Here is a 72,089-nt window from a genome sequence, read left to right as displayed (position 1 = left end):
GGGCCCAGAGATACCTCTCCGACAATCGGAGTGACAAATCCTAATCTCGAAATACACCAACCCAACATGTACCTTTGGAGACACCTGTAGAGCACCTTTATAATCACCCAGTTACGTTGTGACGTTTGGTAGCACACAAAGTGTTCCTCCGGCAAACGGGAGTTGCATAATCTCATAGTCATAGGAACATGTATAAGTCATGAAGAAAGCAATAGCAACGTACTAAACGATCGGGTTCTAAGTTAATGGAATGGGTCATGTCAATCAGATCATTCATCTAATGATGTGATCCCGTTAATCAAATAACAACTCTTTGTCCATGGTTAGGAAACATAACCATCTTTGATTAACGAGCTAGTCAAGTAGAGGCATACTAGTGACACTCTGTTTGTCTATATATTCACACATGTATTATGTTTCCGGTTAATACAATTCTAGCATGAATAATAAACATTTATCATGATATAAGGAAATAAATAATAACTTCATTATTGCCTCTAGGGCATATTTCCTTCAGTACCGGGATATGCAATGAACCAAGAGTGATAGGTATGAAAGAATTATGAATGGTGGCTTTGCCACAAATACAATGTCAACTACATGATCATGCTAAGCAATATGACAATGATGAATGTGTCATGATGAACGGAATGATGGAAGGTTGCATGGCAATATATTTCGGAATGGCTATGGAAATGTCATAATAGGTAGGTATGGTGGCTGTTTTGAGGAAGATATAAGGAGGTTTATGTGTGAAAGAGCGTATCATATCACGGGGTTTGGATGCACCGGCGAAGTTTGCGCCAACTCTCAATGTGAGAAAGGGCAATGCACGGTACCGAAGAGGCTGGCAAGGATGGAAGGGTGAGAGTGCGTATAATCCATGGACTCAACATTAGTCATAAAGAACTCACATACTTATTGCAAAAATCTACAAGTCATCAAAAACCTCGGTACTATGCGCATGCTCCTAGGGGGGGTAGATTGGTAGGAAAAGACCATCGCTCGTCCCCGACCGCCACTCATAAGGAAGACAATCAAATAACACCTCATGTTTCAAATTTGTTACACAACGTTTACCATACGTGCATGCTACGGGACTTGCAAACTTCGACACAAGCATTTCTCAAATTCACAACTACTCAACTAGCATGACTTTGATATTATTACCTCCATATCTCAAAACAAACATCAAGCATCAAACTTCTCTTAGTATTCAACACACTCATAAGAAAGTTTTATTATTAATCTTGCATACCAAGCATATTAGGATTTTAAGCAAATTACCATGCTATTAAGACTCTCAAAATAATATAAGTGAAGCATGAGAGTTCATCTATTTCTTCAAAATAAAACTACCACCATGCTCTAAAAGATATAAGTGAAGCACTAGAGCAAATGACAAACTACTCCGAAAGATATAAGTGAAGATCAATGAGTAGTTGAATAATTATGCAACTATGTGAAGACTCTCTAACATTTAAGAATTTAGATCTTGGTATTTTATTCAAGCAGCAAGCAAAACAAAATAAAATGACATTCTAAGAATAGCAAACATCATGTGAAGAAGCAAAAACATAGGATCAACCGAAACTAACCGATAGTTGTTGAAGAAGAAAGGTGGGATGCCAACCGGGGCATCCCCAAGCTTAGATGCTTGAGACTTCTTGAAATATTATCTTGAGATGCCTTGGGCATCCCCAAGCTCGAGTTTTTGTGTCTCCTTAATTCCTCTCATATCGCGGTCTCCCTAAATCTCAAAAGCTTCATCCACACAAAACTCAACAAGGACTCATGAGATAAGTTAATATAAACCATTGCAAAAACCTTATCATACTCTACTATAGAGAATCACTAAAAATTATTATTCAACATTGCATACTAAATGCCTCTGCATATTTAATAGTCATATCCTCAAATAGAATCATTAAAGAAGCAAACATATGCAAACAATGCAAACATAACAGCAATCTGCCTAAACAGGATAGTCTGTAAAGAATGCTGCAACATCCATACTTCCCTAACTCCAAAAATTATGAAAGAAAATTCCCACTGTAGTAAATTTATCAGATATTAATATTCAAAAGGTTTCAACATTTTATCACATTCTGACTTTTCTAGGTAATTATTGCAACAGCGGTAAACTTTCTGTTTTCAAACAGCAACATGTATAGTTGTAACATAGGCATAGTAAAGGCTATCAATGCCACTTTTATTAGAATAAAATATGCAAAACATTGTTCTAAATAACATCAAGCAAATCCTAACAAAATAAATTGACGCTCCAAGCAAAACACATATCATGTGGCGAATAAAAATATAGCTCCAAGTAAAGTTACCGATGAACGAAGACGAAAGAGGGGATGCCTTCCGGGGCATCCCCAAGCTTAGGTTCTTGGTTGTCCTTGAATATTACCTTGGGGTTCCTTGGACATCCCCAAGCTTAGGATCTTTCCACTCCTTATTCCATGATCCATCGAATCTTTACCCAAAACTTGAAAACTTCACAACACAAAACTTAAAGTAGAAAACTCGTGAGCTCCGTTAGTATAAGAAAATAAATCACCACTTCAAGGTACTGTAATGAACTAATTCTTTATTTATATTGGTGTTAAACCTACTGTATTCCAACTTATCTATGGTTCATACCCTCCGATACTACTCATAGATTCATCAAAATAAGCAAACAACACATAGGAAACAGAATCTTTCAAAAACAGAACAGTCTGTAGTAATCTGGATCAAACGTATACTTCTGGAACTAATAAAATTCTCAAATAAATTGCTGGACCTGAGGAATTTATCTATTAATCATCTTCAAAAAGAATTAACTAAATATCACTCTCCAAATAAAAATGGCAGCAATTCTTGTGAGCGCTAAAGTTTCTGTTTTTTACAGCATGATCAACAAGACTTTCCCCAAGTCTTCCCAAAGGTTCTACTTGGCACAAACACTAATTAAAAGCATAAAACCACATCTAAACAGAGGCTAGATTAATTATTTATTACTAAACAGGAACAAAAAGCAAGGAACAAAAATAAAGTTGGGTTGTCTCCCAACAAGCGCTATCGTTTAATGCCCCTAGCTAGGCATGATGATTTCAACGATGCTCACATAAAAGATAAGAATTGAAACATAAAGAGAGCATCATGAAGAATATGACTAGCACATTTAAGTCTAACATAATTCCTATGCATAGGGATTTTGTGAGCAAACAACTTGTGGGAACAAGAATCAACATGCATAGGATGGTAAAACAAGATGGTAAAACAAGCATAACTTCAAAACTTTAAGCACATAGAGAGGAAACTTGATATTATTGCCATTCCTACAAGCATATATTCCTTCCTCGTAATAATTTTAAGTAGAATCATGAATGAATTCAACAATATAACCAGCACCTAAAGCATTCTTTTTCATGATCTACAAGCATAGGAATTTTATTACTCTCCACATAAGCAAAATTCTTCTCATTCGGGATAGTGGGAGTATCATAAGAGACTTGAATACTATAAATTGTTTCCACATTAAAAGAGTAGTGTTCAGAAAAAGGGTAATAATAATCATGACAAGTTTTATAAATATAATCATCACTACTTTTTATAGCATATGTATCATCACAATAATTATCATAAGTAGGAGGCATGCTATCATCATTATAAATTTGCATATCAAAACTTGGGAGATTAAAAATATCATCTTCATTAAACGTAGCATCCCCAAGCTTGGGAAAAACATTAATTGCAACAAAAATATTCTCAAAAACATCATCTTCATCAAACATAGCATCCCCAAGCTTGGGCCTTTTCATATTATAAGTATAATCACTCTCATCATTAATAGTGTGGATAGCACCAATAGTATAGCAATTATCATATTCTTCCAAGCAAGTGCCAAAAAGATTTTCAAGATCATAAGAAGTATCATTATCTTCCACAATTATATTTTCATGAGGCACAATAGTAATAGGAGCAGAATTATTTGAGAGAGATATCTTTTTACCTCTCTTCCTTTTTCTTTTCTTCTTCTTCACCACATCATGTGTGGGTCCAATCCTCTTTTTGGAGCTCCTTATTAATGAGATTGGTTGAATAGGAGGCTCCTCCTCGTTACCTGATTCATCATAAGAAATAATAGGAGGATGTTGGGAAGTATCTTCCCTTTCATTAGTATTCTATTCATCTTCTATTTGTTTTCTTTTCTTTATGTAGTTGGCAATATAAGGATTTTCAATGCAATTCACCGCACAATACATATAAATTTTATCTGGATCAAAATGAAGAACTTTATCAAGGGCAAATTTTGGAATATCCTTAGTTATATGTTTCATTTCTTCTTACCCCATAAACAAACTAAGTTCATTATAATGTGTAAGGGAAATCAAGTCATCACAAATTTTGGACACGATTAGATCATGAAACAATTTGCATCGGATAATTAAATGACCACATTCATTACAAAGCTCACAAGTATGGCCAAGAAAATTTAAATTTTTAGCACAATCATCTAGCTCTTCTTGCAACAATTTAGTTTCTAAGTACTTATGCTTCTTGCAATATCTATCTTCTCTATTTGGTGTGTACTCCACAAAAATTGACATGTTTATAGGAGACATTTTCATCATAACTAGTGCAATCATCATTAGTGTCATGGATATTCAAAGAATTCGTACTAACAACATTGCAATCATGCTCATCATTCAAATATTTAGTTCCAAACATTCTAATGCATTCTTCTTCTAGCACTTGAGTACAATTTTCCTTTCCATCATACTCACGAAAGATATTAAAAAGATGAGGCATATGAGGCAAACTTAATTCCATTTTTTATAGTTTTCTTTTATAAACTAAACTAGTGATAAAACAAGAAACTAAAAGACTCGATTGCAAAATCTAAAGATATACCTTCAAGCACTCACCTCCCCGGCAACTGCGCCAGAAAAGAGCTTGATGTCTACTACACAACCTTCTTCTTGTAGACGTTGTTGGGCCTCCAAGTGCAGAGGTTTGTAGGACAGTAGAAAATTTCCCTCAAGTGGATGACCTAAGGTTTATCAATCCGTAGGAGGCGTAGGATGAAGATGGTCTCTCTCAAGCAACCCTGCAACCAAATAACAAAGAGTCTCTTGTGTCCCCAACACACCCAATACAATGGTAAATTGTATAGGTGCACTAGTTCGGCGAAGAGATGGTAATGCAAGTGCAATATGGATAGTAGATAATAGTTTTTGTAATCTGAAAATATAAAAACAGCAAGGTAACTAATGATAAAAGTGAGCGTAAACGGTATTGCAATGTGTGGAAATAAGGCCTAGGGTTCATACTTTCGCTAGTGCAAGTTCCCTCAACAATGATAACATAATTGGATCACATAACTATCCCTCAACATGCAACAAAGAGTCACTCCAAAGTCACTAATAGTGGAGAACAAACGAAGAGATTATGGTAGGGTACGAAACCACCTCAAAGTTATTCTTTCCAATCAATCCGTTGGGCTATTCCTATAAGTGTCACAAATAACCCTAGAGTTCGTACTAGAATAACACCTTAAGACACAAATCAACCAAAACCCTAATGTCACCTAGATACTCCAATGTCACCTCAAGCATCCGTGGGTATGATTATACGATATGCATCACACAATCTCAGATTCATCTATTCAACCAACACAAAGGACCTCAAAGAGTGCCCCAAAGTTCTACCAGAGAATCACGATGAAAACGTGTGCCAACCCCTATGCATAGGTTCATGGGCGGAACCTGCAAGTTGATCACCAAAACATACATCAAGTGAATCACGTGATATCCCATTGTCACCACAGATACGCACGGCAAGACATACATCAAGTGTTCTCAAATCTTTAAAGACTCAATCCGATGAGATAACTCCAAAGGGAAAACTCAATTCATTACAAGAGAGAAGAGGGGGAGGAGAAACATCATAGGATCCAAATATAATAGCAAAGCTCGCGATACATCAAGATCGTATCACCTCAAGAACACGAGAGAGAGAGAGAGAGAGAGAGATCAAACACATAGCTACTGGTACATACCCTCAGCCCCGAGGGAGAACTACTCCCTCCTCGTCATGAAGAGCACCGGGATGATGAAGATGGCCACCGGAGAAGGATTGCCCCCTCCGACAGGGTGCCGGAATGGGTCTAGATTGGCTTTCGGTGGCTACGGAGGCTTCTGGCGGCGGAACTCCCGATCTATTCTCTGTTCTGGAAGTTTTAGGGTACGTAGGTATATATGGGTGAAAGAAGTACGTCGGTGGACCAAAGGGGGGGCCACGAGGCAGGGGGCGCGCCCTAGGGGGTGGGCACGCCCCCCACCCTCGCGGGCACCTCCCTTCTTTCCTGACATGCACTCCAAGCTTTTCCGGTAGCTTTCCTTCCAAAAATAACTTCTCCAGTTGATTTCGTTCCGTTTCGACTCTGTTTGATATTCCTTTTCTTCGAAACACTGAAATAGGCAAAAAAACAGCAAATCTGGGTTGGGCCTCCAGTTAATAGGTTAGTCCCAAAAATGATATAAAAGTGGATAATAAAGCCCAATATTGCCCAAAACAGTAGATAACATAGCATGGAGCAATCAAAAATTATAGATACGTTGGAGACGTATCAAGGGCGCGCCCTACCCCCTGGGCGCGCCCCCTGCCTCGTGGGCACCTCGTGTGCTCTCTGGACTCCGTTTTCTTGCATGATGCTTGTTTTGGTTGGAAAAAATTCATTATATAATCTCCTGAAGGTTTTGACCACCGTGTCACACAAATATCCTCTGCCTTTGTTTCGAGTTGTTTCTGCTGCAGATTAGAGCAATATGTCATCCCAAGATTCATAGGGAGAAAGCTATGTGGCTGATTACCTTGCAGATCATAAGGTCTACGGGGACTTGGAGCATTGTGGTTGGACCACGGAGGAAGAAGAAGACTATGAGCCTAGGGGAAAGGAGGAGACGAGCTCAGATGAAGATGAAGGCCCATTACCTCAACCTAGGGACATGCATGTGGAGTTCAAAAAGTCAAGCCTCCCCGATAGAGCAAAGAAACCTAAGATCGAGTTTATCCCTTTTCATCTCTTGCAGGAGAACAAACAAGAACTATGCAAAAGGGTATTAAGCCTTGAGCAGGAGATTGAGGACCTAAGGGAGCAAAATTCTATCATCAAGCGCAAATTAAGGAAGAAGCACACGCCATCAACAACTCCATCATCACTACCTCCAAGGAAGGAGACATAAACACATGGGTATGGGCACTCCCCTTGGCAACCACCAAGCTTGGGGGAGTGCCCCGGTATCGTATCACCATCACACTTTTATCTTTACCGTTTTTCTTAGTTCGATCCTTTTGGCAATATCTTGATCTAGTAGAATAACGTTTTAGTATGGTCTAGTTTTGAGTTTTGCTTTATGATCCTTCTATGTAATCGAGTCCGTGAGCTATATATATAATAAAGATTAGTGTTGAGTCACCCTGTGCAAAACCGAACCGGAAACCAAAAACCGAACCAAAAAAACCAAACCGAACCGAATTTTCGGTTTTTTCAGGTTACGGTTTCAGTTTCAGTTTTCAATTCTAGAAACCATTTAGCATTTGGTTTTTTTGGTTAGAAACCGAAAACCGTTCGGTTAACCCGAAATAACCGAAGTTCGCGTCTGTGTGCGAGAATATGTTCTGAGCCCTTCACCACCCTTTGTTTTATAGTCATCCGCTCATCCCGCTGCAGCTCAATAGGCGAGGTGGTACTAAATCTCTACAGCTCAAACCAACCAGAACTAGGGCACATCACATGCGATGTTTATTTGGGCTCAAAGTATCCAGCACATTCGCCATTCGGCCACTTTGTCTAGCGATCCACCACGCGCGGTGTCATCCCAGGCAGTAGGTCGCTAAAAAAGGGAGTTGATCACTCAAAAAAGGAAGGATTGGCCTGGGTTGAGGGCTCGTCGCCGCGTGTATGTGCAAGATTTTTCTATCATTCCATTTTCTGCTTCCTCCCTCATTTAATAAATCATATCTACTACCATTTAATCAAGACCAAATCATGTGGACCTCCAACACCTACCTAATCCCTCATATCTGCTGCTACCTAATGCATACGACTAAATCATGGCTATCATCTAATTACCCAATATACGTACTCCCTCCTTCCATCTATATAGAGCCTAATGCGTTTTTCGAGGCTAAATTTGACCAAATATTAAAGCAATAATATATGACATGCAACTTACACAAAGCACACCGTTAAATTTGTGTGTGAAAGGAGCTTCCAATGATATAATTTTCACATTGTGCATGTCATGTAGTATTAATCTTGTCAATAGTCAACGGCGGTCTTAGAAAACGCATTAGGCCCTATATAGATGGAAGGAGGGAGTACACATTTCTCACAAGAAAATCTAACCTACATACATGTCATGAACGAAAGTGTGTGACCAAATAATTTTTTGTTGTATACAAATTCGCTTCAACTTTGGTTATTTTGGTTATTACCGAAACCGAACTGAAAGTAAATGGTTATTACCGAAACCGAACTGTATCTACGTATAAAACCGTATAAACCGAAGTATAAAAACCGTATAAACCAAAAACCGTATAAACCGACCGAATCGAACCGAAAAAACCGAATGCACACCCTGAGTGTTGAGTCAAGGGCTTGATTATCTTGCTATGATCTTGAGGGAATAAAATAAAGAGAAAGAATAAAAAGAAATAAAGTGATCATATGGATCTTATGGAGAGTAATGACTTCACATATAAAGAGTATGATGAATAAAAGTTGTTGAGAGTTGATAAACATAGTTTTGGTCATCATTACAATTAATAGGAAGTAATAAAGAAAGAGAGGTTTTCACATATAAATATACTATCTTGGACATCTTTTATGATTGTGAGCACTCATTAAAATATGACATGCTAAAGAGTTGATGTTGGACAAGGAAGACAATGTAATGGGTTATGTTTTCTTACATTTGAGATAAATTATATTGTTATGGATCATACAACATGTTGAGCTTGCCTTTCCCTCTCATGCTAGCTAAATTCCTTGCACCAAGTAGAGATACTACTTGTGCTTCCAAGTATCCTTTAACCCAGTTTTGCCATGAGAGTCCACCATATCTACCTATGGATTGAGTAAGATCCTTCAAGTAAGTTGTCATCGTTGCAAGCAATAAAAATTGCTCTCTAAATATGTATGATTTATTAGTGCGGAGAAAATAAGCTTTATACGATCTTGTGATGTGGAAGAAATAAAAGCGACGGATTGCATAATAAAGGTCCATATCACAAGTGGCAATATAAAGTGACGTTCTTTTGCATTAAGATTTCGTGCATCCAACCATAAAAGCACATGCCAACCTCTGCTTCCCTCTGGGAAGGGCCTATCTTCTATTCTTGTCTTATACTTCATGCAAAGAGTCATGGTGATCTTCACCTTTCCTTTTTTACGTTTTATCCTTTGGCAAGCACAATGTGTTGGAAAGATCCTGATATATATAGCTAAATGGATGTGATTTTTCATGAACTATTATTGTTGACATTACCCTTGAGGTAAAAGGTTGGGAGGCAAAAACTATAAGCCCCTATCTTTCTCTGTGTCTGACTAAACCTTCATAACCATAAATATTGCGTGAGTGTTAGCAATTGTGAAAGACTAAATGATGGTCGAGTATGTGGACCTGCTGAAAAGCTCTTATATTGGCTCTTTCCTATGTTATGATAAATTGCAATTGCTTCAATGACTGAGATTATAGTTTGTTAGTTTTCAATGAAGTTTCTGATTCATACTTGAAATTGTGATTGAATTGTTACTTTAGCATAAGAGATCATATGACAATATATGTATATGTTGCTATTCTAAGAATGATCATGATGCCCTCATGTCCGTATTTTATTTTTATCGACACCTCTATCTCTAAACATCTGGACATATTTTTCGATATCGGCTTTCGCTTGAGGACAAGCAAGGCCTAAGCTTGGGGGAGTTGGTACGTCCATTTTGCATCATGCTTTTATATCGATAATTATTGCATTATGGGCTGTTATTACACAATATGTCACAATAATTATGCCTATTCTCTCTTATTTTATAATGTTCACATGAAGAGGGGGAATGCCGGCAGCTGGAATTCTGGGCTGGAAAAGAAGCAAATATTAGAGACCTATTCTGCACAATTCCAAAAGTCCTGAAACTTCACGGGAGCATGTTTCAGAATATATAAAAAATATTGGGCGAAAGAAGTACCAGAGGGGGGCCACCCACCATCCACGAGGGTGGGGGGTGCACCCTACCCTCATGGGCACGCCCCCCTGCCTCGTGGGCCCCCTGGCAGCCATCTGATGCCCATCTTTGGCTATATGGAGTCTTTCGTGGAGGAAAAAATCATAAGCAAGCTCACGGGACGAAACTCCGCTGCCACGAGGTGGAACCAATCAAGGGCTCCGGCGGAGCTGTTCTGCCGGGGAAACTTCCCTCCGGGAGAGGGAAATCATCACCATTGATCCTCTCATCGGGAGGGGGTCAATCTCCATCAACATCTTCACCAACACCATCTCATCTCAAACCCTAGTTCATCTCTTGTATCCAATCTTTGTCCCAAAGCCTTAGATTGGTACCTATGGGTTGCTAGTAGTGTTGATTACTCTTTGTAGTTGATGCTAGTTGGTTTATTCGGTGGAAGATCATATGTTCAGATCCTTTATGCATATTAATACCCCTCTGACTATGAACATGAATATGATTTGTGAGTAGTTACGTTTGTTCCTAAGGACATGGGAGAAGTCTTGCTATAAGTAGTCATGTGAATTTGGTATTCGTTCGATTTTTTGATGAGATGTATGTTGTCTTTCCTCTAGTGGTGTCATGTGAACGTTGACTACATGACACTTCACCATTGTTTGGGCCTAGGGGGAGGCATTGGGAAGTAATAAGTAGATGATGGGTTGCTAGAGTGACAGAACTGTCGTGGAATTGTCACGGCAGATGTCCTTAGTGTCAGGACTTAGTCGCGAGGCCAACGCATCTATGTGGTAGCTTGAGAGGGGTTGCGCGGGACGAGAGGCGCGATGTTTTACCCAGGTTCGGCCCCTCACGGTGGAGGTAAAAGCCTACATCCTGCTTCATTGATATTGATGATGATGATCACGGTTACAAGAGTGCTCTAACTTGAGAGCCATTGTCTAAACCTAACTTGTCCGACTTGTGGAACTTGTGAATCTTGTCCCTCTTGGGGTGCCCTGCCCCTCCTTATATATGTTGAAGGGGCGGTTTACATGACTAGTCCTATTAGGACTAGGATTACTCTATTACAAGTGGAGTCCTAGTCTTGCCTCCTTTGTAAGGGAATATTCCTTGTGCTTTTCTCATAAACCGGCCCACCATTAAACGTGAACCGGCCTTCTGGGCCATGGGCCTCGTCATCCATCTGACCCGCCCGCCGGGTTACTAATGAACTGCCAAGACCGGGCGGGTAGCCCGTGAACCGCCAAGCTCCGGGTGGGTTACCAGTGAGTCATCCAGTCCGGCCGGTTTATACTTCCGGCCGGTTTACGCCACGGGGTATATCCCCAACATTAGCCCCCAGTTTAATTTGGATTTATCCATGTTAAACTGATCTGCAACATAAAATCAAGAGCAAATTTGACAGGTTATGCTCCGGGTTAAAAAAATTGTAAACTGGTACCTGATCATTCTTAAGTCTTTGTTATTTCCTCCTTCTGGGAAATCCGGGTCAACAGACTAGCTTCATAATCAATTTGCCGATATTGGTTTGTCACCGAGAAATATTGTGAAGAATAACTCCTTTGACTTAGCTCCCAAAGCGCCGGTTTAAGAAATATGGGTCTTGAAATACTTATCTGATATCCAGCCGGTTTGAAGATGTAAAACTTGCCGGTTTAACATTACCAAAATGGCCGGTTTATAAATATTGATGGCGCTGGGTCATAATTGTTGTCGACACCGGGTCATGTAATTAATCTTCCTGATTTGCTCAAAACTGATAAAATGAAGATGTTTCTCCATTATATGCATAATACTTGTAGCCCCCAAGTCTTAAGAGGAGAACATAGTGATAACTTAAGACTTGCTCCAATAAGTGTTTCAACCTTGAAGAAATCCGGTTTGTTCATCTCAATCATATAAACTGAATACTCCATATATGTAGCCCCCAAGTGCCGGGTTGTCATGCTTGCAGCAACCTGGGACTTGTAATTGCTTATAAAAACTTCAATCAGTGTAGCCCCCAAGGGCCGGGTCATTAAGACAATATTGAGCTAGGACTTTATATATACTTCATTGAAAATAACATCATATGATGTAACTCCCATCATGGGGCTTGAACCCACGTCCGCAAGGTTAAGAGCTTTGTGCTTTACCAACTGAGGAGTGGACCCTTCAATATAATGGATAAAAACTTGTGTACCTTGAATTGTTGACAGGAGCAATTGGTAGCCCCCAAGGGCTGGCTCATTATAATATGATGAGTCGGGTCTTCAATAAGACTAAAAATGACTTGGCATTAGCCCCCAAGTGTCATGATGCATGCTTGCAGCGATATGAGACTTGCATGTAATCTCGATTTGAATAATGTAGCCCCCAAGTGCCGGGTCGTAAGCCTGCAGCGACTCGGGACTATTCCTTCCATTGTAGAATAAATCATATCCTTTGATAAAATAATAGCCATTGCACTAAAGCGACTTTGAAAACCTCAATAATACCGGTTATTAATAACCATAATAAAATCCAGCCATGTTGGCTATTCAAGATAACATAATCCGGTATGAAAACCTTATTCATTCAACATCATAATGGAAATTCAGCCAAGTTTAGCTATTTGAATAATATAACCCAATGATTTATGAGCGCATGATTCCAATGGCGCAATCCAAATATATACTGGCGACTTATAGTCGAAAGCCAGGCCATTTTAATAAACACCGGATAATTTATCGTCATACTTTATTCAACCTGTTTCTGCATACAATAAGTTTAAAGTGTCCTGGCAGTTTTCCGTCGGACGGGTCATAATGCCTGACATATAACCTGGGTTTATAACCGAGGCTGCACTTAAGAATAATCAAATATGAAATACATCATACCTGTGACATTGAATCACATTGTTGGTTTTACCAACTTTTGTAGTAAGAGTGATAACCCCAATCTTGAGTAATGATAACTCCTTTCATATTGTGCCAGTTTATGATAATACCGTACCGGTTTGTGATAAACACCGCTAACCATATATAATACTGGCGACTCATAGTCAAACCAGACCGGGCTGATAGTCTCCGGATTATAATTTGATCGTGCACTGACAACTTGTAGTTGAAAGCCGAGCCGGGTTGATAAACACCGGTTTACTCCATAAGAGGATGTTAACAACAAGGATCAAACCGGACAAGAACCATAAACCCTAGTTTATGCATTGCTTCGTAAGGGGCTGATTTGGATCCATATGTTTCATGCTATGGTTATGTTTACCTTAATACTTCTGTTGTAGTTGCGAATGCTTGCAATAGGGGTTAATCATAAGTGGGATGCTTGTCCAAGGAAGGACAGTACCCAAGCACCGGTCCACCCACATATCAAATTATCAATGTATCGAACGCGAATCATATGAACGTGATGAAAACTAGCTTGACGACAATTCCCATGTGTCCTCGGGAGCGCTTTACTTTATATAAGAGTTTGTCCAGGCTTGTCCTTTGCTACAAAAAGAATTGGGCCATCTTGCTGCACCTTATTTACTTTTACTATTTGTTACCCATTACAAATTACCTTATCACAAAACTATCTGTTACAGATAATTTTAGTGCTTGAAGAGAATACCTTACTGAAAACTGCTTACAATTTTCTTCTGCTCCTCGTTGGGTTCGACACTCTTACTTATAGAAAATACTACGATAGATCCCCTATACTTGTGGGTCATCAATCACCTCCCCCACGTCGCAGACGACGCACGCACATCACAGGAGAAGAACGTCGGCGGGAGCCCATCACAGATGATGCACGTGACATCACAAGAGAATAATGCCGACGGTAGACCATGGGATCAAGATCTATTGGGTTGGCGACGTCAGGAGACAGTCCAGGGCATAGGGCGTGCCCTCGGCTATTCATAGGCGCAACCGCATGGTCATGGATTCCGTGCACAACATGGTTGGAGAACCTGGGTGGCTGACGGTAACCCAGAGACAACAAGGACGACGGTGTCGTAGCCCGGGCAGGCTCCTCCCGGTGGCTCGATGCGCTTCCGTCGGGGTTAGGTGTTTGTGACAGCTTGAGATCCCCCATTGCCAGAGAAACCCTAAACCTAGACGAAGGAGACTTTTGACAAATTTTACAAAAATAAGGTTATATATTGTTTGGCTATTTTTCTCTCGTGTAGAATGCAAAACTATGACTTGGTTAGGATGTGGCCCTCCTAATGCGATTGAGTTGAACAATGTTGGTTGAAAACCTCTTGTGATTAAGTGATACAAGTGTTTTACCCGCGAAAAAAGATGTCATCCCGAATATTTACATTGAAAAAACTAAAATCATATGTATATATTTTAAAAGTATTATATTTTCTTGGGTTTTTCATTGAGCTGATATTTTCTTGGGTTTAATACATTTTTTTAGTATTATATTTTCTTGGATTTTTCATTGAGCTGATATTTTCTTGGGTTTAATACATACTTCAAAGCATAGAGCTTGGTGGTCAAATGTTTACCGAAGACAGTGGCAGCTACCAAAACGTCGCTTATTAGAGGGAGTGTAATCCATTCAAGTTGATCAATATGCACGTTTTTTTTTGAAACACAGTACATATGCAGACGCTTATACATGATACGTCTCCGTCGTATTTTTGATTATTTCATGACAATATTTTACAACATTCACATACTTTTAGCAATATTTTATATTATTCTTGAGACTAACATATTGATCCAGTGTCCAGTGTCAGTTCCTGTTTATTGCATGTTTTTTTTGTTTCGTAGAATATCCATATCGAACGGAGTCCAAATGCAATAAAAATTTATAAAGATTTATTTTGAAATATATGTGATTTTTGGGAAAAAAAATTAATGCGAGACGATGCCCGAGGGGCCAGAGGGCACGACCCCTTACCCTGGCCGCGCCCAGCAGGCTTGTGGCTCCTTCGTAAGACCGTTTGTTCCCTTCTTTTGCCGCAAGAAAGATAATATCCAAAAGAAAATCCCCTCAAAATTTCAATCCAATCGAAGTTACAGATCTCCGGAAATTTAAGAAATGATCAAGGGCTAGAAAACAGGAACGCGAAACAGAAGAGAACAGAGAGAGATCCAATCTCGGAGGAGCTCCTGCCCTCCGGGAGTCATGGAGACTAAGGACCAGAGGGGAAACCCTCTCTCCCGGTGGCTCCAGAATGCCGTCGGGGCAATTATCGTGTGATGGAGATCTATTCCAACAACTCCGTCATCTTCATCAACACCTCCATCACCTTCCCTCATCTATATTCAGCGGTCCACTCTCCCGCAACCCGTTGTACCTTCTACTTGAACATGGTGTTTTATGCTTCATATTATTTTTCAATGATGTGTTGCCATCCTATGATGTTTGAGTAGATTTTTATTGTCCTTTGAGGTAATTGATGAATTGCTATGATTGGTTTAATTTACTCGTGATTATGTTGTTGTCCTTTGGTGCCCATCATATGATCGCGTGTGTGGATCACACCATATGGTTAATTGTATATTGATAGGACTATGCATTGTAGGGCAAGAGTGACAGAAGTTTTTTCCTACCATAGAAATTGATTCATGCGAGATTGAACGGGGACCAATATATCTTAATGTTATGGTTGGGGTTTACCTTAATGAACGTTAGTAGTTGCGGATGCTTTCTAATGGTTTCAATCATAAGTGCATAGAATTTCAAGTAAGGGACGACATGCTAGCAGTGGCCTCTCCCACATAAAAACTTGCTATCGGTCTAATAACTTAGCCAATTGCTTAGGGAAAATTTCACAAATCCTACCATCAGTTTTCCACACTCGCTATACTAATTTAATTGTACTTTAATTAGAACATCACCTAACATTTATTTTCACAGTCTTTATTATCTTAAACCTATCCCTTTATAACTACAAAGAACTTCTAGTATTCCTGTTCTAGGTAAAGCGAACGTTAAGTGTGCGTAGAGTTGTATCGGTGGTCGATAGAACTTGAAGGTAATATTAATTTTACCGTTATCTCCTCATTGGGTTCAACACTCTTATTTATCGAGAAATGCTACAATTGATCCCATATACGTGAGGGTTATTAATACATTACATACACTCATCCATATGAAAAGCACACGCGCACACCGTTGTCCCTATGAGTATCTCTGACTCCGAAAGACTGAAATGACATGTACATCTTAAGATTGATGAAGTCTAACAAACATCTTAAGATTGATGAAGTCTAACAAACACCTCATTGTTTGACACGTCGCTTATTAATGAAAAATAAAGTGGTTAAATTCTGATATAAATTCAGGACAGTTCGAACATCCTTGCAAAGTTTAGGACTTAAATCCAGATGAGCAACTTACACCATAAGGAATATAACCATCTAAGTTCCACAACTCCTAAAGTTTCCATCAACCTATCCAATCTAATTCCAGACGCTCAGTCTGCATGCATGCTTCTAAAAGTGTAGACCTCCCGCGCAACAATGTTCTTTTGGCTAATATATTATTTTCTCTTGGATTGACCTATACAATTTTTTCTTAGAGAGAAGTTGATGTTGCTGCACACATCTGCGGTGAAAAAGATAAAGCCCACAAAGCATCTTGCTGAGATGGACTTGGGTAAATGTCTAGTGCTAACGTGCCTTAGAGTAACTCTGGCAGAGTTGTCATACCATCGATCTTCATCTGACATGCTGCGTGCTTCATATGAGTTTGGAGGTTGTCGAAAATGTGCGCAAGCACAAAGTCGCTAAAGGGCTATTGTTATTACTCCCTCCATTTTCATTTAGTCCATATATTAGCTTTGGTCAAAGTCAAGCTTTGTAAGTTTTGACTAAGTTTATAAACAAAAATATTAATATATACAATAAAAAAATCAATACCACTAGATTCATTATTGAATGTACTTTCACATCATATAGATTTGTTATGGTAAATGTTCATATATTTTTCTATAAACTTGGTCAAACTTTGTAAAGTTTGACTTCGGTCAAACCTAATATGCAGACTAAATAAAAACAGAGGGAGTACCTTCAAAATCGAAGGGCAATTTAAGCTCAATATAATCTGACCAAACACATGTATCAACAACATAATCAACTAAATTAGTTAGCAACATATATTTGTGGTCAAAATATACCACATTACATTTTTTTAACTTAAAATGTCGGTTAAACGACTTTTTTTTAAAATATACAATGTCGCTATTCAACATTGCTACTGCTACCTAGACTATTATGTCACCGACATCGTCTAGTCATCCTCCTCCCCGTCCTCGTTTGAATTGAGGTAGGTTAGGGGTCGGAGCTTGGAGTGACAATCGCGAGCTACGTCGCCTCCTCCTCGTCGAACCGAGCGGAGCCGAAATTGAGTGTGCGCTCCTCGCAACGGCATGCATACGCTTCGAGCTCGGATAGTCGCATCATGACCGCGAATGGGTCCTCGGGCTCTGGCCTCGGCTCCTCAATGTCAAGTGGGGCAGTGTTGATGAGGACGACCTCGTTGAGGGGTAGAATGGCACCCGAGGCAGCAGATCCACCCCTCATGCCCGCCTCCATGGGAGCCTCCCATCTTTGTCGCGCCCGCCGCCATGGGAGGAGGATGCGCCGGTTGCCGCGGCTAGTGCATCATGGGCAGAGTTTGCCCCGCAATTGCACGACGACATTGTCGTTGAGAGTGAAGGAGATGGGAGGGGAGAAGGCGGTGAGGAGGGGGTGGCGGCGGCTAGGGATTTGGTGATGGGGACGCATCATCGTCGGGCTTTTATTGCCGGGGACTAGTGCCGTATGGCGGTCATCCGAACAGACGCCTTAAAAATCCTTGGGAGTAGGGGTTATCTATTTTACTCTTGTGTCTTTTACTTTATTCATGAAGGATTTGTCATCTTTGTTTCTCAATGTGTATCTTGAGTTTGGATTATTTTTTTCCAGTGTTGTAGACACATGTCTTGTGAACACTCACAAAGCAAATATCAGCATTTTTGGGGGACATTTAAATTTTAACTTCTAGAATCGGGAGCATATGAGGTTGGTATCACGTGGTACTTTCTCGACTTGATGGATCGAAATGGAAGTCAAAGTCAAGGTTATAAGCTAGACGGCAGCCTTTGCATGTGACGCATAAAACATGGCATGCACACGGTCGGTGACGACGAAATCTAGCCAGGATTGAAGAAGAGCCACGCACGCACGCACGCTTGATGGGCCACACTCTTTGCACACACAGGAAACAGGATTAGCAAGCACACATGCATGTTTGGTATGGTTGCGTCGACGGCAGACATGTCACTTCTTTCTTTCTCTACTCACAGTCACAAAAGAGGAAGTCTTATCCAACATCGTGTATCGCTTGTGTGCTATGCCACGAAACACGCAACCTGTTGCGTCCAAACCGTTGGTCCCTAAGTATATAGTACGTACTATACATGAAGAAGAAAAGAAGAAGAGGAAAATGCAGCCCGTCGGAGGCGTTTCCACGGAACGTAGCGTTGGAGAACATGTGTCATATCCCTCCCTGTGAATGCGATGGCAAGCGGCCTGAGGGTCGGGGGCGTTGGGGGGTTTGATGACCTGAAATTAAGAAGGTGTTCGCGAGGAAGACCGCCAACCTCTGCCAACTCCTCCTCAAGCCTGAATGAAGCTTGAAAATGATTCCCCCGGCACAGCACGGCACGCCGCGGTCCCGTCTCATCCCCCAAGCATTAAGCGCTAAGCCATTAAGACGCATTCAATCTGGGCAGATGGAGGGTGACGCCGCGGCCACCACGGAGGGAGGGACCTGGGCATTCCGCATGCCCTACTTCTGAGATCACAATCTGATGGCAACCAACCAATCCTACGGAAATTCAGGCGACTACAGAAATCTGCTACAAGCACCCTTTCTGTCTGACGAGGCTTGCCATCTGGGCCGCGACTACCTGTCACTACATCACTCACTGATGGGCCAAAACACATGGTCATGGCTCCTTCTACATAAACCGATCCAAGGTTTCAAACCACGGGATCCAATCAAGAAACAAAAGAGCAAAAGCGAAACGACCAACTTGAGATAGGTTACACATCCTCCGTTTCCAACACCTGATGCAACAAGGCCACATACAGCTTTCCTGCTTCACTCCTCCAAAATAACATGCCCCTTGCTTGAGTTTCACATTTCCAGGATGTTTGTCAGTCTTACAAAATACACCGAGCAGCAGCGTCTTCCAGGGTCGCGCACTATATACACACAAAGATGTAGACCACATCCTCGTCAAAAGTTTTCCAGCCACACAGAACAGAAACATGTTCCTTGATGCTGATGATCACTGCCTCTACAGCATCAGGGGAGACTATAACAGGTGTTAGCCAAAATAAATGTTGCCCGACAATAAAAAAAATCTGAAAGCGTTAGGATTAAAGCTTTACCAAAGAGCAATGGCCTCATTTCCTGGTGATCTCAACATCGTACACTAGCTCATCTTCATCCAGGTCCATCAGAAGCACGCAGAGATCCCCCGCCTCAAGCTTGTTTGCTGCGACGAAAGATTTCCAGCCACCGGTAAAGCCCACGAATAAGGAGGTCTCATGGTAGAACACCGGCCATAATCTCTTCATAGGATCCTTCAGCATTACAATGTTCCGGTCCAGCCTCCCTTTGCGCCCAACAGCATTGGAGAGTGGATCGGGTAACTCCTAAAATGAAGATACAACAAGTTGATAGATAGTAAATGGTTGCTGAGGGGCAGCTAAATGGTGCCAAGACTGAAACCATAAATACCTGATAAACCTCAACACACAACTACACGAGGATGAAGATGTACTCATAACAACATTTGGAGAAATAAGATCTGATGTGGTGGTTACACGGCACAGCTTAATGGATTTTCCATCTTCATCAACAATCTCACAAGCTTTGTACGCACGCTTACAACTTTAGCTTTGAACAACATCAAGTGATACAGCGATCTTACCATATGTTCTATAAGAACCTTCGAAAGCACTAAGATAGCTAGGTATAGTATGGTGGATGGATGTCTTATACCACAATATACTAAAGCATACAGACATGAAAGTAGTAGTAAAACAGTAGTAATGGTGAAACTGCAAAAGAAGACTATTTATGGTGTCTAAACAACTCACAAGCCTTGTCTGAGTGGTAGAAGGGACGACGAACTGTAAACTGGCCTTCAATACGGGACGATGATCATCTAACTCCGAAACTTCAACCTTGACAGGCAGCAAAGGCACCGGGGGCGCAGGATTGCTAGACTTCGCATCCTCCTGTCGGAAGAAATGATGTTCTGCATGGGAAAATCTCAGTGTTAAATAAGAAATGCCTTGCCTAGTTGGCAAACCTCTCTGATTCTACACTGAAAAACCAGATAGAATCAGTTCACCTGTCTGATGTGCAACTGCACGGTTGGCACTCATGGAAATATTGTTCCTTTCCTGTCTGCATCCAATGCTTTCCACGGGTCCCACTTGCTCTATTTTTGTTTCAGGTTTACCAGTAGCGCCTACAAACAAAAATGTATATATGCTATAAAATGTGAACTTAATTCCCTATTAAAGAAAGTAATAAGTAGTTGCAGCAGCCCTAGAAAATTATGGTAAGGCATCCTTTCACCTTTTCCATTGACAGAATGTTCAATCTTCGTCCTAGTAAGCCCAGACTCTGATATTTGGCTAGGCACACAGGAGTGAGTGCCATCATACCCGCGTTCAACAGGGTTTACTCCCATTGCACCAACCAATTTCTCCTCAGTTTTCAGTCTTTTTTCAGGTCTAATCAGTTCAGTGCCATCAAGAGACTCTCGACCACTCACAGTAGCCTCCTTCCATTTCCCCAAGCACTGGGAACCTCCTGGATATTCATATTTGCTGCAAGCATTTCCATTGGTGTCCATCTTGTTATTGCTAGGAAATTTGTCCGCAGCAGCAGTGCATTCTAATCGAACTGTATTTCCTTCTTGTTTCCTCCTTAAATCTTCGTCTGAACCGTGTATTTCTGCACATTTTGCCGAAGTAGATTCCTTCATCATGACTGCATCTTCTATGTGACCAGCAAATGTCATTAGCTCGACTGCATCACCATTTTCTTGTGACAATGGAGCTGCATCAATAGTAACTGGGACTAAATCAAGCCTAGTTGCTTTTTCATTGTTGCAAGTTATTGAAGCATTGCACTTCGTTTTGCACTCTCCAATGGTCAGATTTGCTTCCTTGTTATCAAGAGCCACTGTGTCCTTATTTTCTTGTGCTAAAGGAGCTTCGTCGGCAATTACAACTGTTTCAGGGCTCCTTGTAGTAGCTTTTATATATGATGGAAAAATAGCATTTCCTGTGTGCTTCCCATTCGCCAAATGTCCATCCTTGTTATCTGGAGCCATTGAGGATCCACCTACGATCCCGCCTACTACTCCGTTAGGATCTTCTATTGAATTGGCAGACATACGACGTGTCCCTGGAACTGCATTCGCAGATTTAGCAACTAAATTACCAGGAGAAACCTCAGCGTTATCCGTATATCCATCAGACTTTGTTTTAGGCCTGTTGCTCCTAGTATATTCACCAGAAACATAGTGATGACCATTTATGTCTCTAGAGCACCGACATGGGGCCAAATCATCAGGTGCATAACTCTCTTTCTGTTTCTTCTCTTCACCTCGCGTTTCAACAGTGAAAGATACTCTCTCCCAAGAATCCGCACCAAAGACCCGCACAGAAAACTTTGAGCAGCCAGTGTACTCAAACAGGATGATTTCAGCCCACTTAATGGAATGGTCTGAAACAAAATTGCTCCACCCCTGATAAAAAGCTAGGGAACCATCTACCACTGATAGCCTGACCATTGAAGACTTCCCCTCTGAGTCTTCAAGACATACAAGCTGATTAGTCAAGCCCACCATTTTGGATGCCCCTGCCGGCTTTGGTGGTATCAACTGCACATCAGCGTGCACACCGATTAAACACCGTCATCACGGTACACACAAAGAAGTGAAGGGATATAAAAGAGGGTAAAAAAGGTCAGTACTAATATGAGCAAGAGCAAATGCACCTCAACACAAAGTCATGATAGCATAATGAAAACACATGAAGAGCAAAACTGATGACATTATGCATACCAGGAATTCCTCGAAATGTTCGCCTGCAACCTTGAAGAATGCAAATTTTACTTTTTTCTTCTCTCCGTGACCGCTTTGCACCTTGTGCCCTGCGTTATAGCCCGGTGTTGTCTTCTTTCTGTCATAACTGCCTGCCTTGTCATCCTTGTCACTGGTCCGCGGCTTCTTCACCTTATCATACAACATTGGCGTCTTCTTCCACTTGTTTCCCTTGTTGCTGCTGTTGTCTAGCACAGGCATTTTGCCCTCCTTGGATAGAACGAGCACTGTCTTCTTCTTCTCCTCCTCCCTGCTGCCACCGTTATGCACGGGCCACGGTTTCTTATCCTTCTTCATTTCCTTTTTTGGAATCCCCTTGTACTTGTCATACTCAGACCTCCACATCGTACTGCTTTTGTTATCGTTGTGGTGATCACCAGGATGCATCTTCCCATCACCGCCGTGGCTGCTCGGCATTGTCCTGCTCTTCTCCTTGGAATGGAAAGGGTCCTTGTTCTTGTTGGGCGAGAGCAGCATGTCCCTCCTCTTATCCTTGTCACGATCGGCACTATGTGTGTTCTTGTCACCACCATGGCTGCTCACAGATTTCTTCTTCTTCTTATGGTCACCATCGTCATTGTGCCTCCTCCTCTTCTCCTTGTGTTTGCCCGCCTTCTTCGACATTTCCATTATCGTCTCATTGTCATCGGCGTCGTCGCTCAGTTCGATGGGCTCTTCCATTCTCCTCCCCTTCTCCAGGCTTCCAGTGAATGCCTTCCGGTTCTGCACCTTCTTGTCCCACATCTCCACCTCCTCCTCCTCCTCCTCGCTGAGCATTTTGCATGTCTCATCCTCCTCCTCGCATTCCATCTCCGTGTCACGGCTCCTGGGCCGGTTCTGGTGCGCCAGCTCGCCACTACTCATCCTCTCCCTTCTCCTGCCCAAACAATTGACAGCACAAAAAGCCACTTAATCATCTCTTGAACCTCAAAGAAACAAAAAAAGTGTACTTTTTTTCCGATACTAACAGAAGTACTAGTACTTTGCAAAAAAAAAACTAACAAAACAAAAGGACTAAAGTACTTTGCAATTGCCCCTTGTGCCCGTTTGAAAATGTTTGACATTTGACTTAGAGAGATTAATCCCCCTCTCTAAACACAGATTTAAAATGACCGATGTGCCCTTCCCCCACCCGACGATTGGATTCATGGAGCAGAACTCTCTCTCTCTCTCTCTCTCTCTCTCTCTCTCTCTCTGCCGGCGGCGAAGGCGAACCCCACGCCCTCGCCGCGAAAAAGAAGGGCTGCTCTTCCAGGTCGGGAGAAATAGGTGGAGGCCTCACCTGTTAAGGACTGGGGCATTTGCCGGACGGAGCGCCGCGCCGCGCCACTCTGGGTGCGAGACAGAAACAGAGACGGAGCAGATGAGAATGTGAAGGGTGCGGTTTCTGATTACTTGCCCTGCTCCTCGAACACATCCAATAAAAAACCCAACACTAGACCGAAAATCCACAAGAAATCTCTCCCAGGACCAGGAGAACTAGTACTACTAGTCCTTGTTTTGGCTCCAGGAACTCGAGGATCAAAGAAACCCCCACGATTGACCCACCCCATGAATGAAACGCCCAAACGAACAAATCAAAAACCCTCACCTCCGGCTCCGGGCCAGCTGAGTCCCCCGCCAAATCAAGAAAGCATCAGGGGGTCTCTGGCAACTATCGCGCTCTCCTAGGCCTCGCCAGTAAAATGCGCCTTTCTGCCAAAGCCAGGATGATCAGGGTGAAAAAGTGAAGAGCTCGATTTTTTTTCCTTTTATTCTTTTGGCTGGGTATTAAGAGCGCGACGCCTCGTATTTGCTGCTGCGGCTGCGGACTCCACTGCTCCAGCAGTTTGCCCCGAAGCGCAAAATACGAGTCCCCACAACGGGAGGGATGGGGTTCCACTCCACCGGTGGGTGGATGCGGGGCCCGCCTGTTAGTGAGGGAAGGGTTTAAAGCGAAGCTCGAATTGGCAGCGGAGGGAAGACCATCCGTGACTGCTGGTCTTCTGCCCTTCTGCGCCTCGAGGAGAGGTTTCACGGTTCTTGGGACTCTGCGCACACTCGACTCATCCGGCATAGAGGACAAAATTACTGTTCTGACCCATTGTGCAAAGAAAATCCCGATTTGACCTCGTTCTAAAAAAAAATTCGTTTCTGACCTTTTTCGGTGACGCCAAGGTCCATGGCGTCTGGGTTACGAAGCAGACTGGTACCCTGGCGTCTGGCCCCTGGTCCGCACTGCCCGCGTGCCCGTTGACCTGCTGACATGACAAAGGGGCCAGACGCCAGAGGCCGTGGCGTCTGGGCCCGGTAAGTGGATAACGCCGCGGGGCCAGCCCACCCATCCCAATCTCATCTTCTCTGGCGTCTGGTTCGACGAACAGGGGGCAGTTCGTCGCCCCTTCTCTCCCTCCCACCACCACCCCCCTTGATCTACTCCATCAACCCCTCAAACTCACAGATCTGACCCCCCCAAGCTTCTTTGAGGTATTCTCCCCCATTCCCTCCAATTTGTTTTTGTTTTCCCCTCTTTGGTTGGATGCATTATTCAACACTAGGTGATGTTAGATGAGTAGATGGTTTCTTTTTTTTAGGAAATTTTTTGTAGTTGATAGATGATTAGGTAGGCAGTAGATGATGTGTAGTTGAACATGTAGGTAAAATCAATTCTGTTTTGTGTATATGTTGTCCATAGGATTTTTTTTTGAATTAAGAGGGGTGATGAATATATGATTTGTGTATGTAAAATAGACTTTGGCATACTATATTTGGTTTGATAGATGATGTGTGTATGTGTAGATAATCCTATTGTTGGCATACTATATTTGCAAAAGATATGGTGAAATTTGGTACTCTAGATGATATGTATTTGCATATGTGACACCATATTATTTGACAAATTTATTTAATTGAGATGATGTTGGTATGTTTGAGAATAATTATGTGTGCATATGAAGAAGATAAAAATGTGAAGTGGTATGACAATATAGTTGAATATATAGATGGCAAATTTTTTTATGCAAAAGAGATGATGAAATTTGATTATTGTGTGTGACACGATTTGTTCAATAGAATGGCGGATGATGATTATGAAATTTATTTGATGGTGAAATTTGGTACTCTAGATGATATGTGTGCATATGTAGAAGAAAGAAATGATGTGGTTATGTTTGAGAAGAATGGTGTTTTCATATGGCATAAACTTGGAGAAGGAAATTGTTTGATATTGTTCATGTATTCATAGATGTTTGTGATTTGTTTTGTAGGATGGCGGATGGTGATGGTCCTTGGTATGACAGATTAATCGATGAGTGGGATAAGGAGCATCGTGCTCGTGCCATTGAGAATGGACAGGTAAGAAGCAAGACTGGGTCAATTTTCGTTGTTTCTCATTTGTGTTCTTGTATTGATTATTAAAACATCACTTTATTTGCAGCAAGTAGTTGCTATGCGCATGAGGGGTCATTCCGCTGATGACTTTGATTACGACCCGCGGTATGAGGCTTACATTCGGAGATTGGGTCTTATCCCATTCGTGTTGCAGTTTAAGCGACGCGCTCCGCCGGTGAACCACGCGGCGCTGACCGCACTTGTGGATCGTTGGAGGCCGGAGACTCACTCGTTCCACCTTCCGTGTGGGGAGATGACGATGACCCTACAGGACATGGCTATGATAAGCGGCCTTCCTATCAACGGACAAGCTGTTACCGGTCGTGTCAGCGTGGGTAATTGGCGAGAACGGACTGCCGATTTAATTGGCGTTCAGCCCGAGGGCCCTCAGGAAGGCAAGGCCGATACCGCGAAAGTGAGGCATTCTTGGCTAAAAATGGTCAGAGGAAACACCAATCCATGCCCTCAGGATGCCAATGACGTGGTTGTGCAGCAGTACGCGGGGGCCTATCTTTGGTATGTACTAACCAAGGTAGTCTTCTCAGATGCAACCGGGAACTCAGCCCTCTGGATGTTCTTGGACTACTCAATAACTGGGATACCCAGTATAGCTGGGGTTCGGCCGCACTAGCATATTTGTATCGTCAGGTAAGAGATATTTGCAACCATTTATCTTGCATTTGTCATGCGCCTCCATATCTAACATGTTTGTTTGATTGCAGCTTGACTTGGCGTGTCGGAGGAAGGGAGATACATCCTCATTGTCTGGGTTTGTTTGGAGCCTATCCGTGTGGATGTGGGAGCGGATCCCGGTTGGACGACCCGAATTCAAGAACCCCCTCATGGCAAACCCACGGGGTAATCATGACGGGTTGCATGATAATGATCCATATCGGCTCCCTACGCTTGCTTACTATTGGGAACAAGTGACAGTCTACACAGGAAGCTCGCATGTGCGATACAAGTGCTATATGAACGAGCTGGACACCTTGACTGCTGAGCAGGTTTTGAGAAGTTCGATGAGATAAAATTTAGTCAAGAATGAAACTTGTAGCTAACAATGTATCTCTTTGTTTTGCAGGTATATTGGTTGCCTTATGTGGAAGATCGTGACTTTGATCTTAATGAGATGTGCACGCGTGATAGCCATCTTTGGCGGGCGAGGTGCCCAATGATATGCTTCTTCGCAGTCGAGTGGCACTTTGTAGACCGTGTGGCAAGACAATTTGGAAGAAGACAAGATATTCCAATTGAGGAGAGCAAGGAGGAAATGCTATCTCTGCATCGGTGAGCAAGCATGCCTTGAGTATGTAGTAGAGTATTGAATAAGTCAATGTTTGCTAATGCTTTGTTCCGTGCATCATTTGTAGGTTCGATCGAAGGAACAATCAGGATATATCGGATTGGGCAAACAAACACCGTGCATGGATAGAATTTTGGAATCAAAGAGACACACTAGTGCAATCAGAGAATCGACCTCACAATCAGTCAGCATATCAGAAGTATCAAGTGTGGTATGCGGATCGTTATCGGTTAAAGCTAAAGCCTGGTTGGACTCACGAGGAGTGGTCGGAGTTGGTGTCTGAAGACCCGGAGACTGCAGAAGGTTATCATACCTTCAACACGGCTGTGAGAGACACCAGAGGGGCTCACGTTGGCTATGCATCGATGCATGATGAAATGGTAGTCTGTTTGACCTATTCTAACAAACTTGCATGCATCATGTTGTCTTCTTTCAAATACATAAGTTTGGTTTGTTCATGAATTGCAGGGCAGATCGTTGCTTCTGTGCGTCAACGATGCCAATGTTGCACTGAGTCATCCACCTGGTGGTGTATTATCTGAGAGGACTCTTAGGAGCACGATGGAGGTGTGATCAATATATTATAAAAGTTTCTTTTCACGGATTATTTATTTGTATCTCATATCATAGCATATTTTGTGTTGTTGTAGAAGTTCAAGAAGCGGTTCCATAAGATGGCAGCAATGCTTTCTTGCCATGGTGCTCAGTCCAGTGACGTGTATGCACCTGGTACCCGCGCCAGAGCTAATAGACGACGTTATATCCAGAACGATGAGGACATGGAGGAGGAGGTCCATGAAGAGGAGCCATCACATTAAGAGGAGCCAACACAAGATGAGGAGCATGAGTATGATGCAACACATCAAGAGGATCATGAGTATGATGTTGATGCTCCACAACCATCACAGGTTACACAACCGACATAAGGCAATGCTCGCTCTAGGAAAGGCAAAGCCATAGCTAAGACACCAGACAAGAAAGGTAGAAAGAAGACATGGAATACACAATTCCATAGTCCGGAGTATCCTCATCAGCTTATCCCAACAGGAATGCAAAGATATAAGGCCAACATTGAGGCGGAGGAGGAGGCATACAACGAGGAGGAGGAGGAGGCTAGCGAAGAGGAGGAGCCTACACTTGCAACCATTGTGAAGAGAGGAAGGAGGAAGTGAGCTTCTTTTTTGGAAGTGCATGAACTAGGTGGCGTTTGTATGCATGAACTTGGTGTCGTGCTAAAAACTTCTTAGGTTGTCTTGAATTTGGTGTCTTATGTATGCACTTGGTACCATATGTATGCACTTGGTGTCTTATGTATGCTTGAATTTTTCGATGAAAAATCTATGAACTTGTCGTTTGTCTGCTTACATTTGTCATGGTGAAAGTTGTGTGAAATGTGCTATCTTCTGTGTTGTATGAACCTATCATATGAATATATATGTGCTATCTTCTTGTGTCAAACAGCAAGTTCAAAATAATCTACAGGGTCCCAGACGCCAGGGTCCTTGGCGTCTGGTTTCAAGTCAGGGGACCAGACGCCACAGTCTCTGGCGTCTGGGGGTCGACTGGAAGCAAAAGCAGAGTCCTGGACAGCAGAAACAGGGCACCCAGACGCCAGGGTCCTTGGCGTCTGGACCTGGTGTAGTACTTTTTTCATTTTGTTCATATTTTGTTCTAGCACCCAAACACCTATAGTATGGAATGACATAGATATTTTGTTCTAGCAAACACCTATAGTATCGAATGACAAACATTAGTGTTCACATAATAGCAAATGACAAGCATAGTTATCACATAATCTCAAATTACACAAATAGTATCGAATGAGAAGTTCATCACATAATCTCAAATTACACAAATAGTCTCGAATGACATAAGTAGTTCATGACCACGATGGTCCACGATAGTTGAAACGATATGAACATCACATATAACTCGGTTTCCTGTAGCAATGCAAGTCAATAACCCTTTTCCATTTTCATTCTTGCAGCATTTCTTGAATCTTGTCATCATCAGTTATCTCAACCAATTTTCTTTCTCCGGGGCCATCTGACTGCTTCCTGCTAACGTAGTACACAAAATCCTCTTCCTTCAACCCTTGCTTCAACATGAATTTAGTCTTCAACCAATCAAAAGTGAGGTCCACTTCACTAACTTGCACAACACATGGAGAAAAGCCTTGGACATGAACAACAGGGCTAAGCACCCACTGAGTACCATTATCCATCTACAACACACAAATCTCTTAGTACCTAACCTATGATACATTAAACCATGAGGAAAACAAACAAACTAGGGTTTACACAAAACTATGATACTGGAGATCCTGAAACCAACCAATAAGTGGGGGTGTAGTTGATTTACCTTCTAGTTTTGAAATCCTGAAGATCCAACGGTGAAACCGGACCGATTCGTGAGAGATTTGAGGGGGGTTATGGTACTGGATGAGAGTGAGTGGATGAGAGGGCTAGAGGTGAGAGTGAGAGTGAGTGGAGATGAAAGGAATGACAGGGGTAGAGGTGGGGTGGAGATGAATGGATGAGAGGGGTAGAGGTGGGCCCAAAGAATCTTATCCACACGATATTTGCTCTCTGGATAGGATAAGGACCCAGACACCAGGGTCTTTGGCGTCTGGCTATGCACACTTGCAAAATGCTCTCTGGATCGGGCATCAGACAGATCAGACAGGTGTCTGTTTACTTGCGCGAGCAAAACGATCCAGACGCCAGGGACCCTGGCGTCTGGGTGTGCACTTATGCAAACAGGAAAAAGCTCTCTGGATAGGGACCCAGACGCCAGGGTCCCTGGCGTCTGGATCATTTTGCTCGCGCACGTAAACAGACACCTGTCTGATCTGTCTGATGCCCGATCCAGAGAGCATTTTGCAAGTGTGCACACCCAGACGCCAGGGTCCCTGGCGTCTGGGTCCCTATCCAGAGAGCTTTTTTCCTGTTTGCATAAGTGCACAGCCAGACGCCAGGGACCCTGGCGTCTGGTTGTGCACATTTGCAAACTGGGAAAATGCTCTCTGGATAGGGACCCAGACGCCAGGAACCCTGGCGTCTGGGTGTGCACATTTGCAAACTAGGCAAAGTGCTCTCTTTTAAACTTGTTGCACACATTTTTAAACATTGGAAATCAAACAAAAATATGAACAAAGCATAGTTTGCACATAAGTAGTTCATGACCACACAAGGTCTCGAATAACAAGTTCACACACGATGTCTCGAATGACATAAGTAGTTCATGACCACACAAGGTCTCGAATAACAAGTTCATACATTAAACAAAGTCTCGACAGTTCATCATCGACGCCGGTGCCTTTCCATTTGTCTACTGAGTAGTACGGGGCCACTTTCCCTTCTTGTCACGTGCCTCGTCCTCCTCTCGTGCATCGCGAGCCCTTGCAAGTTTTCTTGCCCTCTCTTCTTGACGAGCCTCCTTCTCTTTGCGTGCCCTCTCTTGTTCACGCTTCTTGCGCTCACGAGCCTCCTTCTCACGACGCTCCTGCTCCAATCCCCGTGCATAGGACTCCTCGAATAGGCGCTGCCTCCGTAACCAATCTCGACGTTGGTCCTCTTGGACATATTTCGGTACCTCGTGATCTATCCAAGTGAAGTACTTGCAAAGTGGAGGAGGGGACTACATATAAACCATGATTTTGTTAGACATATGAGTGACAACTTGTTGATGTTTTTTGTATGTACACCTAACATACCGGTGGTATGTCATATGCGTTAGTTGGCCTTCGACGATCATGTGCATAGTTGGGACACACGAAAAACCTTCTACTTTCTGTCCATGACTTGTTGCGGTCAGTGGACACCTTCAGCTTGCAAACATCACCACACCAACATGGTGGTGTGGGCACATCCTTCTCCTTCTCCTTGTCCAAACTGGCCTCCATCCACGTCTTCGGCATGTCCTCTTGGTCCGCGCACGACGGCCTCGTCCTGGAACCGGATGAAGCCATGCCTACAAAAAGAACAATTGTTAGCACAAGACATAAAGAGAGTAAATGCGTAAATACAGTAAATGAATAAATGCTAGGAATTGTATGAACAAATAATATACCATTATTATTAGATCAACCATCTGGATTAAGCAAATAACCGAAGGTCGATCCATTATCAACCATTCCTCTATGACCACCACCACCTCTAGCACTTGTGCTTCCTCTCCGACCACCACCACCTCTAGCACTTGTGCCCGCTCGACCACCACCTCTAGCACTTGTGCTTCCTCTCCGACCACCACCACCTCTAGCACTTGTGCTGCCCCCTAGCTTCGACCACCACCTCTAGCACTTGTGCTAGCTCGACCACCACCTCTAGCACTTGTACTCCCTCTACGAACACTAGCACCTCTAGCACTTGTGCTCCCTCTACGACCACCACTACCACCTCTGACACTTGTGCTTCCTCGACCACCACCACCGTCACCTCTTCCACCTCGTTCACCATCGGTGCCGCCTCCACGACTTGTTTTTCTTTTTTTGGTTTTCTTATTCCTGCATGTCCGCTCATTGTGTCCCCCTTCACCGCACACCCCACGGTTGATAATGTCCGGAGCCTCCATGAAATGACCGCTACCAAATTGTTTCATGCCAGTGTATCTAGCCAGGTCATCCATATCACCCCTGAACCTCTTAGTTCTCCTTCTACCCTTCGTCTCCACCTTCAGAAGAGGGTCTGGCCTAATATGAGGGCCATGGTACTCAGGCCACTGTGATTGGTCCAAGAAAGGGTGAAATCTTGGCGCCCATGTCAACCTAGTAGCTTCCACATGGAACTCTTGCATCCTCACGGTTTTTCCATCATTAACATGTATGTTTCTCGCCTTCGTCGTCGTTATCAAATGCGAGCATGGCCAATGATACTTACTAGGCCTCTCGCACTGGCACCACCGAGTCTTCAGTTTCACCTCAAATGCAGCACCACCATATTGTCTACCGTCTCGTGTTGTGCCACCTGGCTCATCAATTTGATAGATCATTTCAAGTCTATCGAATATGATAACTTGTTGCCGTGAAGACTTGCTTGCTTGTAACTGCAACCATTCATCAACCTTTTCCGGATAATCCTTTTTTTCACCTATCCATTTTGCAGTCTCTTCAGAATGCCTCTGAAAGTACTCATTAAGCTTGAAGAAGGTGTACTCCACTATTGCAGTCACCGGCAATGCAAGAGCACCCTTCAACACATTGTTGAAACATTCTACGAGATTGCTCGTCATGTCGCCATATCGCCAACCATCATCGTCACGAGCGCGTGCCCACTTGTGCTTCTCGCTTAAATTCCTAGTTAAGAACTCTTTTCCCCCTTCGTTCACCGCTGCAAAGAGTTTGTTGTACCGAGCATCGAAACCTTGCGTGGTGAAGGCCACACATACATGGGTAAGGTCTTTGCTGAGCTCCTTGCTCTTACATGCCCGGTAAAAGTTGGCCACGAAATGCCTCATGCACCATCTGTGGTGAAGCTTTGGAAATCCTGGAATAACAATGTCCATTGCCTTGAGTATGCCATGATGCCGGTCCGATATGATGCATACCTCCCTATCCCCAATCACGTTGTGCCTAACATGACCCATGAACCACTCCCAGTTGTCTTGGTGCTCGGAAGGCACCAAAGCAAATGCACACGGCAACACGTTGTCGTTTGATGAGTGCGCCATTGCTACCATTAGTGTGCCCTTATATCTACCGGTCAAGAACGTGCCATCTATAGACAAGACCGGACGACAATGCTGAAACGCCTCCACACATTGTCCATAACTCCAGAAGGCACGGTGGAACACTCCCTCGTGATCCTCGACCACATGAAACATGCCCGGGTTCCTATGTGCAATCGTGGCCAACAACCTTGGGAGCTGGTTGTATGCTTCTTCATAACCACCATACAACATCCTAATAGCATTTGCCTTTGCCTTCCATGCCTTCCCATACTTGACTTCATAACCAAATTGTTTTTTCACCGTCCGCATGAGAAACCTCACTTTCACAGTGGGATCAAAGGCTATGTCTTTCATCCATTTGTATCCGAGATACTCAGATGTGAGTTGACGGTGTGTCTTTCTAAGTCGTTTCGATGGCGGTTTGCATCTATGAGTGGTATCACAACTTTTCAACACCCATTCTTCGGTTTCTTTAAGCTTTCTTGCACGAACCTTCCATGTGCATTCCTTTTGCTCACACACCACGGTGTAACGCAACTTCATGTCCGAGTGCTCAACATAAATTGGCCTATGGTTTCGAATGGCATAGTCAGCCAACCAAAACTTCAGCATAGGCAAGCTCAAAAACTTCAATCCTTTCTTCAAATAAGCATTCTCGTCCTCATTCTCCACCCTTGGTTCTCCTGGATCCGGGCATGGTGTTGGCTCAATCGCCATCATTCTCATTCCACCGTCAACAACAGTTTTATGGGCAAGGCTGAGATCTTTAAACAAGTGAGTTCTTTTTTGTAAGCCCGTCAGCTCAAAGTGGATTTAGTTCTCCTCCTTTGTGAATCCATCCTCGTCCAACTGTTCAACTGAACCCTCGTCATTCGAGTCATACGCATATTGACGCCTAAAAGGCAAGTCACGATCCATGTCCTTTTGCGCTATGTACGCATTCAAGTCACCAACATCATTACCATGAAACCCTTCCTCTTGCTCTTCGCCGTCATCATAAACATCTTCATCCTCTTGAATTACTTCGTCACTAGCAATCACCTCAACTTCATTTGCTTGGCTAGTTGGTGGTTGGCTAGAAGCATTGGGGGCATACAACTCAACCTCATTTGCTTTGATAGATGGTACACGGGGACGTGGTGGGGGATAAACATTGGGGGCATCAACCACAACCCTATGCTCAACAAGTGGCACCATTGTCCTCTCGCTCATGTCATCCATTGGGGAAGAGACATGCCGGTTCAAATCAATGGTAAACCGAGGAGATTCAACCTTGGTGGCAAACAATTCAAGTGACTTGTCTTCCGATTGGGATACCTTTTCCTTGTATACATCCCAATGCAAATCCGAGGTGATAGGCATACTTTTCAAGCGAGTTTTGGCTCCAACTCCAACATCATACCTTCCTATTAACTTAACATCAACATTGGTGTCCATCCACTCTAAGACTTGTCTCACTTTTGCAACAACATCCTCATAGCTAGGGCTTGTATCAAAAACCAATGGTTCCTCACCCGTGTCGGCATTGTTACTCAAGAATGCCTCCTTGTCCATGTAATGAACATTAACAAGTCTCTCCATCTAAAAATAACATGAATGGATTTAAGACTTCAATGAGAATTGGTGTGTTTATCCAAATACATCTAATTCTATCCAAATCATATCAAGACTAAATTATTGGTGATGTCCACAAAAGTATCACTAATTAACACACACTAAGCAAAGTTAACCCTAATCACTAACTAACCCTAACCCCCAATCTTTCTACTCAACAAGCATATATTCCTACTTCCACGCAAAAAAAGCATATATTCCTACTACACACCATGCATAGCACTATATTATCAAAGTTAACCAAGCCATTCACACTAACATAAGGGAGAAAACATGAACTAGGGTTCCACCAACATGTATAAAATGCAACCAAAATAACAAGATTTGACAAAAAATAATTGGATGATTTGGGGGAGATTAACAAGAGCAACAAAGTGATGGAAAGATCCACCTAAGGGATGTACCTTTTGGAGAGGATTTGAGGGGGAGCTTGAGGGGTAGGAGAGAGTGTGAGAGCTCCAAGTGTTCTTCAAGCTCGGGTTGTGGATTGGGGAAAGTGTGTGGGGTGGGTCTCACACACTTTCCCCAAGGGTTATTCTGTTACCAGGGCCAGACGCCAGGGTCCCTGGCGTCTGGCCCGTTTGCCACATCAGCAGGTCAACGGGCACGCGGGCAGTGCGGCCCAGGGGCCAGACGCCAGGGTCCCTGGCGTCTGCTTCGTAACCCAGACGCCAGGGATCTTGGCGTCACCGAAAAAGGTCAGAAACGAAATTTATTTTGAAACGAGGTCAAATCGGGATTTAGTTAGCCCTATAGGTCAGAACAGTAATTTTGTCCCGGCATAAAAGGCTTGGCCTCTTAGGCGGCGATTTTACGCGCCCCTAGGGGCGAGCCGGCGATTAAATCGGCGCGGCCTCCTTGACACCCAAGGATCAGTTTGAACATGTTTTTTTTATTTTAAAAAAGTTTAATTCGGTGAAGATCGGCTAAAATTCGACAAACTCGATATTCATAGTAAACATGTTCGGTGTTTTACATAAATTATTTTAAAAAACTAATCTACGGGGCGAAGAACTCGATCAGCGCGGCGAAGTCGCAATGTCACCGCCGTCCTCGCCGTCGGCGGCGGCCTTCTCCTTCTTGATGGCGCGGCCGCCACTGCTGGACCCCTATCCGGCGTCTCCATGGCGGACAGGCAGTGGCGGTGCGTCGTCGTCATCGTCGTCGCTGTCGTCGAGGACAACAATTCCTCCCTCGTCCCGGCCACGGCAACGAGCTTCGAACCACGCGAGCGCGGCGCATTGGCGCTTCCTCTTCGTCTGCCCAGTCGTTGCACGCCCATTTGAGGGTCGCTTAGTCGTTGAGCGCCTCCTCCTTGACGCCGCTGAAGAGCCCGGGCTCCATCTTCACGACGGGGAGCCCTGGCTCCATCTTCGGCTTGACGAGTCGGGGAGGAGCCGAGGACGAGGTGCGGTCGCCGCCTTCGTTGATGATGATGCCGGCTGAGCAGGTGCGCCGGCCGAGCGGGGTCTCCGCTGCGGGCTCGGCCTTGACGCCGAACATCGCCGGAGAGCCAGAGGAGTGGGAGGAGGAACGGGACGAGGCGATGAACCGGAGACAAACCTCCTTGGCATCCATTGCCCGGCGCCACGACAGGGCACCGGAGCAACGACCGGTCCTCGAGGGTACATGAGCGGCAGGTTGTTGCCGCCCTCGAGGTGCGTGAGAACCTCGCGGAGCGTCCGGCCGGGGACGGACCACCACAAGCGTCGGCCCTCGCTGTTCCACCGGTCGCCCGCCACCACCGGCGCCCCGTTGGTGGAGGCGAGGCGTTGCTCCTGACGGCGCTAGAAGTACGCCGCCCATGCCTCGTGGTTGTTGGCGGCATATCGCAGGGAGGCGCGCTGCTCCTTGGTCAGCGACGACCGAACGCGGTCGACCTCGCTAGCAAAGTAATCGAGGCACGCGACAACATTCGACAGGGGGGATGGGGACGCCCCCGGTGCCGAGCCTCCATCCTGTCGGCCCAGCGCGCGTGTCTGGAGGCGCCGGAACGTTGGCCTCGAAAAGCAGGTGCGCCTCCCACGTTTGCAGCGAGTGGCGGCCGAAGCCGCTGGCCGCCACTCCGTCGCTGGGGAACCGCTCGCACATTATCGTGGATGGGGCTGGGAGAGAGGAGAGGTTCGTCGGCGGCGGAGAGAGAGATAGAGAGCACGACGTATGTGGCCAACGGCGGGGGGGGGGGGGGAGGGGGGCTATGCTTTTTATAGCCGCCGGGGAGGCGTGTGTACGCGGGGTGGGGGGCGGTGCCGCGCCGCCCATGAAGAGCCGGCCCGTGAGGAATCAATGGAAGGCTGACCGGCGGCAACCTTGACATTGATTCCCCACGGGAAACCGAGGCGTTCGCAGGACGGCGAGGCGAGTGTCACTGACTCGGCGGGCCCACGACTTTTTCGCGTCAAAACCATTTCGCCTGGCGCCCCTGAGCACCCCAACGCGTCGGGTTCGGTCTGGGTCCGTCGGTGCCGAATTTGGCCCGAGCCGGCGAAAATTAGGCTTCTGGGGGCGCGGCTGGGTCGTTTTTGAGCGCCGGCGCGAAAAAATCACCTGGGGAGGGCATGTTGGGGGGCTCGGCTGGAGATGCTCTTACAAATTCGATCCTCAAACACCCGCGGATGCGTCTGGCGGACACTGGTCAAGACCTCTTAAACTTTCACAGTTGCAGCCGAACATCTCATACTAGATTCTCAAATTCATATAAAGACATGCAAACTAAAAGAAATTTACGTACTATGTCGATCACCTAGCTACTCGTCGTCGGAGATGTCGACAATCTCCATGCTCGTCTCCGGCAGCATGGACGGCAACTGCAACTCCGACTGCTCCGGCGCCTCCGGCTGGTCCGCTCCGGCCTCCTCCACCTCTATCTCCGTGTTGAGTTCGACGAAGAGCGCGTCGGACTCCACCTGCTGACGCCGAAGGAGCGTCCGGTTGGCCTCCACATAGGCCCCATCCTGGATGGACTCCAGAATGGCCTGCTACTCCACCATCTCCTCTGACTGGGCGACGGCGAACTTCGTCTCCGCCTGCTCCATGTGAAGCCCAACAACTGCTGCTCCGGCTCCTCCAGCTTCATTGGATCCATCTCCTCCTCCTCCTCTTCCCCTGGCTGCTCCTCCTCCTCTGGCTCCAGCGAGTCTGAAGGCAGCCTGCCAGCGATGCGGGCGGCGCGCGCGGCTTTCCTCGCCCGGATCTCCTGCTGGATCTCGGCGCGGCGCTCCGGCGTCAGCATGGCGTTGTAGGTGATCTTGCTCCGGACCATGGCGGAGTGCTGGAGCATGGAAGGAGCGTCGGACCGAGGGCAGAGTGCCGGAGTGGGAGAGGGAGGAGGTGGATGGGCTCAGACTGGCAGCGACGGAGAGGGGGAGGTGGATGGGTTAGGGTTGCGAGATGTCGGCCGACTTAAATAGCCGGATTTGGTCTTGGCGCCATGCGGTGTTCACACCGCGGCAACGGACGTGGCATCCGTCGGACTGCCAGGTTTCCGGACGTTTCCGTGTGAGACCCCACTGTCAGATCGATGTGGCAGGCGTGCCCGGGCGCCCCCATATCCGCCCCATGTTTGGGCTGGATATGGGGGGTGCCAGTCATCCTGACCGTTTGAGGCCCGTTTAAGGAGCCCGTCTAGGTTAAGAAAACATGACCGGACAGTGACTGGGCGGCCCGCCCGGGCGTATGAGACGAGTTTGAGAGGTCCGATTATAGATGCTCTAAGGGCAACTCCGACGGGCGACCTCATTTCCTTCATTCGTTTGGATGGAAACGGACAATGCGATGACCCAATATGTGACTTTATTTTTAAATCGTGTTCGGCTCGTGTACGACTCGACCCATTTTTGGCGCAAGTTTGCTTTGGATTTGTGTCCAGACGGACGACGCGCACGCATCCTTTCCTCGTCTGTCCTTGGGCCCACATATCAGCCATCCAACCACTTCCCATCGGCCCCATTTAAGTCGCCCGCATGGACGAGCCCGCCTGTTAGCCACCAAGCCTCCCCTCAAGCATCATTTTAAATGCCAAAGTTATGGACTGGTCAGTCCACACCTTCTTCTCTGCCGCTTCGCTGCCCTTCCACACCATTCATGCCCCCTCCAAAGGCGACAAACCATAGAGCACGTAGCCGGTCGTCGCCACCCACAATAGCGATGTGGAAGTGGATCCCCGGCAAGACGACCAAGCATGACCACAAAGCGAGGGTCGTCCTTTCGTTCATAGGGGCTGAGGAGCATCATCGGCTTCTCCATCTCTCCGGCCGCGGCCCTGCCGCGCATTAGGCCATATGTCAAGGTCGGCATATGCAGGCAATACTTGGAGACGACCACCTTGCTTCCTTGGTCGGATGCGCACCTGCCCAATGGGTTGCATTTGAGCCCGGATCAGGTGCCCGTGCGTGCCATCCCAGCGATTGGCCACGCCCACCTCTTGGAGATCAACCGCCGGCAACGTTTGATCCTGGGGCATCTCCTCGACGACCCAAGGCATGACATGATAACCTACAAGTATAGGGGATCGCAATAGTTTCTGAGGATAGAGTATTCAACCCAAATTTATTGATTTGACACAAGGGGAGCCAAAGAATATTCTCGAGTATTAGCAGTTGAGTTGTCAATTCAACCACACCTGAAAGACTTAATATCTGCAGCAAAGTATTTAGTAGCAAAGTAGTATGGAAGTAACGGTAAAAGTGGCGAAAGTAACAGTAGCGGTTTTCGTAGCAGTTGTAATAGTAGCAGCAGAAAAGTCACGAAGCAAAGATCAATATGTGATAAGCTCGTAGGCAATGGATCAATGATGGATAATTATGTCGGATTGCATTCATCATGCAACGGTTATAACATAGGGTGACATAGAACTAGCTCCAATTCATCAATATAATGTAGGCATGTATTCCGTATATAGTCATACGTGCTTATGGAAAAGAACTTGCATGACATCTTTTGTCCTACCCTCCCGCGGCAGCTGGGTCCTATTGGAAACTAAGGGATATTAAGGCCTCCTTTTAATAGAGTACCGGACCAAAGCATTAGCACTTAGTGAATACATGAACTCCTTGTAGGATGAACACATTGCAATAGGGATATTAATGTCTACTACACAACCTTCTTCTTGTAGACGTTGTTGGGCCTCCAAGTGCAGAGGTTTGTAGGACAGTAGCAAATTTCCCTCAAGTGGATGACCTAAGGTTTATCAATCCGTGGGAGGCGTAGGATGAAGATGGTCTCTCTCAAACAACCCTGCAACCAAATAACAAAGAGTCTCTTGTATCCCCAACACACCCAATACAATGGTAAATTATATAGGTGCACTAGTTCGGCGAAGAGATGGTGATACAAGTGCAATATGAATAGTAGATAATGTTTTTTGTAATCTGAAAATATAAAAACAGCAAGGTAACAAGTGATAAAAGTGAGCATAAACGGTATTGCAATGTGTTGAAACAAGGCCTAGGGTTCATACTTTCACTAGTGCAAGTTCTCTCAACAATAATAACATAATTGGATCATATAACTACCCCTCAACATGCAACAAAGAGTCACTCCAAAGTCACTAATAGCGGAGAACAAACGAAGAGATTATGGTAGGGTACGAAACCACCTCAAAGTTATCCTTTCTGATCGATCTATTCAAGAGTCTGTAGTAAAATAACATGAAGCTATTCTTTCCGTTCAATCTATCATAGAGTTCGTACTAGAATAACACCTTAAGACACAAATCAACCAAAACCCTAATATCACCTAGATACTCCAATGTCACCTCAAGTTTCTGTGGGTATGATTATACGATATGCATCACACAATCTCAGATTCATCTATTCAACCAACACAAAGAACTTTAAAGAGTGCCCCAAAGTTTCTACCGGAGAGTCAAGACGAAAACGTGTGCCAACCCCTATGCATAAGTTCACCTGGTCAAGGAACTCGCAAGTTGATCACCAAAACATACATCAAGTGGATCACATGATATCCCATTGTCACCACAGAGAAGCACATGCAAGACATACATCAAGTGTTCTCAAACCCTTAAAGACTCAATCCGATAAGATAACTTCAAAGGAAAAACTCAATTCATCACAAGAGAGTAGAGGGGGAGAAACATCATAAGATCCAACTATAATAGCAAAGCTCGCGATACATCAAGATCGTATCACCTCAAGAACACGAGAGAGATAGATCAAACACATAGCTACTGGTACATACCCTCAGCCCCGAGGGAGAACTACTCCCTCCTTGTCATGGAGAGCACCAGGATGATGAAGATGGCCACCGAGAGGGATTCCCCCTCCGGCAGGGTGCCGGAACGGGTCGAGATTGGTTTTCGGTGGCTACGGAGGCTTCTGGCGGCGGAAGTCCCGATCTATTCTGCTCCCCGAAGTTTTTAGGGTATATGGGTATATATAGGAGGAAGAAGTACGTCGGTGGACCTCCGGGTTGTCCACGAGGCAGGGGGCGCGCCCAGGGGGTGGGCGCGCCCCCCACCCTCGTGGGCAGCCCGGGACTCTCCTGGTTCATCTCCGATACTCCGTGGGCTTCTTCTGGTCCAAAAATAAGTTCCCTGAAGTTTCAGGTCAATTGGACTCTGTTTGATTTTCCTTTTCTGCGATACTCTAAAACAAGGAAAAAATAGAAACTGGCACTGGCACTGGGCTCTAGGTTAATAGGTTAGTCCCAAAAATCATATAAAATAGCATATAAATGCATATAAAACATCCAAGGTTGATAATATAATAGCATGGAACAATAAAAAATTATAGATACGTTTGAGACGTATCACCCAAGCTTAGGCTTTTGGCCTAAGTTGGTCTACGCCCATGGATCAAAGTAACCCTCTCCGGTGTACTGAGGAGGATCCTGGGGGTTCCACTGGTTAGCGACCTCCTGTGTCTCCCACTGATAAATAGACTCATGATATGGATCAGGTGATGGCTCTGGCTTAGGAGGTGGAGATCGTGTCCCCTCCCAGTATGCATGAATGTCTGCAGGCAAATCGAAGTACGTGCCTGAATGAATATCGAACAAAACAGGTGCAAGCAAGGTAATAATCCGGAAAGTATTCCCGCTAAATACCGGGTTATAAATAAGTCTCTTTTCCTCATCATGGCGAATAAACTTATGTGCTACCATGTTGTCATAATCTAAACGTATAGTGGGTAGCAATCTTACCTCTTTTACATAGTGCCTAATGGGTATCTCAAAGTGTTTAGCAAGGCGGGAGGCGAAGATACCTCCGAAAATAGGACCCTTTGCACGGTTCATACTCAACCGTTTAGCAACCATAGCGCCCGAACTGTAAGTTCTATCTCTATGTAAAGCGTGGCTCAAAATAGCGAGGTCAGGGGCACTAAGGCCCCCACTCTCTCCACGACCAATTAAACATCTCCCAGCAAATAATGAGTAATAGCGTAAAACAGGGAGATGTATACTAGCCACTCTCGCTCCCGACACTCCTCTGCCTTCCCCTACGGTAATTTCATGAATAAGGCATTCCACATCACTGGGACGTGGTTCCTCGACGCTACCTTCATAAGGCAATTTACAAACCTCACAGAAGTCATAAAGCATCATTTCTTTGTACTCATCATATAAGTGAAAATCTACCATGGGTGGTGATCTCCTAGCATGAAAATGAAAATTTTGCATGAAAGTATTAGTGAGTAGGAGATACTGATTACACTGGTCACAGAGGAAGTCAGTGATGCCTGCATTCCCAGCCAAATAATAGAAATCATCATAAATCCCGGCCGCTTGTAATAATGCATCACATGGTCATTCATATGGCCAAATTTCCGCGGTGCGAGGAAGATTATACTTGGGTTTTTCCTTCTTCTCATTTTATTTTTTCCTTCGAACCCCGGCTCGAGGAGCCTCTCAACAATCTCCTCAACACTTTCTTCCTCTGAAATTTTTAGTGACTCGAAATAAAAGTGAATAAAAATCAACAAAATTGATAGCAACTACTCCTACAAGTGCCTAGAAGCTATATCATGCATCAAAACTACTTTGGACCATATAAATTTGACATGCAAGCTCAAGAACAAGGTCACCACAGTAGCAAAAATTTGCAATGAATAAAGCACTAGAACAAAAACTAATTGGACCATTGGAGGAGTCACATACCGAAGAACAATCCCCTAAAGCAGTTTTGTGAATGGAGCTTTGAGCAAAGAGATCGAAAATGGTAGCAAGATGAGCAAGAACACGAGTTTGAGCAATGGAATGATCTTTTCTAGAGGAATAAGGAGTGGATGGGTGCTGGAATAAGTGGAGGGGGGCCACATGGGGCCCACAAGGACAGGGGTGCACCCTAGGGGGGTGGGCGTGCCCTCCACCCTTGTGGTTAGCTGGTGAGGCCCTCTGGTGTGTTCTTTGCACCAGAAATTCTAAAATATTCTATAAAAAAATCATATCCAATTTTTAGGGCATTTGGAGAACTTTTATTTTCGGGACATTTTATATTGCACGGATAATTCAAAAACTGTCAGAAGATACTATTTTTGCTTTATATGATCTAAATAACAGAAAGTAAAAGATGGGTACACAGAGTTGCGCTTTCTAAATTCATCCATCTCATGCTCATCGAAAGGAATCTATTAATAAGGTTGATCATGTCTTATAAACAAACTTCTTCCGAATGACATGAAGCCGGAGAATTTTCGAATAACACTAGGTTACCTCAACAGGGATATGCATTTCCCCAACAATAAGAATATCATATTTCTTTTTGGAAGTAGGAAGAGGGAATTCAAAACCTCCGATAGTAATAGTTGATTTTTTTCCAATAGAATTGATAATATGAACTTGAGGTTGTTTCTTCAGAAAGTGTATCGTATACTCATTAACATTAACATGAAAAGTGACATTGCCTTTGTTGCAATCAATAACAGCCCCTGCAGTATTGAAAAAGGGTCTACCAAGGATAATCGATATACCGTCGTCCTCGGGAATATCAAGAATAACAAAGTCCGTTAAGATAGTAACATTTGCAACCACAAGAGGCACATCCTCACAAATACCGTGTAACGCCCTCGATGCGGCTATATCTCCCACGTGTCGAAGCATGACTTAGAGGCATAACCGCATTGAAAGCAATGTCGCAAGTGAGGTAATCTTCACAACAACCCATGTAATACAATAAGGGGAAAAGGATACATAGTTGGCTTACAATCGCCACTTCACACAATACATGAATAAAGCATTACATCAACCAGATATAATCAAGGTCCGACTACGGAACCCAAAATAAAAGAAGACTACCCCAAAAGCTACACAGATCCCCGATCGTCCCGACTGGGCTCCACTACTGATCAACCAGGACGACACAACACAAAGGACAAGATCTTCATCGAGCTCCTCCTTGAGCTTGTTTGCGTCACCGGCTCGGTAACATCGGCACCTGCAAACTGGTTTTGGAAGTATCTATGAGTCACGGGGACTCAGCAATCTCAGACCCTCGCGATCAAGACTATTTAAGCTTATAGGGTAAGGTAAAAGGTATGAGGTGGAGCTGCAGCAAGCGACTAGCATATTTGGTGGCTAACATACGCAAATTAGAGCGAGAAGAGAAGGCAAAAGCACGGTCGAACAACTATGATCAATAAGTGATCCTAGAACAACCTACGTCAAGCATAACTCCAACACCGTGTTCACTTACCGAACTCCGCCGAGAAGAGACCATCACGGTTACACACGCGGTTGATGTATTTTAATTAAGATCAACTTCAGGTTTTCTACAACCAGACATTAACAAATTCCCATCTGCCCATAACCGCGGGCATGGCTTTCGAAAGTTCAAAACCCTGCAGGGGAGTCCCAACTTAGCCCATGACAAGCTCTGACGGTCAATGAAGGATATACCTTCTCCTGAGACATTCCGATCAGACTCGGTATCCCGGTTCTACAAGACAACTTCGACAAGTTAAAACAAATCCAGCAACACCGCCCGAATGTGCCGACAAATCCCGATAGGAGCTGCACACATCTCGTTCTCAGGGCACACTCAGATTGTCTAAACTTCCGGTAGGCCAGCCCAGAGTTGCCCCTGTTGGCCACCGGCGGCTGACAGTTTGGACCAACACTCAGAGGAGCACTGGCCCGGGGGGAGGGGTATTTAATGATGACCCTTGAGTCTGCAGAACCCAAGGGAAAGAAAAGGCTAGGTGGCGAATGGTAAAACCAATGTTGGGCATTGCTGGAGGAGTTTTATTCAAGGCGAACTGTCAAGGGGTTCCCATTATAGCCCAACCGAGTAAGGAACGCAAAATCCGGGAACATAACACCGATATGACGGAAACTAGGGCGGCAAGAGTGGAACAAAACACCAGGCATAAGGCCGAGCCTTCCACCCTTTACCAAGTATATAGATGCATTAATTAAATAAGAGATATTGTGATATCCCAACAAGTAAACATGTTCCAACAAGGAACAACATCTCCATGTTCCAACAAGGAACAAACTTCAATCTTCACCTGCAACTAACAACGCTATAAGAGGGGCTGAGCAAAGCGGTAACATAGCCAAACAACGGTTTGCTAGGACAAGGTGGGTTAGAGGCTTGGTTCAACAATAGGGGAGGCATGATAAGAAAGTGGTAGGTATCGTAGCATAGGCATAGCAAAAGAGCGAGCAACTAGCAAGCAAAGATAGAAGTGATTTCGAGGGTATGGTCATCTTGCCTGAGATCCCGCAAGGAAGACGAACTGTTGGAAATATGCCCTAGAGGCAATAATAAAAGTGTTATTATTATATTTCTTTGTTCATGATAATAGTCTTTTATTCATGCTATAACTGTATTATCCGGAAATCGTAATACACGTGTGAATACATAGACCACAATATGTCCCTAGTGAGCCTCTAGTTGACTAGCTCGTTGTGGTCAACAGATAGTCATGGTTTCCTGGCTATGGACATTGGATGTCGTTGATAACGGGATCACATCATTAGGAGAATGATGTGATGGACAAGACCCAATCCTAAGCATAGCACAAAGGTCGGTTAGTTCGTTTGCTAGAGCTTTTCCAATGTCAAGTATCTCTTCCTTAGACCATGAGATCGTGTAACTCCCGGATACCGTAGGAGTGCTTTGGGTGTACCAAACGTCACAACGTAACTGGGTGACTATAAAGGTGCATTACAGGTATCTCCGAAAGTGTCTGTTGGGTTGACACGGATCGAGACTGGGATTTGTCACTCCGTATGACGGAGAGGTATCTCTGGGCCCACTCGGTAATGCATCATCATAATGAGCTCAAGGTGACCAAGTGTTTGGTCACGGGATCATGCATTACGGTACGAGTAAAGTGACTTGCCGGTAACGAGACTGAACGAGGTATTGGGATACTGACGATCGAGTCTCGGGCATGTAACATACCGATTGACAAAGGGAATTGCATACGGGGTTGATTGAATCCTCGACATCGTGGTTCATCCGATGACATCATCGAGGAGCATGTGGGAGCCAACATGGGTATCCAGACCCCGCTGTTGGTTATTGCCCTAGAGCCGTCTCGGTCATGTCTACGTGTCTCCCGAACCCGTAGGGTATACACACTTAAGGTTCGGTGACGCTAGGGTTATTAGGAAGACTTGTATGTGACTACCGAATGTTGTTTGGAGTCCCGGATGAGATCCCGGACGTCACGAGGAGTTCCGGAATGGTCCGGAGGTAAAGATTTATATATGGAAAGTGGTTAAACGGACACCGGAAAGTTTCGGTGGCATACCGGTATTGTACCGGGGCCACCGGAAGGGTTCCGGGGGTCCACCGGGTGGGGCCACCCCTCCCGGGGGGCCACATGGGCTGTGTGGGAGAGGGAGCCAGCCCCTAGTGGGCTGGGCGCGCCTCCCCACCTAGGCCCATGCGGCTAGGGCAAGGGGAGGGGAAACCCTAAAGGGGGCGCCCCCTAGCTTGGGGGGCAAGCCACCCCTTTTCCCTCTCCCTTTGGCCGCCGCCCCCCTCTAGGGTTTCCCCTAGAGGGCCGGCCCCCTTGCCCCTCTCCTCCTATATATAGAGGGGTGAGGGGAGGGCTGCTGTACACAACTCAAGGCGCAGCCCCTCCCCTCCCCAACACCTCTCCTCCTCCGTACGTGCTTGGCGAAGCCCTGTCGGAGTACTCCTGCACCAACTACACCACGCCGTCGTGCTGCCGTTGGAGCTGCCTTCCTCAACCTCTCCTTCCTCCTTGCTGGATCAAGACGGAGGAGACATCGTCCGTCCCGTACGTGTGTTGAACGCGGAGGTGCTGTCCGTTCAGCACTTGGTCATCGGTGATCCGAATCACGTCGAGTACGACTCCATCATCACCATCCCCTTGAACGCTTCCACACGCGATCTACAAGTGGTATGTAGATGCAAACTCACTCCCTTGACTCGTTGCTTAGATGAACTCATAGATGGATCTTGGTGAAACCGTAAGAAAAAATTTAATTTTCTGCAACGTTCCCCAACAGTGGCATCATGAGCTAGGTCTATGCGTGGTTCTCTTTGCACGAGTAGAACACAATTTTGTTGTGGGCGTAGATCTTGCCAACTTGCTTGCCGCTACTAGTCTTATCTTGCTTCAGCGGTATTGTGGGATGAAGCGGCCCGGACCAACCTTACACGTACGCTTACGTGAGACCGGTTCCACCGACTAACATGCACTAGTTGCATAAGGTGGCTGGCGGGTGTCTGTCTCTCCCACTTTAGTTGAAGTGGATTCGATGAAAAGGGTCCTTATGAAGGGTAAATAGAAGTTGACAAGATCACGTTGTGGTTATTCGTAGGTAAGAAAACGTTCTTGCTAGAACCCAATTGCAGCCACGTAAAAGATGCAACAACAATTAGAGGACGTCTAACTTGTTTTTGCAGCAATTGTCATATGATGTGATATGGCCAGAAGTTGTGATGAATGATGAATGAGATATTGTGATGTATGAGATCATGTTTTTGTAATAGGAATCACGACTTGCATTTCTATGAGTATGACAACCGCCAGGAGCCATAGGAGTTGTCTTTATTTTTGTATGACCTGCGTGTCATTGAAGAACGCCATGTAAACTACTTTACTTTATTGCTAAACGCGTTAGTCACAGAAGTAGAAGTAGTCGTTGGCGTGACAACTTCATGAAGACACGATGATGGAGATCATGATGATGGAGATCATGATGATGGAGATCATGGTGTCATGCCGGTGACAAGATGATCATGGAGCCCCGAAGATGAAGATCAAAGGAGCTATATGATATTGGCCATATCATGTCACTACTTTATATAATTGCATGTGATGTTTATTATGTTTATGCATCTTGTTTACTTAGATCGACGGTAGTAAATAAGATGATCCCTTATAACAATTTCAAGAAAGTGTTCCCCCTAACTGTGCACCGTTGCTAAAGTTCGTCGTTTCGAAGCACCACGTGATGATCGGGTGTGATAGATCCTTACGTTCACATACAACGGGTGTAAGACAGTTTTACACATGCAAAAACACTTAGGGTTAACTTGACGAGCCTAGCATGTACAGACATGGACTCGGAACACGGAGACCGAAAGGTCGAACACGAGTCGTATGGAAGATACAATCAACATGAGAATGTTCACCGATGATGACTAGTCCATCTCACGTGATGATCGGACACGGCCTAGTCGACTCGGATCGTGTAACACTTAGATGAGTAGAGGGATGTCTAATTTGAGTGGGAGTTCATTCAATAATTTGATTAGATGAAGTTAATTATCATGAACTTAGTCTAAAACCTTTTGCAAATATGTCTTGTAGATCATATGGCCAACGCTCATGTCAACTTGAACTTCAACGTGTTCCTAGAGAAAACCAAGCTGAAAGATGATGGCAACAACTATACGGACTGGGTTCGGAACCTGAGGATCATCCTCATAGCTGCCAGGAAACAATATGTCCTAGAAGGACCGCTAGGTGACGCTCCCGTCCCAGAGAACCAAGACATTATGAATGCTTGGCAGTCTCGTGCTGATGATTACTCCCTCGTTCAGTGCGGCATGCTTTACAGCTTAGAACCGGGGCTCCAAAAGCATTTTGAGCATCACGGAGCATATGAGATGTTCGAGGAGCTGAAACTAGTTTTCCAAGCTCACGCCCGGGTCGAGAGATATGACATCTCCGACAAGTTCTATAGTTGTAAGATGGAGGAAAATAGTTCTGTCAGTGAGCACATACTCAAGATGTCTGGGTTGCACAACCGTATGACCCAGCTGAATATTAACCTCCCTGATGAGGCAGTCATTGACAGAATCCTTCAGTCGCTCCCACCAAGCTACAAGAGCTTTGTGATGAACTACAATATGCAGGGGATGGTAAAGACCATTCCTGAAGTATTTTCTATGCTGAAGTCAGCAGAGGTTGAAATCAAGAAAGAACATCAAGTGTTGATGGTCAATAAGACCACTAAGTTTAAGAAGGGCAAGGGTAAGAAGAACTTCAAGAAGGACGACAAGGAGGTTGCCGCGCCCGGTAAGCCAGTTGCCGGGAAGAAGTCAAAGAATGGACCCAAGCCTGAGACTGAGTGCTTTTATTGCAAGGGGAAGGGTCACTGGAAGCGGAACTGCCCCAAATACTTAGCGGATAAGAAGGCCGACAACACTAAAGGTATATTCGATATACATGTAATTGATGTGTACCTTACCAGTACTCGTAGTAACTCCTGGGTATTTGATACCGGTGCCGTTGCTCATATTTGTAACTCACAGCAGGGGCTACGGAATAAGCGGAGACTGGCGAAGGACGAGGTGACGATGCGCGTCGGGAATGGTTCCAGAGTCGATGTGATCGCCGTCGGCACGCTACCTCTACATTTACCCACGGGATTAGTTTTGAACCTTAATAATTGTTATTTAGTGCCAAGTTTGAGCATGAACATTGTATCTGGATCTCGTTTAATACGAGATGGCTACTCATTTAAGTCTGAGAATAATGGTTGTTCGATTTATATGAGAGATATGTTTTATGGTCATGCTCCGATGGTCAATGGTTTATTCTTAATGAATCTCGAGCGTAATACTACACATATTCATAGCGTGAATAGCAAAAGATGTAAAGTTTATAACGATAGTCCCACATACTTGTGGCACTGCCGCCTTGGTCACATTGGTGTCAAGCGCATGAAGAAGCTCCATGCTGATGGACTTTTAGAGTCTCTCGATTATGAATCATTTGACACATGCGAACCATGCCTCATGGGCAAGATGACCAAGACTCCGTTCTCCGGAACAATGGAGCGAGCAACCAACTTGTTGGAAATCATACATACCGATGTGTGCGGTCCAATGAGTGTTGAGGCTCGCGGAGGATATCGTTATGTTCTCACTCTCACAGATGACTTGAGTAGATATGGGTATGTCTACTTGATGAAACACAAGTCTGAGACCTTTGAAAAGTTCAAGGAATTTCAGAATGAAGTAGAGAATCAACGTGACCGAAAGATAAAATTCTTACGATCAGATCGTGGAGGAGAATACTTAAGTCACGAATTTGGTACACACTTAAGGAAATGTGGAATCATTTCACAACTCACGCCGCCTGGAACACCTCAGCGTAACGGTGTGTCCGAACGTCGTAATCGCACTCTATTAGATATGGTGCGGTCTATGATGTCTCTTACCGATTTACCACTATCATTTTGGGGATACGCTCTAGAGACAGCTACATTCACTTTAAATAGGGCACCGTCTAAGTCCGTTGAGACGACACCGTATGAATTATGGTTTGGGAAGAAACCTAAGATGTCGTTTCTGAAAGTTTGGGGATGCGATGCTTATGTCAAGAAACTTCAACATGAAAAGCTCGAACCCAAGTCGGAAAAATGCGTCTTCATAGGATACCCTAAGGAAACCATTGGGTATACCTTCTACTTAAGATCCGAGGGCAAGATCTTTGTCGCTAAGAACGGATCCTTTCTAGAAAAAGAGTTTCTCTCGAAAGAAGTAAGTGGGAGGAAAGTAGAACTCGATGAAGTACTACCTCTTGAGCGGGACTGTAGTGCAGCTCAGGAAGGTGTTCCTGTGATACCTACACCAACTGAAGAGAAAAATAATGATGATGATCAAGGTACTTCGGATCAAGTTGCTACTGAACTTCGTAGGTCCACAAGGACACGTTCCGCACCAGATTGGTACGACAACCCTGTCCTGGAAATCATGTTGTTAGACAACGATGAACCTTCGAACTATGAAGAAGCGATGGCGGGCCCAGATTCCAACAAATGGCTTGGAGCCATGAAATCCGAGATAGAATCCATGTATGAAAACAAAGTATGGACTTTGACTGACTTGCCCAATGATCGGCGAGCGATAGAAAACAAATGGATCTTTAAGAAGAAGACGGACGCTAATGGTAATGTCACCATCTATAAAGCTCGACTTGTCGCTAAGGGTTATCGGCAAGTTCAAGGGATTGACTACGATGAGACTTTCTCTCCCGTAGCGAAGCTTAAGTCCGTCTGAATCATGTTAGCAATTGCCGCATACTATGATTATGGGATATGGCAGATGGACGTCAAAACGGCATTCCTTAACGGTTATCTTAAGGAAGAGCTGTATATGATGCAGCCAGAAGGTTTCGTCGATCCTAAGAACGCTAACAAAGTATGCAAGCTCCAGCGATCCATTTATGGGCTGGTGCAAGCATCTCGGAGTTGGAACATTCGCTTTGATGAGATGATCAAAGCGTTTGGGTTTATGCAGACTTATGGAGAAGCCTGCGTTTACAAGAAAGTGAGTGGGAGCTCTGTAGCATTTCTCATATTATATGTAGATGACATACTTTTGATGGGAAATGATATAGAATTCTTGGACAGCATTAAGGCCTACTTGAATAAGTGTTTTTCAATGAAGGACCTTGGAGAAGCTGCTTATATATTAGGCATCAAGATCTATAGAAATAGATCGAGACGCCTCATAGGTCTTTCACAAAGCACATACCTTGATAAAATTTTGAAGAAGTTCAAAATGGATCAGTCCAAGAAGGGGTTCTTGCCTGTATTGCAAGGTGTGAGATTGAGCTCGGCTCAATGCCCGACCACGGCAAAAGATAAAGAAGAGATGAGTGTCATCCCCTATGCTTCAGCCATAGGATCTATTATGTATGCCATGCTGTGTACCAGACCTGATGTAAACCTTGCCGTAAGTTTGGTAGGAAGGTACCAAAGTAATCCCGGCAAGGAACACTGGACAGCGGTCAAGAATATCCTGAAGTACTGAAAAGGACAAAGGACATGTTTCTCGTTTATGGAGGTGACGAAGAGCTCGTCGTAAAGGGTTACGTCGACGCTAGCTTCGACACAGATCTGGATGACTCTAAGTCACAAACCGGATACGTGTATATGTTGAATGGTGGAGCAGTAAGCTGGTGCAGCTGCAAGCAGAGCGTCGTGGCGGGATCTACATGTGAAGCGGAGTACATGGCAACCTCGGAGGCAGCGCATGAAGCTATTTGGGGGAAGGTGTTCATCACCGACCTAGGAGTCATACCCAATGCGTCGGGGCCGATCAAACTTTTCTGTGACAATACTGGAGCTATTGCCCTTGCGAAGGAGCCCAGATTTCACAAGAAGACCAGGCACATCAAGCGTCGTTTCAACTCCATCCGTGAAAATGTTCAAGATGGAGACATAGAAATTTGCAAAGTACATACGGATCTGAATGTCGCAGATCCGTTGACTAAACCTCTCTCGCGAGCGAAACATGATCAACACCAGAACTCTATGGGTGTTCGATTCATCATAATGTAACTAGATTATTGACTCTAGTGCAAGTGGGAGACTGTTGGAAATATGCCCTAGAGGCAATAATAAAAGTGTTATTATTATATTTCTTTGTTCATGATAATAGTCTTTTATTCATGCTATAACTGTATTATCCAGAAATCGTAATACACGTGTGAATACATAGACCACAATATGTCCCTAGTGAGCCTCTAGTTGACTAGCTCGTTGTGATCAACAGATAGTCATGGTTTCCTGGCTATGGACATTGGATGTCGTTGATAACGGGATCACATCATTAGGAGAATGATGTGATGGACAAGACCCAATCCTAAGCATAGCACAAAGGTTGGTTAGTTTGTTTGCTGGAGCTTTTCCAATGTCAAGTATCTCTTCCTTAGACCATGAGATCGTGTAACTCCCGGATACCGTAGGAGTGCTTTGGGTGTACCAAACGTCACAACGTAACTGGGTGACTATAAAGGTGCATTACAGGTATCTCCGAAAGTGTCTGTTGGGTTGACACGGATCGAGACTGGGATTTGTCACTCCGTATGACGGAGAGGTATCTCTGGGCCCACTCGGTAATGCATCATCATAATGAGCTCAAGGTGACCAAGTGTTTGGTCACGGGATCATGCATTACGGTACGAGTAAAGTGACTTGCCGGTAACGAGACTGAACGAGGTATTGGGATACTGACGATCGAGTCTCGGGCATGTAACGTACCGATTGACAAAGGGAATTGCATACGGGGTTTGATCGAATCCTCGACATCGTGGTTCATCCGATGACAACATCGAGGAGCATGTGGGAGCCAACATGGGTATCCAGATCCCGCTGTTGGTTATTGCCCGAGAGCCGTCTCGGTCATGTCTACGTGTCTCCCGAACCCGTAGGGTCTACACACTTAAGGTTCGGTGACGCTAGGGTTATTAGGAAGACTTGTATGTGACTACCGAATGTTGTTCGGAGTCCCGGATGAGATCCCGGACGTCACGAGGAGTTCCGGAATGGTCCGGAGGTAAAGATTTATATATGGAAAGTGGTTAAACGGACACCGGAAAGTTTCGGTGGCATACCGGTATTGTACCGGGGCCACCGAAAGGGTTCCGGGGGTCCACCGGGTGGGGCCACCCCTCCCGGGGGGCCACATGGGCTGTGTGGGAGAGGGAGCCAGCCCCTAGTGGGCTGGGCGCGCCTCCCCACCTAGGCCCATGCGGCTAGGGCAAGGGGAGGGGAAACCCTAAAGGGGGCGCCCCCCTAGCTTGGGGGGCAAGCCACCCCTTTTCCCTCTACCTTTGGCCGCCGCCCCCCTCTAGGGTTTCCCCTAGAGGGCCGGCCCCCTTGCCCCTCTCCTCCTATATATAGAGGGGTGAGGGGAGGGCTGCTGTACACAACTCAAGGCGCAGCCCCTCCCCTCCCCAACACCTCTCCTCCTCCGTACGTGCTTGGCGAAGCCCTGTCGGAGTACTCCTGCACCAACTACACCACGCCGTCGTGCTGCCGTTGGAGCTGCCTTCCTCAACCTCTCCTTCCTCCTTGCTAGATCAAGACGGAGGAGACATCATCCGTCCCGTACGTGTGTTGAACGCGGAGGTGCTGTCCGTTCAGCACTTGGTCATCGGTGATCCGAATCACGTCGAGTACGACTCCATCATCACCATCCCCTTGAACGCTTCCGCACGCGATCTACAAGTGGTATGTAGATGCAAACTCACTCCCTTGACTCGTTGCTTAGATGAACTCATAGATGGATCTTGGTGAAACCGTAAGAAAAATTTTAATTTTCTGCAACGTTCCCCAACACGAACGAGTCCATGAAGAAGACAGACAGACGTAGTCGAACGGTTCCTCACAAACGCGACGTAATCGGAACCAGCCCGAAGAAGCAACACCGGAAAGAAGCAAACAACATAGTAAAACAACCACGACATAAGCATGGCATGATGCACAACCAAGTATGATGCATGTCCGGTTTAAAGAGGCATGACATGGCAAAATGCACAAACAAAACTACAAGTTAAGTGGAGCTCAATATGCATCGGGATGCATATTGACAAAACACCACATTCCATTATTTAGTTCGATCTCGTTATGTACCCAAGAATATTAAATGTTGTTAGCATGGCAAGAGGGTGAAGCAAATGAAAACTACCTATCTAGTCAAGTTTAAATGAGGCCGGAAACAACGAACAACAATTCCGGAAACTCCTCATATGCATATATTAGGTTTGGTACTATTCTGCCCTAAACATAATTTTAGAGTTTTTAAACATGCAAAATGATGCCACCATGTTAAACTAGGCATTTTTCTACCCCATTTACATATAAAGTTTATTAAAATCGGAGCTACGATTATTTAGTTACGAAATAAATCATTTTAGCAAGTTAATTAAGCAAGTTTAAACCAACAACATCTTAAGCATTTTAAACATAGATGAAAGTTGCATATTATTAAACTAGATGAAATTCTAAGCAAGTTTCATATATAAAGTTTTTACATATGATGCATGGTTGGAGAGTTATTATATGCATGATCATGAAGGGGTTTTCTGCAAAACTGTTTTACTGGAATAACAGCTAAATCCCCAGATCCGAAAAAAAACACAGCAGGCTGAAACTAGGCGCTCACCATGGGCCAAGCCCAGTTAGTGAGGGAGGTTGGCGGCGGCCTCACGGGCAGGCCGGCTTAGGCGCGCAGCTGGCCTCACCATGGGCCTCGGCCCACTCGGTGGAGGAGGGAGGCCGGTAGGTCACGCAGCTGGGCCTCGCTGGAGACGCTGGGCCAACGTGGTGGAGCGGTTCACGTAGGCGAAGGAAAAGGGCGGTCAACGCAGCTAGGCAGGGGCGTCCTCTTCCCTAGTTCGAAAGAACAGAGGCAGGGTAGGGCTCAGCGCTGCTAGTAGTTGCCGAAGACGAAGAGGGAGTCAAGCGGTGCTGCTGCCGGCGGGCTTGGGGCGACGCGGACGAGCAGGACGGAGAGAAGGCAGGGGCGCTGGGGATGCAAGGAGCAGCAGCAGGCAAGGACGGCTCCAAGATCCGTACGGGGCGGTGGAGCCGCAAGTCGAAGGCGCGAGGAGGACCCAGGAACGACGGGATCCGAAGGAACGGTGACTTGGCGGAGGCCGGCCGGATCTAGAGCGGTCTGTGGCGGCTTGAGGCACCGGCGTGGGAAGAAACTCAATGAGGCCATGGCGCTGCAGATGGATGGGTTCGGTGTTGCTGTGGGGAGCTCCTCTCCCGTATGGAGCAATGGGTGGACTTGGCAGCAGGTGCTCCGGCGAGGAACTTGGCGGGGCGACGGATCCTGCGAGGACGCGGCTTGGGAAACCCCGGCGCGTGCGAGGCGAACTGGAGACCGGCGAGGATGGTCCCTGGTGTTCCTGTTACAGAGAGCAGAAGAGTGAGAGATGGAGAGGGAGAAATGGAGGGAGAAGAAAACATGCGATGAAGAGGAGCGACGGGGAACGCTTGACCTGGCGGGGGGATTGGCAAGGCTCATCGGCGGCGAGAGCTTCGGTGGCCGGGGCTCCTCTCCTGTTGGGCTCGAGCGAGGCAACAAGGAGGAGGCAGGTGCGAGACCTCCTGTTCGTCTGCTGCGGCTGGAAGGACGAGGAGGAAGACACGCAAGGTGGAGCTCGGGCGCGCTGGATTGGGGAAAAGGAGGAGGTTGGAGAGGATTTGGATCGAGAGGAGGGTGGCTCTGGTTGGCTGGGTGATGGGATCGAGGGAGATTGAGTGAGGGGATCCCGAGAGGATTAGCGGCGGCGGCCGAGAGGGATGGATGGGACAACTCCCCTAGAAATTAGGGTTGACTGTATATATAGGTAGGTTGGTTAGGTTAGGGGCTACTCAGTCCATCCGATCGTAATCGGACGATCCTGGATAAAATAGCTAGGGAGTCCAAATAAGAAAACGGTGATATTTTGTAGATGTTAGGGGATGATCCGGACCCAACGGTAGCGACTGTCCGGGTCGGGTCCAGGACAGATTTCGGACGCGCGCTGGAGGAGGTCTGCGGACTGACGAGAGAGGTTAGGTAGGGCCTGGCGGTGAGAGTTAGTACAGAAGGCAAAGGGCTGATAAAATAGAAGAGGAGAGGCCCGGCGACTATTTCCGGAGACCGAAAACGTCCGACGTTAGACCGGCTACTATTGCCGCTATATTTATCCGTTGCGGCGTCAAACGGACTCCGAATGCGATGAAACTTGGCAGGTGGTCTACTGACAACAAAACAACACCGCATGCCAACTTTCAACCCATTCCGAGAACATTTTCCGGCCACTTATAAAATAATATTTCAGACATGTCGCGGGCGTGTGCCAGTGTGGTTGGACTCAAAACGGACAACAGAAGGAACGGGGAGGCCGGGACGGATGCAAGTTTTGAAAACATGATGATGCAATGCACATGATGACATGACAAGATGCAACACGCAAGTGGATGACATGGCAACAACAGCAAATAAGCAGAGGACACCTGGCACATCGGTCTCGGGGCATTACAACACTCCACCACTACGAGAGGATCTCGTCCCGAGATCTAGAATGGCACCGGAGGGACAATGGAAAAAGGAAGATAAGTGGTAAAAAACTAAGTTGCTTCTTTGACTAATGAGTAAAACCAAGGAACCTTGAAAAAGGTTAAGCCATTTCGAGAAAACAATACAACGGAGATGAACGAGGTTGAAAACACTCCGTTAGAAACGAGGGACAAGGAAGAACAACTTCGAGTAGCACTCCAATTGAGAAGTTATGCAAACTTGATATGATGAAAAGAACTTGAGCAGAGGACACGACACTCCGATTACACAAGATAGAGAAGGAATAAGACTGATATAATTTGGACAGCACTTCGACTGTAAATGGAAGAAATTGAACATGATCTTGACAAACCGAGATGAGGAGTGAAAAGAGCAACATCACTAGACCTCCGGGATAAAGAATAGAATAAAGATAATTGAGACAAAAGAATGTAGAAGAAAATGCTAACTTCTGCTACAAAAGAGCTTGAAAAGGTATCCTTAGGAGAAGGGTCGAACGGAGTTGTTGGAAAAAAACCAACAACAAAAAGAATAAGCTCGATATGGTCTTATGGAATACATCTCAGATTATGAGGTGACAACCTGCCACTCACGGAAAAAAGAATTGGATTGGTATGAGCAAGGAGACAAGAAACTTATTTCTCCAGAAGGATGAAAGAAGAACTTGGGTCATTTATGAGCACCATAAGTAGCAACAATCCTTAGGGAACGCTCTAGGTGAAATATAACCCAAGATAATTCCAACGAATAGGTTGATGGATTTAAAATACCTCATTCTTAACAATATGTGAATCATGAAACATGAGCTCAAAATATCAAGAATGACATAATACCACCTCCAATGATACGGTAGAAAGAATTGCACTCCTGATAGCAAGAAGAAGAAAACTTGAGCTCCCCTGAAAAGAATCTTGACGAACACTTCGAGAAGGAATTAAATCCTTGATGAACCATCATGAAGAACCTTCATGAAGAACTCTGGCAACAAAAGAAATGATCAAACGGAAGGAAAGAGAGGTCGAAAAACACAAGGTGAAACCTTGTAAGGATTTAGATGGATCTCGTGGTGATATAATTGCGAGAGGTAGGAACTCTGGGAAAAATAGAAGATGAAACAATTGAGATCTAGAATTTGATGAGCCTCTGGAATAGGGAATTGAATTCGCTCGATGAAATAAGAATAAGAATTACATTATGCGTATCCTTCACCAATTTAGATTGATGACAATCAACGGATTTGGCACACTACTTATTATCGTAGCAAGGATTAAGAGAGATATAGCGCCAACTTGGGAAGGTCTTCTATGAACCACCGGTAGGATTGACAATGAATAAATTGATAAGGAAGAGAAATCTGGAAGAACCACCATAAGAAATGAAAATGAACGAAGAAAAGATAAAGGAACACTGGGAAGAATTATGAAATGAACGAAGATACTTGAGAGAATTTAGATACAACTGAAATGAAGAGATCACGCGCTGATTAAAGAATATTGAATGATGCACCGGTGAGATTTGGGGAACGAGAGCTGAAAACTGAGAATGAACAAGTCTTCTGAAATGATGGGCTCCGGATAATCGAACTGAAAATACCCTTGAATATCTCCTGATGGGTGAAAAGGATTCTCACAATCGAAAATAATTATGAGAGGATGGCAACAAGCTAGCACCATGAATCTTGAAGAGAATGGAGCAAGATTAAAGAGAAACTCTTCTTCGGTCTTCAATATCTGAGAATGACGATGAGAAACACCACCAAATTGTTGAGATACTCCGGGATGAAAAATGGAAAGGTTGAACCAACAATGGAAGAATTATGAAAGATCTAGGAGAAGGCATTTGACTGATGATAATTCATTCTTACATCAAACTTCGAAATAAATTTTAGAATAGCTCCGGTAAAATAAGAAGAGTCAGGTAAGATCCTGGGAAAAGACTTGTGGGTTAGGGCCCACTCAAAAGAAAACACCGTTGATATGATTACTTGACAAAGGAGATAGCACCGGTTGAATAAAATAGCTTGAATGAGATAACAACCTCGAAAGAGCTTGAAAGGATTACGAAAGCAGAGTGGAAACACGAATCTTCGAGATATCTTGAGCACTCCGGAACAATAGAATAACGAGCGTGGAATGACTGAATATAAGGTGCACCGGCATGAGAAGGCATTTGAAACGAGGAAAAAGGGATATGATCAACACCAAAGCTTGAATTGGTCCACCGAAGAAGAAAAGAGAATGAATAATGATGAACTTGAGGTTCCGTCAGGATCTACATGAGAATCACTGGATAAGAACATTCAAAGAGAGGAGTAAAGAGGATTCACATCCATAAGATGGATACTTGATAAAGAAATCCGAGTCCTTGAAGAAACAAGGGTGGGTGGGCGGGAAAAACAAAGGAAACTTGGGATGGATGAAAACAAACACCGTTTGGAAGAACTGAGATTGGATCTTGCAAATAGGAAAAATGATAGGATCATCTTGAAGAGAATCACACCGGTTGAAAAGGATTGACATGAAAATCTCGATTATCATGAAGGATTAGTATTCACATAGGAATATGAGAACATCACTTAGGAAAAGGCATGGAATCAACACTTGACATTGAAGCAACTCGAATACCACAACTCAAAACAAAAACAAAGGATTGGCTTGCAGAATAAGCTGGAACAAACATATGATAGAGATTCCGTTCGAAGTTTTTGTGGTGGGCCTACACGGGCTCGATCGTACAACACCATCATGTACAAGGCGGTGCACATGACATACGAAGCGTCCCCGAGTCGGCATAGCCAAGGACTCTTTAAGACACAACGAGACCACTGTAAAACCGATCGTGAATAGGCGGACCACTAGACGTCGAACCCCAATTTCATATCATACATCTGTCGGAAAGATATCCTAAGAGCTACTTGATTTCTCACTTATAAACTCCCGAAATTTTCCGGTTATGCAATCAGGTGTACAAGGGAAGCATAATATCTCACCCAAACTAGCAAATCCTACATCCAACTGTATCCATCCTTCAACACATAACCAAGAAACCTTCGGAAATCGTTTACCTCAACCTTCGAAAAGCATCCGTTATACGAGTTATGGCAATACTCCCGAACTCCCGCCCCAGTACTGGGTGGCGTCGAGGTTATCTCACCAACAACTGCATAAAAGAGATTTTCGTTGTCGGCGAAACTAAACTCAGGTATTCCAGAACTGCAACGATAAAATTGTGACGACAACACCTTGGAGCTCAACTCCTCGGGACACTGCCACAACCCCTAAATGACAGGAGGCACCAAGAACAATGTTCTCGTCACAAATCGATCGGAACGATTCCAAGATACCCGCGTGATCCTAAATTTTTTTTAGTGAAATTTGAGAAGAGAAGAGTCAAAACTCTACGTCAGGATGCCTTACTAGAGCGATGAAGGGACTGTGGAGTAAAAAGAATTCCTAAACTCTCCGATATATAATTCCTAAAGAACTCAAAACATTTTCTAGACTCAACTCGTCCGCTAATTCGATCAAGCAGTGGGGGCTCTTAAGGTCGGGGAAGGCTCTGATTACCAACTTGTAACGCCCTCAATGCGGCTATATCTCCCATGTGTCGAAGCACGACTTAGAGGCATAACCGCATTGAAAGCAATGTCACAAGTGAGGTAATCTTCACAACAACCCATGTAATACAATAAGGGGAAAAGGATACATAGTTGGCTTACAATCGCCACTTCACACAATACATGAATAAAGCATTACATCAACCAGATACAATCGAGGTCCGACTATGGAACCCAAAATAAAAGAAGACTACCCCAAAAGCTACACAGATCCCCGATCATCCCGACTGGGCTCCACTACTGATCAACCAGGACGACACAACACAAAGGACAAGATCTTCATCGAGCTCCTCCTTGAGCTTGTTTGCATCACCGACTCGGTAACATCGACACCTGCAAACTGGTTTTGGAAGTATCTATGAGTCAGGGGACTCCGCAATCTCACACCCTCGTGATCAAGACTATTTAAGCTTATAGGGTAAGGTAAAAGGTATGAGGTGGAGCTGCAGCAAGCGACTAGCATATTTGGTGGCTAACATACGCAAATTAGAGCGAGAAGAGAAGGCAAAATCACGGTCGAACAACTATGATCAATAAGTGATCCTAGAACAACCTACGTCAAGCATAACTCCAACACCATGTTCACTTCTCAGACTCCGCCGAGAAGAGACCATCACGGTTACACACGCGGTTGATGTATTTTAATTAAGATCAACTTCAGGTTTTCTACAACCGGACATTAACAAATTCCCATCTGCCCATAACCACGGGCACGACTTTCGAAAGTTCAAAACCCTGCAGGGGAGTCCCAACTTAGCCAATGACAAGCTCTCATGGTCAACGAAGGATATACCTTCTCCCGAGACATTCCGATCAGACTCGGTATCCCGGTTCTACAAGACAACTTCGACAAGTTAAAACAAATCCAGCAACACCACCCGAATGTGCCGACAAATCCCGATAGGAGCTGCACATATCTCGTTCTCAGGGCACACTCAGATTGTCTAAACTTCCGGTAGGCCAGCCCAGAGTTGCCCCTGGTGGCCACCGGCAGCTGACAGTTTGGACCAACACTCAGAGGAGCACTGGCCCGGGGGGTTAAAATAATGATGACCCTTGATTCTGCAGAACCCAAGGGAAAGAAAAGGCTAGGTGGCGAATGGTAAAACCAATGTTGGGCATTGCTGGAGGAGTTTTATTCAAGGCGAACTGTCAAGGGTTTCCCATTATAGCCCAACCGCGTAAGGAACGCAAAATCCGGGAACATAACACCGATATGACGGAAACTAGGGCGGCAAGAGTGGAACAAAACACCAGGCATAAGACCGAGCCTTCCACCCTTTACCAAGTATATAGATGCATTAATTAAATAAGAGATATTGTGATATCCCAACAAGTAAACATGTTCCAACAAGGAACAACATCTCCATGTTCCAACAAGGAACAGACTTCAATCTTCACCTGCAACTAACAACGCTAGAAGAGGGGCTGAGCAAAGCGGTAACATAGCCAAACAACGGTTTGCTAGGACAAGGTGGGTTAGAGGCTTGGTTCAACAATAGGGGAGGCATGATAAGCAAGTGGTAGGTATCGTAGCATAGGCATAGCAAAAGAGCGAGCAACTAGCAAGCAAAGATAGAAGTGATTTCGAGGGTATGGTCATCTTGCCTGAGATCCCGCAAGGAAGACGAACGAGTCCATGAAGAAGACAAACGGACGTAGTCGAACGGTTCCTCACAAACGCGATGTAATCGGAACCAGCCCGAAGAAGCAACACCGGAAAGAAGCAAACAACATAGTAAAACAACCACGACATAAGCATGGCATGATGCACAACCAAGTATGATGCATGTCCGGTTTAAAGAGGCATGACATGGCAAAATGCACAAACAAAACTACAAGTTAAGTGGAGCTCAATATGCATCGGGATGCATATTGACAAAACACCACATTCCATTATTTAGTTCGATCTCGTTATGTACCCAAGAATATTAAATGTTGTTAGCATCGCAAGAGGGTGAAGCAAATGAAAACTACCTATCTAGTCAAGTTTAAATGAGGCCGGAAACAACGAACAACAATTCCGGAAACTCCTCATATGCATATATTAGGTTTGGTACTGTTCTGCCCTAAACATAGTTTTAGAGTTGTTAAACATGCAAAATGACGACACCATGTTAAACTAGGCATTTTTCTACCCCATTTACATATAAAGTTTATTAAAATCGGAGCTACGATTATTTAGTTACGAAATAAATCATTTTAGCAAGTTAATTAAGCAAGTTTAAACCAACAACATCTTAAGCATTTTAAACATAGATGAAAGTTGCATATTATTAAACTAGATGAAATTCTAAGCAAGTTTCATATATAAAGTTTTTACATATGATGCATGGTTGGAGAGTTATTATATGCGTGATCATGAAGGGGTTTTCTGCAAAACTGTTTTACTGGAATAACAGCTAAATTCCCAGATCTGAAAAAAAACACAGCAGGCTGAAACTGGGCGCTCACCATGGGCCAAGCCCAGTTAGTGAGGGAGGTTGGCGGCGGCCTCACGGGCAGGCCGGCTTAGGCGCGCAGCTGGCCTCACCATGGGCCTCGGCCCACTCGGTGGAGGAGGGAGGCCGGTAGGTCACACAGCTGGGCCTCTCTGGAGATGCTGGGCCGACGTGGTGGAGCGGTTCATGTAGGCGAAGGAAAAGGGCGATCAACGCAGCTAGGCAGGGGCGTCCTCTTCCCTGGTTCGAAAGAACAGAGGCAGGGCAGGGCTCGGCGCTACTGGTAGTTGCCGAAGACGAAGAGGGAAATGAGGCTGGCATGGAGCGCCGGCGAGATGCGGGCGAGGGAGTCAAGCGGCGCTGCTACCGGCGGGCTTGGGGCGACGCGGACAAGAAGGACAGAGAGAAGGCAGGGGTGCTGGGGATGCAAGGAGCAGCAGCAGGCAAGGACGGCTCCGAGATCTTGACGGGGCGGTGGAGCCGCGAGTCGACGGCGCGAGGAGGACCCAGGAACGACGAGATCCGAAGGAGCGGCGACTTGGCGGAGGCCGGCCGGATCTGGAGCGGTCTATGGCAGCTTGAGGCACCGGCGTGGGAAGAAACTCAACGAGGCCATGGCGCTGCAGATGGATGGGTTCGGCGTTGCTGCGGGGAGCTCCTCTCCCTTATGGAGCAATGGGTGGACTTGGCAGCAGGTTCTTCGGCGAGGAACTTGGTGGGGCGATGGATCCTGCGAGGACGCGGCTTGGGAAATCCCGGCGCGTGTGAGGCGAACTGGAGACCGGCGAGGATGGTCCCTGGTGTTCCTGTTACAGAGAGCGGAAGAGTGAGAGATGGAGAGGGAGAAATGGAGGGAGAAGAAAACATGCGATGAAGAGGAGCGATGGGGAACGCTTGACCTGGCGGGGGGATTGGCAAGGCTCATCGGTGGTGAGAGCTTCGGTGGCGGGGCTCCTCTCCTGTTGGGCTCGAGCGAGGCAACGAGGAGGAGGCAGGTGCGAGACCTCCTGTTCGTCTGCTGCGGCCAGAAGGACGAGGAGGAAGACACGCAAGGTGGAGCTCGCGTGCGCTGGATCGGGGAAAAGGTGGAGGTTGGAGAGGATTTGGATCGGGAGGAGGGTGGCTCTGGTTGGCTGGGCGATGGGATCGAGGGAGATTGAGTGAGGGGATCCCGAGAGGATTAGTGGCGGCGGCCGAGAGGGATGGATGGGACAACTCCCCTAGAAATTAGGGTTGACTGTATATATAGGTAGGTTGGTTAGGTTAGGGGCTACTCGGTCCATCCGATCGTAATCGGACGATCCCGGATAAAATAGCTAGGGGGTCCAAATAAGAAAATGGTGATATTTTGTAGATGTTAGGGGATGATCTGGACCCAATGGTAGCGACTGTCCGGGTCGGGTCCGGGACAGATTTCGGACGCGCGCGGGAGGAGGTCCGCGGACTGACGAGAGAGGTTAGGTAGGGCCTGGCGGTGAGAGGTAGTACAGAAGGCAAAGGGCTGAGAAAATAGAAGAGGAGAGGCCCGGCGACTGTTTCCGGAGACCGAAAACGTTTGACGTTAGACCGGCTACTATTGTCGCTATATTTATTCGTTGGGGCGTCAAACGGACTCCGAATGCGATGAAACTTGGCAGGCGGTCTACTGACAACAAAACAACACTGCATGCCAACTTTCAACCCATTCCGAGAACATTTTCCGGCCACTTATAAAATAATATTTCGGACATGTCGCAGGTGTGTGCCAGTGTGGTTGGACTCAGAACGGACAACGGAAGGAACGGGGAGGCCGAGACGGATGCAAGTTTTGAAAACATGATGATGCAATGCACATGATGACATGACAAGATGCAACACGCAAGCGGATGACATGGCAACAACAGCAAATAAGCGGAGGACACCTGGCACATCGGTCTCGGGGCGTTACATACCGATAGGTATAGCAGTTGATTTATCAGCCATTTGCAAAGAGATTTCAGTAGGTGTCAACTTATTCAATTCAAGTCTATGATACAAAGAGAAAGGCATAACACTAACACCGGCTCCAAGATCACGTAAAGCAGTTTTAACATAGTTTCTTTTAATGAAGCATGGTATAGTTGGTACTCCTGGATCTCCAAGTTTCTTTGGCATTCCACTCTTAAAAGTGTAATTAGCAACCATGGTGGAAATTTTAGCTTCCGATATCTTTATTTTATTTCTAACAATATCTTTCATATACTTAGCATAATGAGGCATTTTAAGCATACCAGTCAAACGCATACGCAAAAAGATGGGTCTAATCATTTCAGCAAAGCACTCAAAATTCTCATCATTCTTTTTCTTGGATGGCTTATGTTGGGGATATAACTATTGGGTATGAACCGCCCAGGAGGGGCTGGGTCATATCATTGACGACTTATCAATGAAGATGGTGGGTCATAGCAAGCCCATTGACGGCCCAAGACCCAGGGGCGACTTGAGGCCCGAGGGGATGAACCGCCACATGTATAACTTGTATTGTAAGGCAAGATTAGTTAGTCACTAAGCCGGACACGTTGTGTATGAGCCTGTTGGGACTCTGTAAGCCGCCGGGCGTCAACCTATGTATATAAAGGGACGACCCGGCGGCGGGTTAAGGAAACGAAAGATGAGATCGAGAACTAGGTCAAGCGGATTTGCTCCCTGCTAATCGAAACCCAAGCAATACAACCCCAAACTGGAGTAGGCATTTACCTCCACCGCCAGGGGCCGAACCAGTATAAACTCTCTGTGTCCTTTGTCCCGGTTAACCCCTTTAAGCTAACCTAGTTGCGATGGCTCCACGAATAAGTCCTTCCGCTAGGACATGTGCCGTGTTAAGTCCACGGCAGTTGGCACCCACCGTGGGGCCAGCGCACGGTGGTTTCGAGTTCTTGAAGGGCAGCTTATTCGTACAGCCATGAAAGGATTCACTCAACCCCCTGACCAAGCCAGAGTTATAGCAGGCACATTGACTCACCAACAGTTTCAGTGAACAACGCCATAGCCAGCCTTGTGGGCATGACCCGGCGCGCGGTGGTGTTGATGCTTAGACCTTGGTGGATCAGGGTAGAGCGCGTCGGGAGGCTGAGCTAGCGGCTCAGCTAGCAGATCAATAACAATATATGGTTTATCCATCAGCTTTAGTGGAGGCAGGAGTGACCTCTAGAACCTTGGGTGTGCCATATTTAGTGTCGGCTCTGTGTAACGAGCGTTTTCCTAAGGATTTCAAGGGTCCTCGTAAGGTGCCTAATTACACAGTAGATCAACCCCCTGAAGCTTGGATTGAGAGTTATGAGATGGCCATGGAGATGCTGGATGTTAGTGATGCTACATGTTCTAAGTATTTCACCATGATGTTGGATGGGTCGGCACGTACTTGGTTAAAAGGGTTGCACGCTAACTCCATTAGATCATGGGCAGAGTTGAAAACTCGTTTTATCCAAAATTAAAAAGACACGTGCAAGCAGACTATGTCAATCCTGGATTTGGATTCTTGTGTCCAAGATGAGGGCGAGTCAACAACCAATTGGGTGCGCCGGATCTCAGCTGTTATACACTCATCGGATAGTATCAATGTCGGTTCAGCAGTCCTGATGTTGGAGAAGAACTATCGTTTCCTCCCCCTTAAGCTGAAACTGGGGCGGCTTAAACACCACGTGCCTTGGGCATCCCCAAGTTTAGGGTCTTGCCAATCCTTGTTCCATTATCCATCAAATCTTTACCCAAAACTTGAAAACTTCACAACACAAAACTTAACAAAAAATCTCGTGAGCTCCGTTAGTAAAAGAAAACAAACCACCACTTCAAGGTACTGTAATGAACTCATTATTTATTTATATTGGTGTTAAACCTACTGTATTCCAACTTTTATGTGGTTCATAAACTCTATTACTAGCCATTGATTCATCAAAATAAGCAAACAACACACGAAAAACAGAATCTGTCAAAAACAGAACAGTCTGTAGTAATCTGAAGGTTTCGAATACTTATGGAACCCCAAAAATTCTAAAATAAATTTCTGGACGTGAGGAATTTATCTATTAATCATCTGCAAAAATAATTAACTAAATGGCACTCTCCAATAAAAAATTGGCAGCAATTCTCGCGAGCGCTAAAGTTTCTGCTTTTTACAGCAAGATCGCAAAGACTTTCCCCAAGTCTTCCCAAAGGTTCTACTTGGCACAAACACTAATTAAAAGCATAAAACCACATCTAAACAGAGGCTAGATGAATTATTTATTACTAAACAGAATCAAAAAGCAAGAAACAAAAATAAAATTGGGTTGCCTCCCAACAACGCTATCGTTTAACGCCCCTAGCTAGGCATAAAAGCAAGGATAGATCTAGGTATTATCATCTTTGGTAGGCAATTCTTCAATAGAACACTTATAACACTTAGGAGTTTCCTTCTTTCTATTAATAATTAAGCTCCTAGGCAAGAAATCAAGAAAATCATTTGTAGCAAAAGGTTCTATAATGATAGCGAGAACGTTGGGGCGAACACTTATGGATTTAAGATCCGCATTTTCCTTACTAGAAGTTTCACCCTTATTTTTAGGAATGTACATAATTTTGGCAACTTTTGTAGGAGGATTTGAAGTGTTCCTAACAGCAGAAAAAGCGGATCCCAAGTTGGTAATAATACCCTCAAGTTTATCAATTCTAGTAGAATCTTGGTATATTCTTTCATTAACCGCGGGTTCCTTTTTTTTAAAACTTTTTAGAGTAACTCCTACCTTAGATCCATATTGGGTAATTTGGTTGTGGATCTTTTTATCCAAATTTTCAATCAATTCAACAGTGGCAACTTTATTTTCAATAATATCAAGCCTTTGCATAACATGTTCCAAAGTTAATATAGTTCCATTAACCAAGAGAGGTGGTGTGCCAAACAAATCTATCATAGCATTGTAAGAATCAAAAGTGTGGCTACCCAAGAAATTTCCTCCGGTAATGGTATCAAGAATATATCTATTCCAAGGAATGATGCGTACATAAAAATTGCGGAGAAGAACGGAAGTAGATTGCTTCCTAATAGATCTATTTTGCGCATTGCAAATTCTGAACCAAGCATCTTTTAGATTTTCTCCCTCCCTTTGTTTAAAATTAAGGACCTCATTCTCAGGAGATAAAGGAGTAGATAAAGGACTAGCCATAATGATGAAGCAAGCGAAAAAGAGGCGAACAGAAAAGAGGGCGAATAAAACGGCAAGGGTGAAGTGGGGGAAAGGAAAATGAGAGGCAAATGGCAAATAATGTAATGCGAGAGATAAGAGTTTGTGATGGATACTTGGTATGTCTTGACTTGTGCGTAGACTCCCCGGCAACGGCGCCAGAAATCCTTCTTGCTACCTCTTGAGCACTCCGTTGGTTTTCCCTTGAAGAGGAAAGGGTGATGCAGCAAAGTAGTGTAAGTATTTCCTTCGGTTTTTTAGAACCAAGGTATCAATCCAGTAGGAGGCCACGCTCAAGTCCCTTGCACCTACACAAACAAATAGAACCTTGCAACCAACGCGATAAAGGGGTTGTCAATTCCTTCATAGCCACTTGCAAAAGTGAGATCTAATAGAGAAGATAAGATAATATTTTTGGTATTTTTATGATAAAGACTAAAAGTAAAGAAATCAAAATAAATGGCGCAAGAAATAGCTTGTTGACGGGAGATTAATATGATGGAAAATAGACCCCGGGGCCATAGGTTTCACTAGTGGCTTCTCTCAAGATAGCATAAGTATTACGGTGGGTAAACAAATTACTGTCGAGCAATTGATAGAATTGAGCATAGTTATGAGAATATCTAGGTATGATCATGTATATAGGCATCACGTCCGTGACAAGTAGACCGAGTCCTGCCTGCATCTACTACTATTACTCCACACATCGACCGCTATCCAGCATGCATCTAGAGTATTAAGTTCATAAGAACGGAGTAACGCTTTAAGCAAGATGACATGATGTAGAGGGATAAATTCATGGAATATGATATAAATCCCATCTTTTTATCCTCGATGGCAACAATACAATATGTGTTGTTTCCCCTACTATCATTGGGATCGAGCACCGCAAGATTGAACCCAAAGCTAAGCACTTCTCCCATTGCAAGAAAGACCAATCTAGTAGGCCAAACCAAACTGATAATCTGAAGAGACTTGCAAAGATAACCAATCATACATAAAAAAATTCAGAGAAGATTCAAATATTGTTCATAGATAATCTTGATCATAAACCTACAATTCATCAGATCTCGACAAACACACCGCAAAAGAGGATTACATCGAATAGATCTCCAAGAGAATCGAGGAGAACTTTGTATTGAGATCCAGAGAGAGAGAAGAAGCCATCTAGCTAATAACTATGGACCCAAAGTTCTGAGGTAAACTACTCACACATCATCGGAGAGGCTATGGTGTTGATGTAGAAGCCCTCTGTGATCAATGCCCCCTCCGGCGGAGCGTCGGAAAAGGCCCCAAGATGGGATCTCACAGGTACAGAAGGTTGCGGCGGTGGAATTAGGTTTTCGTGGTGCTCCTTGATGGTTTGGGGGTACGTAGGTATATATAGGAGGAAGAAGTAGGTCGGTGGAGCCACGAGGGGCCCACGAGGATGGAGGGTGTGCCCAGGGGGGTAGGCGCCCCCTGCCTCATGGCATCCTCGTTGATTGCTTGACGTCCACTCCAAGTCCTCTGGATCATGTTTGTTCCAAAAATCACGCTCCCGAAGGTTTCATTCCGTTTGGACTCCGTTTGATATTCTTTTTCTGCGAAACACTGAAATAGGCAAAAAAACAGCAATTTGGGCTGGGCCTCCGGTTAATAGGTTAGTCTCAAAAATAATATAAGTGTATAAATAAGCCCATTAAACATCCAAAACAGAATATATAATAGCATGGAACAATAAAAAATTATAGATACGTTGGAGACGTATCAGATTGCGGTTTGCTTGATGGTCTTGGCGCGCGGCACGTCAAAGAGTATTTGATGTCAGAGTACTTGAGATGGAGATGGTGTTGTCGGAGTGTCAACTTGAGCGGCTCCGTCTTGAGTAGGACGAAGTGTAAGAAGAGCGGTTGAGCAACAAAGCACGAATCTCATCCATTCTTGCATCATTCTCTTGTTTGTGGTCGTCGAGCTTGTTGTCAAAGTAGTCTCTTGTACGTTGCTCGGAGAGTCGCAAGTCGGTGGCGAGGTTGTTGATGCGTTGGTTCATTGCCTATTGATCTTGATGCAAAGCTCGTTGTGCACCAAAGAGGTGGCTCTTTGTGGCGTAGGATGACATGTCGCCATCTTGCTCGATGAAGAGTGGGTTGGTAGAAGAACTTGGCCTATCCATCATTCCAAGCAAATATGTGAGTGGGAGAAACAAAAGAACTTATACCAAATGTACCTTGACCGATGTTGAAGATGGATCAATGATCACTCAAATGTGGAACAAGGAAATAGCACAATTGGTACCAATTCTTGTGGGTTTCTCACACCTACGTAAGTAAAGGCTTATAGTGGAGTTCGGTTAGGATGGTGGCACAAAATTGATGCAATCATTAGTGAGACTCAATAATGTTGAGAATGAATTGCAAATTTGCAATGCAACAAGTAGACCAATAGCAAGATGTGGTACACGGAAACACACACGCAAATAGATAAGTGGGGTTGTGCAACCAAGGAATGAGCCAAAATGTGGAATCCACGAAAATGCTCTTGTTGCACAACTCTAGAGAGACGCTAGCACAATTGCACAATAGGCGGACACGAACTTGTGCACAGCCTACTAAGCAAAAATGCAACGACTTCTATCCCAAGTATGCTATATGTATGGTATTTCTATGATATGATCCAAGATGATCTAGTATGAAAATCTTAATGTTGTATGATGCTATGGTTCTTGCTTAAAAGCTCTTTGCTTATCTTTTCTCTTTGCTTAAAATCGTGTTCGGCTCTTTCTCTTTGGAGCTCTTTTCTCATGCAAAACTTCACGAACCAAGATAGCAATTGTGTACGCGATGAAAACTTTGTGACACAAAAAATGATATCAAGATATGGACCAATGATATGATATGTATGCAATGGGAAGTATGATCACTAATGTGCACAGGTGACGTTGCCGGCAATACTCAAAGTCTAGTCTCGATGGGTAAGTGACGCAAAAGGAAGACTATGGGGGTTATCAAAGCAATGGCAAGGCGTAGACAAAGATGTCGTCGAAGTTACCATAGAAATTACCATCGATGGTTTGTCGAGTGTAAGCAAGGACGCATGATGATGATGAAGTGGTCGTAGTAGTAGTGCATGGTCTTCAGTACATTGGTGAAGATGCCGCTGCACCATAATTGGAGTTGTTGAAGTAGCAGAAGTCGTCGAAGATGCGCAGACTTTCTGTCTAGGCCGGAAGTTCCGGGCAAGACAGAAGGTTCGGGGTCCAGAGGTTCCGGGTGGGGACGGAAGGTCCGGCGGGGCCAGAAGTTCCGCGGGTCGCGATTCTGCAAGAATAGAGAATTGGGGATCAGGGATTTGGGCGGAAAAACTTTGGGAAAAACCCAAATCCAAGGAGGAAAAGAAGAAATTTAGGGGAAAGGAAGGGTGGGGAAGCTAGATCTATGTGCCACACACAAAATTCATGGATCGAATCCAACAAAACTTCATCACACCAAGAAATCACAAATTTTTTGGGAGGGCTATTTTTGTGGGGATTTTCAAAATTGGGATGAATCACAACAAAATTAGGCTAGAAAACAAAGAGGAAGGCTCTGAAATCGTGATCAACATGGCTCATGATACCAAGATGATGTAGGGTAGAACCCTATACGGCCGATCTTTCATGAAAGGAGCAGATTCCTCGATGAACACGAAGAACACAAGGGCAAAACACGAAGGGAAACACAAGAGAATTGCTCAAACCAACGAGATTAGGTCAGACATATGCTAGATCCTCGAAACACAAAAGGAGATACAAGATCCACGATCAACAAGGGACGATACAAAGGTAACCGGTTCTTCTTCGAGAGGAGGTCTTGAGGTCTTCCTATTAGGGGTCTTGAATCCAAGTGGATCTTCTCCGAAGAGGTGATGGTCCCTCGTGATGGAGTAGATCCAGATGGATGAGAGAGGGTCTATCTCACATATGAGCTATCATAACGCTAACCCTAAAACATAGGTAGGAGAAGAGTATATATAGTCTCGGGGGTGAAAGTGTACACGGGCCTCGGCCCAAGTCACTACGCACAGGCAGGGCCGGAAGTTCCGGGCGCCGGAGGTTCCGGGCCAGGTTCCGAGGAGGGTCCTGCATAACCAGAGAGTTGGCGCGGGAGGAGCTGGGCTGGCGTCCGGGGGCTGGAAAGTCCGGGCCTGGTTCCGGGCTAACCAAAAAGTGGGCACGCCCGGGCTAGTCGGCGTCATCGGAGGCCGGAAGTTCCGGGTCGGCCGGAGGTTCCGGGGGCCGGAAGCTCCGGGCTGGACAGAGATTTGACGCCTATCTCTTCTTC

General features: G+C 45.1%; 3 protein-coding genes across 3 annotated transcripts; 1 reads left to right on the top strand and 2 right to left on the bottom strand.

The window, feature by feature from the left end:
- Nucleotides 1-19,137: 19,137 nt before the first annotated feature.
- On the bottom strand, nt 19,138-24,664 carry LOC123129614 (B3 domain-containing protein Os02g0598200). Its single transcript, XM_044549710.1, has 8 exons — nt 24,533-24,664; nt 23,623-23,819; nt 22,302-23,217; nt 20,804-22,118; nt 20,574-20,693; nt 20,317-20,477; nt 19,603-19,869; nt 19,138-19,526 (listed from the first exon to the last, which is right to left on the bottom strand). Exons 1-7 carry the CDS (start codon nt 24,662-24,664, stop codon nt 19,618-19,620), a joined length of 3,093 nt encoding a protein of 1,030 aa, XP_044405645.1. The 3' UTR covers nt 19,138-19,526; nt 19,603-19,617.
- Nucleotides 24,665-25,878: 1,214 nt separating this feature from the next.
- Nucleotides 25,879-27,830, top strand: LOC123129613 (serine/threonine-protein phosphatase 7 long form homolog). Its single transcript, XM_044549708.1, has 6 exons — nt 25,879-26,357; nt 26,432-26,713; nt 26,791-26,996; nt 27,080-27,362; nt 27,481-27,579; nt 27,663-27,830. Exons 2-6 carry the CDS (start codon nt 26,504-26,506, stop codon nt 27,828-27,830), a joined length of 966 nt encoding a protein of 321 aa, XP_044405643.1. The 5' UTR covers nt 25,879-26,357; nt 26,432-26,503.
- A 26,635-nt stretch (nt 27,831-54,465) lies between these two features.
- On the bottom strand, nt 54,466-55,837 carry LOC123130657 (uncharacterized). Its single transcript, XM_044550489.1, has 2 exons — nt 55,488-55,837; nt 54,466-55,394 (listed from the first exon to the last, which is right to left on the bottom strand). The coding sequence occupies exons 1-2, from the start codon at nt 55,511-55,513 to the stop codon at nt 54,911-54,913; spliced, it is 510 nt and encodes a 169-aa protein (XP_044406424.1). The 5' UTR covers nt 55,514-55,837; the 3' UTR covers nt 54,466-54,910.
- Between the last annotated feature and the right edge of the window lie 16,252 nt (nt 55,838-72,089).

Source organism: Triticum aestivum, chromosome 6A (assembly GCF_018294505.1).
Source record: "Triticum aestivum cultivar Chinese Spring chromosome 6A, IWGSC CS RefSeq v2.1, whole genome shotgun sequence".
Lineage (NCBI taxonomy): Eukaryota > Viridiplantae > Streptophyta > Magnoliopsida > Poales > Poaceae > Triticum > Triticum aestivum.
This window is presented reverse-complemented; position numbering and strand designations above follow the sequence as displayed.

Coding starts and splice junctions, on each gene's coding strand:
- LOC123130657 (XM_044550489.1), bottom strand. CDS start 55,513: ATGAGCCTTGCCAATCCCCCCGCCAG. Junction 55,395..55,487: donor CTTGCCAATCCCCCCGCCAG/GTCAAGCGTTCC, acceptor TCTCTGTAACAG/GAACACCAGGGACCATCCTC.
- LOC123129614 (XM_044549710.1), bottom strand. CDS start 24,664: ATGGGTGGGCTGGCCCCGCGGCGTTATCCACTTACCGGGCCCAGACGC. Junction 23,820..24,532: donor ACCAGGGGCCAGACGCCAGG/GTACCAGTCTGC, acceptor TAGTAGTACTAG/TTCTCCTGGTCCTGGGAGAG. Junction 20,694..20,803: donor ACATTCTGTCAATGGAAAAG/GTGAAAGGATGC, acceptor TTTTGTTTGTAG/GCGCTACTGGTAAACCTGAA.
- LOC123129613 (XM_044549708.1), top strand. CDS start 26,504: ATGTGGGAGCGGATCCCGGTTGGACGACCCGAATTCAAGAACCCCCTC. Junction 27,363..27,480: donor GAGACACCAGAGGGGCTCAC/GTTGGCTATGCA, acceptor CATGAATTGCAG/GGCAGATCGTTGCTTCTGTG. Junction 27,580..27,662: donor CTCTTAGGAGCACGATGGAG/GTGTGATCAATA, acceptor GTGTTGTTGTAG/AAGTTCAAGAAGCGGTTCCA.